Below are 72,089 nucleotides of genomic sequence, written 5' to 3'. Positions count from 1 at the left end.
CTGCATAGTTCTTCTGTTTTGCATAAAATTTGCGATTGGAAATAAAAATGAAGTTGACATTTGGGTATCGATTTTGTTTCAGCTCCATCAGCTCTTTAACGTACATGTCAGGTTCAGCAAATATTGCAACAGCTCTTGTGGTTGATTCACTCATTGAATTTAGAATAATTTCCATACTTCCATCTGTGACAAACTCGTATGAGGCCAGAACACAGATGCCATTGTCTTTCAGATATTGCCTGTAGTGATCTTTAGCTTCCCTCATGGCTGTATCAGGAGAGTTGACTGTAATGACGTATTTAAATCCCAGAGTCTCTGTCAGATCTGCCATTGCTCTAGCAAGGTAACCTTCAGATGGGATAGTTCGGAAGAAACTATGGAATCTTGTTTTGTCGTTCAATAATGGTGAGGTAGCTCCTGGACTCACAACTGTAACACCAATGGATCCTAATAATTCAGCCATATTGATGGTGGATTGACTGTCGTAACCGAGCCAAGCTAGTGTCTTCCTCTGGTCGATATATCCACCATTGTTGTTCTTGAATCTAATAGCCGTAGATTGGAAAGCATTAGCTAACGTAGTTGCTCTGAGGGAATTGGAGCAACCATCGAAAGCCAAACCTCCCAATTTAAGATTATTATTCAACTTTACACCAGCTTGACCATTGTTTACATAATCCAAAGCAAAAGCAAAAGCTTCTACATACTGGAAGCCATTTTCTGAGCGAAGAGATCCACAGCTGAAAGGTGATACATGTCGTTTTGAATAATGCACGTCAAACATGCCAGGTATGAACAAGTCTCCATCAATGTACATATAGTTTTGATGTTGAAACATGTAGAAGCATTCACGACACATCTGTGGACATGTTGGTTTATACATAGAAGAGGCAGTATTGTTGTAGAAAATTGGAATTTGGGTAACTTTCAGCTGGTTGTTCATAGCTTCATACTCTCCAATCTGGAAGTTAAGAAATGTACCATCAAAAATATTAATACTTAATAAGGAGTTCAATACAAGGGTCAAAAGAGTACGAAATTTCTCCATGGATACATGATATAACTACTCTCTAAAAGATTACAGCCCTTCCAGAATTGCTTGTGGGTCCCCCTTTGAGAATTCTGTGGCCCCAATTTGGTCCCCTCACATACAGATTCAGGGCCCCTCACCTAAAGATACATAGAAAAACAATGCTCCCCTACATGTGTCCTTTCAAATAAAAACAAAGAACATACCTCTCTAAACTGGCCATTGACAAAATTATAGAAGACAGCAGGTTGATCAATGGTTTGACCATTAAATCGGATAATGTAGGGAGAATTCTCAGGAATAAAACTGATTTCTTTAATCTTCTGAACCAAAACATCCCCTTTATCTTTGGCACTGAGGAAATTATTACAAACTCCACTGTATTGAGCACCACAGTACTGAATTAATGCAGCATCCAAACCATAGGCGAAGGCATAAACAGCATTGATACTAGCTTCCAGATAGTACATTAGTTTATAATCTACAGCTCCAATTATACCAATGTTGGCCACGTCTGGACAAGGTGTCGTGTACATTTTGATTTGTGAGTTTGGTAAAAAACATTGATGGACATGTTGGTACCATTCACTAAACCAAGGATTTCTGTCTTTCTCACTGTCTACACGTAGCCGAGATAGATAACTGAAATAAGAAAAGAGTTAATGCTTTTAAAACAATATACCAAGACTGTCCAAGAGGGATGCGATGAGGTGAAAAACACTATCAGATGTGTTAACTACCCAAAGGGTGCAGATTTGACAAACAAAGTAGCAGAAAGGCAGATATCATTCAAAATAAAGCAAAATACCTAAGAGGATGGTAATCTGTATAAACAATTCAAATAAAACTAAACTTTCATATAAGAATTTTCTTTACTTAGAGAGTCAGTGGATAAGATGGCGCAGTTCTAATCAGTAGGGTTAAAAAGTTAAGACTTACTTTTGGTACTCCCCAAGATTGGAACTTCTCATATCTAAACTGATTACTCCATCAGCTGCGTCTTCATTACCTTCTACCACTTGTTGGTATCTTCCAAAAGTATGCAGACCAAATAATGCAAACTCTCCAGAAGCATTCATTTGGCTGACACCCTCCAGAAAACGCTTATTTCCCATAATTCCAACATTCAAAATGACTGGTTTGATGTTTTTTCGTTTTCGTAGCATCTGAACTGTTTCTGATCCATCCATTCCAGCTTTAATGGTAGTGATGACACAGACACCTTCTTCAGCAGCAATTCTTCGGAAATCATAACTTCCTTTCACAAAGTATTCTGAATCTTCGTAAACCAATTGGACATACTCATAACCAAGTCTTTTGAGCATCTTAATAATAGCGCGCTTTTCAAAAGCCGAACCTTGAGTGGAACGCAGATAGTAAGGATAATCTAAAAGATCTTCATCTAAACTAGCGTAGCCAATCAAGGGGCGTTTAAAAATGTTCATCAACTCAGCTATGGGGAATGTCAATTGGCTGGAATGAGCTGCCATGTAACCATCTATTTTTCTAGGATCCAGGATATTACCACTGCTGTCTGTTATAGTCAGAGCACCTTGTTGGACCTGGAAAAATTTGTATCTATGTAGTTTATCTACTAGTGGCATACTGTATTATAATGACTTATTGTAATATTTTGGTCTTAAGATATCAATTAGAGTTATCTCTCTTGAGATATAAGTGGAGAGCCTGACTAAAGATGATGGATACTTCATCAAGTGTGGTTTATTTTTGTATCCAAGCCATCCTGGAAATATTGTCTTAATGATATGAATCTTTAAAACTTATAACTTGCTGAGACTGTATGGTTCCTAATAATAAATTTGGCAGCAACCCACTATGATATGGACCAAGCATATAATTTCGTATAAAATCAAGAGTTTTTCACTAACCTGTGATATGGTGGTGGTTCCTAAGATACTGCTCATACAATCATCGAATGCCAGACCACCTAGTCGTACTCCTCGTAAGATATTAGTGTTCTGGATTACTTTATACAGTGCATAGATCATTCCTTGTAGATATTGAGCCCCGGAGATGATGTTATTCTTGTCAAAGGCTCCACAAGTTAGAGGACTGAGTCCTTTTTGATGTAAGGAGAACAGACCAGTCAGAACTACATCACCATGCTGGTAGAAGTACTTGGTCTCTGGAGGAACTCCAACACAAGGTCCACATGGCTGAACAGTACATCCAGATTCTGGTATACCAGTCAATGGCTTTTCACGTTTTTCATCATACATTTCTACCTGATCTCGATTGATGGATAGTATATTTCCCAGGAATCTTCCAACCTGTAAAACAATAGAATTAATGGATGATAACAGTTAACTTAATCAAGGGTATCCAAAAGTTTACACTATCAAATATCTGAAGGTTGAGTATCCAACATGAAACACCCAATAATAAAGAAAATTTCAATACCCAAAATATTAAACTTAAACAAGGCATGGACAAATTTATTGAAATTTAAAGTGGAAAAATATGAAATACCTACCAATCTAAATTTTTCACCTTTGTCTTGTTCTTGTTGAAGAAGGTTGTTGAAATTCCAGATATCGTAAGCAGGATTAATGATATCACCATTAATGTCGAAATCGACTTGTTTTGCTGTGTTATAAGGTTCCAATATATAGGAGGACAAACTAGATATACGCTCTTCTGTATTGTACTTAAAGTTCACACCCTTCAAGTAATTCAGGTAAAAATCTCTGGGAATAAGATTCTTTAGCGCATCACACATTCCGAATGCATTAGGGCCACAAAAGGTTTCATGAGCTTTGCGAAAGGCATTGGCGTAAGTAAAAACGGCATGAATAGCAGGTTCCACGAAAGGATTCTGTACAAATGTTTGACGTTTCTCAGTTTCTGATTTAATAACACAGACTGGATAGCTCATTGGTTCTGTGAAACCGTTTAAAAGGCATTCATTCTGATCCATAAACCATTTCTGGAACCATGGATTTTCTGCAGATGGAGAATTCTCCTCAATTCTCATCCAATGATCTTCAAATTCCACAATGTTTCTGGAGCTCGGCAAAATACTGATGATTCCACGTTGATATTTTCTGGTTTGGAAACTTTTATCGAGGCTTATACTATCGGTGAAAATCCACTGAAGTTTACCAGCTCCTGGGTGAGTTTCTCCTTGTTGAAGAAGCTGATCTGCCAGGTCCACACCGCCTAAATATAACACACCAGTTGTGTTGGTCAATAAAGCTCTATCTAATGTACCAGCTGCCGTGTCTGTCTCGTCATGACGTATAGCTGATTTCAAACAAATACCAGCATCTGATAATCGAGGTAAAATTTCTGCGAAAGATGATCGACCAAACACTGAATCCTCGTAAACAATGATGATATGGTCCCATTTAATTCTGTTTAATACTTTGATAATGACCTAGAGTCAAGACAATAACATTCAAAATTAATACGTATTCAGATTTCTTGATATATTCTAACAACTTGGCTTTTATCTAACTAAAATCAGTACATCAAATTTCCACCACAAACCAAAAATCATTAGTTTTCATTAATTTGAGCACCTAACTTCTACCTAACTTAAGTAAGTTAAATAGGTAGATGACAAGTTAACTTTCGCTTCCAACAGCTGCAGACATTTCAAACTAGATAGTGGTTGGTAGTCGTAATAGTTGGATTAACCCAAACAATCAGACTGCTGCTCCTTTAAATACTTACATCCATGAGTGGGCCATCTGGAGGTACAGTTCTCATAAAGTTTGGGTAGTTGAGCTTATTACTCAGAATGGGTGCTGTAGCTTGGTATGATATGATGGGAATATTATACTTCTCCAGGTAATCTGACACAGTCATTGTTGTACCACTGGAACTTGTACCAATCACACCTGATTTTAAACAAAGTATATGTATTCTAAATGAAATCAAATAGAGATCACATCAAATTTTACAAACATAATCTAATGGTATACTACTCCTTAGCTTTTCTGGACACAGCATTTCAAAAATCTACATGAATATGTTGCTAATGATGCCAATGTAAATTTTTGAAACGTTATGTACATTAAAACTAAGAAGTAGTATACCATGAAATTTATGTTATGAAATGAAATAGAGATTTACATCCTACTGCACCAAAGTGGGCTAATAGAAACAGCTTTATAGTCCTCCCATTGGAACTTTACCAATTACACCAAAATCTAAACAAAGACAAGTGGTCCTCCATTTTAGTAGTTCAATCATCAGTGATCTATTACAAATAGTAGACTATTGATTTTGACTGGAAAACCTCAAGTAATTTCAAAAGAATTAATTTCAAATTTAGTCATATTGTCAAATCAGGGACAGCTTACTGTATTTCTTATTAGATAATTAAAGATGGGATCCCTTTATGTTTATCCCGACTGTATATACATAAACATTTATGATTGAATAAAACTCTTAATTATATGCAATAAGAAAATAATGATTTGATAAAAGATACATGATAATTTATTAGAAACACCAATTAATAAAATAGTTTGCTTAATTTGACACTAAAAAATAAGGAAACCCATCTTTAAAGATCACTCACCTAGGATCACTTTCTGAGTCTGATTACAAGTTGATTGAGGAGCAGATAACTGTGGAAATAAAGTTGTAGCTCCTTCTATAGCAGCTTCACTATCACCACAAGTATTCTTTACTCTCATACCTAGTCAATGAATGAATACATGAATGAATCAAAAAAGCATGAATGAATGAATTCATTAAAAATTGAAAACTCAAATAAATGTCTAAGCATATCAATATATGCTATCCTACATATAATTTACTATTTTAGGATGCTTAGGAATTCAATTTTTACATATATGTAGATCCCTGGTTCCCAGTCTGGAGTGTTTTCACCCCCTGGGGGTGTGGGATTAGGGTGTCAGGGGTGTGGCCAACTGGTGTAGGTGAAGAATTTATTTTGAGTTGAGAGAGAGCGCACCTCACATCATCACATGCTGAATTTTTGGGGTGTGAAAGTTCCATGTGATTGCTCCGGGGGTGTGAGGGCTGAAATAGGTTGGGAACTACTGATTCAAAAAAAAAATATACCACTGGCCACAAATGAAGAGGAATTTATAGTAATTTGCCGTAAAAAGTGGATTTTATCCTAGTGAAGTTTATATCAAGATTAAATTTGACAGAAATGAACTCACCTAATTTGATACCAGGTACATAGCTAGTATTTAATAATTCTCCATTAATTTTAACATTTTCTTTATTGATGACCTCAATGGCCAGACGTAAAGCTTCATATGCCTGCATGTCTGTAATGATGATTATATTATAATATTTAAAGGGACAGTCTGATTTTTAGGATAAGTTATTATAACTATTGAAAACTATACTAACTTTAGTGAAATTGGTCCCTTATCTTTTCTGAAAGTTTTAGCCGTTAATGTTTGAACAGCAAAACCATTTATTTGGTTGGTGTTGGAAAACTAAATGGATTTAAGCAAAAGCAAACGACAAATTGTAGAGAAACATGACCTGTCATAGAAAGATTTATAGAAATAAAAAGTAAAATTTCCAGTTTGAGGTATATTTGACAGGATTATGATTCTCGTTCTGAAAAATATTTATATATATTCAAGACCCAAATCAACCCAGAAAATGGTGAACCATGGCTTTTAATGGCTTTTAACTCACCATCAGCACACAATACACCACCAATGATAGCATCAGCATCTGGTTCAATTGTAGCATAGCCATTAGGATCGTTACATGTCTGTTGTAAAATATCTTGACAGTGGCTGGTAGACAGGATCACACCTACCACTAATATCACTACCTCTAGTTCTTTAAATAGCCTCATATTTCCAGTCTGAAAGCAGAATATTTTCTCCATTAAAAATTGCCAAGATCACTTTTTAAAATCATACTGAATTTTTGTTGTATGGAGAAAAATCATTTTAAAGGGTGGTCTAGTCTTTGTATGTGTATCAGGGTCACTCAGAGCTTCCATTTGCACCTATCAGAGTTCCATTAAATCCATACTGAAAATCTAACTTGTAGTAACTTTAGTAACTAAAATGAAATCATGTGCCACAAAGTCAAGTATATCCCAAACTTGTGATATACAATGCTAAATTTAGGCCTACTCTTGGGACATCCTCCCCTCCTCCTTTTCCTACTTTCATAATAAATTGAGACTCTGTACCATTTCAATGAAAAGTTACCTTTTTTTTTGGGTAAAACACAGAATAAGGTTCAATGTGAGTTTAAGACCAACCATCCCACCTCCCCCCACCCCTCAATGTTAAACAAAATTTCTATGCCTTGACCAGAACTGTTTTGGGTTGTGCTTTATAACACTGTCACTTAATCTTCTTTTGGACTTTTTTAATATTAAATAAAAATCCATTTATCATGTACATGCAAATCATTCTTAAACCTATTTTTATTTCATACATTAACATTTATTCAAAATTTAACTCTAAATTCCAATAAATTTAGGGAGTTTACATAATCTATTGATAAAAGACTCAAATCACACCTTAACCCCTCCCATACTAATAACATAAAATATTTTCAATTCAAATCAAACATAATTTCTTTCACTTACCTGGAAATAACGGCTTTACACCTTAATGCAAACTTCAAAGGTGCCGACTCTATGTTTGACGTTCCGATATTCCTGTTTTTATTCGAGACCCACAGATCTCATGCCCGGTATAGAGAAGATTTTGTGCCCTTCCCGTCTTGTGTATGTTACAGTCAACTCGAAAGAACCTGCCCATGTCTTGAAGGATAAAAATAGCCCTATTATTGTGTATTGTTGTGATCGCAAAACTGGTTGAACAAGTTTTACCGTTACCCGCCATTGATATCAATAGTCTTGATAATCTAGATAAACGGCAGTCACGAATATACTAGTCTAGTCTTAAAGTGAAGTTTCATGACGCAGTTGAGTGATTTTATTTTCTGCCTCTAATTTCTGCTTTTGCGTGGGCATATAAAGACGTACGGTACGGTATGGAGTATAGTGAGAGAAACTTGGGCGACTTGTCGCAAACCTCTCATTGAGCGTCTGAGAGGGTTTTCCCCGAGAAAATTTTCGAAAAATTGAATAGATTTGGTGCATTCAGACACATATTTGGGGCCAAAGCGTATAAAAAGATATTTTTTTAAAATTGTTAAAAAGAAAGCGGGGGTACAATTGAGGGTGCGAACCATTTTTCTAAAGGGGGAGGGGGGAGGCAAATGTTCTCACTGTGGCGCTGCCACTGAGACAGATTATAATTGTGGAGAAAATTTTCTTTTATATACATCAAAAACGGTCAATACATAATGTAATACTTTTAAGCCGAACTTCAAGCGATGATAAGTTCGTCTACAATAAATTCAAACGAATAAACATTCTATCAATCACAGAGGTGAAATCAACATGCAGGAGTTCAAGTTCAAGTTCAGAGTCTCTTGATTCGTGAGTCGATACAGATTCATTTTCCACTACTGAAGGCCTATCTATCGTTGTCGATATCACCCATTGGTAGCTAACTATTGACATCTTCTAACATTTTTTTCAGAATGACATTTAGTTCTCTGAGTATTTTCCAAGACTCTATTCCATGCCAAACCGACTACGGTTGATTTGTTCTTGGTTTCTTAAAATTCCAACTTTCCTATTTGAATTCGGGCGCTGTGCTGATTCCGTTGGCTTGCGTGGACTTATTGTCATCAAACGTCCAGTAAAATTCCGGCGTCTGTTCGGATTGCCTCGTGTGTGCATTTGCCTGTTGACGTTTCTGCTCCAGAGTCGTGGACGTCGAACAGGCTGTCTATGGTTCACTGGTAGCACAGTCGGAGTCGCAAGATGATCAGTTGATATGACCAATCGGTGATTCTCATCCTGAATACTTTTAGTTATCTCCTTTGTAATATTCGTATTTTCATTGGCTAAATCGTGTCTAGGAAGCCTTTGATTGGTTCCCTGGTGTCCAATCATGAGCGGTCTGTTGTTATTAGACGTTGTCCGCCAATCAGTTCTCGTTATTTGCCCGACATTTCTGGTATTTATCAGTCTATGATTGTTTGAATTTATAAATCCATTGCGAGCGGGTCTGGCCTGATTGAAACCGCTTCTTCCTCGACGTTCCCAGGAATTCCGAACCGGAACTGTTCTTCGGTATATAGCTACAACGAGACAAACAAATAAGACAGATGAATTATCGAAAAAAGTCTCAAGAAAAAGGTGTTATTATAGTTTCCATAGTTTTAAATAGAGTAGCCTATCGCGGTCATTTATTGCTTCTATTTGCGTCATTCAAATTTTTTGGCTGATGTCTGTAATAAAATATGCAAAGCCATTTATGACGTCGCAAAACCTGCTAATAATATTTAAAAAACCACAGGCGTCTGACTGAAAATTTGAATGGTGCAAATGGAGTCTATCAATGTCCCTGATACATATATCAGAAAGCTTCTTTACAATTCCTTTGTATAACTTTCTCGTCACATTCACAGATATTGGTTATCTTCTGCTTTTTTATTTCCATTTATTAAATTCAATGAACTTACGATTTGTAATAATAATGGTATAGTCATCAGTTGATCGAGTTAGACATGTAGATTGTAGAGAGAACTGTAGCAGTACAATCAACAGAAACTTCATGTCTGGAAAAATAAATCATTCATCCCTGAGAAACGAAACTATCGTGGGCTATATACTCGCATGTTGATTAAGGTGAGCATCATATTTTTCATGCCCAACTTACTAGCAGATTGCTTTGTTTATTGCTATCAGAATGGGTCGGCAATGATAGATTTTGCCGAAAATATCATGTCTTTTTTATGTCTTGTTGTTTAATGGTTATAGCATCATACGAAAATATCGTATAGCTAGCAGATTTCTTGCCACAATATCAGTTTTTTTTATATCAGAATGGGTTGGCACAATAACTTTTTTCTAAGGTCAAAAAGTAAGTTTTTTGTGTACTGAACGACAGGATAAGATATTTCGAAGCTACATTCAAAATTTAAGATTCAGAAAGTACAGTAGCTTATTCGTGCTGAAAGTTACAATATATAACCAAAATGTAATTGAAATATGGATGATGATAGCAACAGAGACCTGTACTTGGCACAACAATGTTGATTTTCTGGATCAGAATGGCGGCAGATCAAGACAACGAAATGTTTGATTTATGGCAGTCTTCGCCTTCCATAGATTTTGCTTAAATCAACTTGGCATGGAAAGAGGTTGTAACAATACAAATTGGTTTGCTTTGTGGTTGTATACGAACCTTATACTTCGTACGAGGCGAAAACATATGGTCCGTTGCTACAAAAAGAATTAAAGGTTTGTTAGGCCTTTCTAATATTAAAAGGAACACTGGCCTACATCACAATCTTGAAGAGAACACACATTTTACTGATGACATTTTTCTTGCTGCACCTTGTATAAGGTGTTGCCAGTTATCATTAGTCCAATATGGTACAAAACAGCGCCTTAAAAACGTAAAACATCCACCCATTTCATTTCATATACAGCCCTATAAGAAGAAAGGTGGCCCTTAATTCTTACCTGATGTGAAGACAAGACTTTCTGGATTTCTGAGATTTAAAAAAATCAAAGTTATTAATTTTCAATATCACAATCTTTTCAGATAATCCTTGAATATATTATCACGTGACTAATCAATCAATATATCAGGTAATTAAAATTTGACATTTCCCTCGCCTTGTAACCCAAATTTAACACAAGTTTAATTGATTTAATTAAGTTTAAGGTCACGATCGGACCAAACAAGGTCAAGTTGGGACCAAACCTTAAGGATGCGTTAATGAAAAGGAGTTGGACATCCTACGCTTCTGAATGAGTTCTACGTTCTAGGTCAAGCTCGAACTAAAACTGTAGGATGAAGAAAACAAACGTGGAAACGAAGATCTTCAATTGAAGTAATGAATTTTAAGACACGATGTAAAACATGTAGGGTGTGTGGCAGCAACAGCCTCCCGGCGGGTACATATTGGGACATAGAAGGGGAGGGGGGGGGGGGGGGGGTGAGCGTCTGAGAGGGTACTCCCTCGATAAAATTTTGAAATTGGTATTGTTTTGATTATTCCGACACATGTTTGGAGGCTTAACGTATAAAAATCATATTCTTCATATATTATAAAATGTAGTGGGGATACAATTGGGGCTACAAACCATTTTCCTAGTGGGGTAAATGCCCCCTCTCTCTCCATCCCCACTGGGTGAGTGGCATCAGGTGTTCGGCTCACTCTCAATCCCTGTCTTTCTTTTTTAAATAAAGACCTCCAATTCCCGCTGAACAAGGTATTGAGCCACATGTAATGGTGTTGTATCTATCAGGCTGTTCAGGTGTTAGCTAATCATCCAATTGATTAATTATATTATTGTCATAGAAACATGTTTAAAATGATAATAATAAGCTTCCATTGTTAATTATCATTCTTCACTACATCGTGACATTCCTTGTTACTATAGAAACACATTCAAAATAATAGAAATCTATAATTTCAACGGAATATCGGATGCGTTCGATGAAATGAATATGAGTTTTTACATGTTCCAGGATATTATTTGTGTGTATTTGCATTAAGTTTGTTTGGGAAAGACAGACCAGGTTGTGAATAGGCTATCATTCGTAAGAAAGGACGAGCCGAGAGTATCATCGTCGAAACGTTGTAGTTCAGAAGTGTTTTATTTCTCTAAAAAATTAGTCCACTGTCTTATGTTGTGGAATCTAAGACAATACGTTAAGAATGAGCGACTGGAACGGTAAGATACATCTATTCTATGGGGATTGGGGGATTGTACAGAGGTTTTCTAAACTTTTACTGTCTTTCAGGGACACTGGTAGCATCGATTTTCATCACATAAGGTCAAAGATTTCTATTAGAATAAGAACCACATCATACGAATTGGAAGGGTGCACCTAATAGCATACACACACAACTAGAAAACCCTTACAATCCTTTTCAGGAACACACATTTTTCAGTTTTACTATCGACTGTTTTCCAGACGTCAGAAAAGTCATTGCTGTAGCTGAAATAGCCGAATCTACATATTCTTTTGGCTAGTAAATTTCAAAATCGACTGGGATCATCAATAGGCCTACTTATTATGTTTTAAAAGATATCGTATCTCAATATATCCAGACAAAATGACAATGTCAATTAAGGAGCGCAATGTAAAGGGAATAGCTCCTAACATTTGGACTAACTAACTGTTAAAAAGGCCAATCAAAAAGCAAACTCTTAGGGGAGATAACTCATTACAAGAAAATTTGGATATGCTCACACCTGAACGACTATCCAGCATTCTCGATATAACTAATTTCAATTCTTTTTCTTTCAGAATTATTCCGACTGTACCCAAGATTATCCAAAAAACTGAGCAATGAAGAAATTAAAGGGATCAAAAAATTTATAGAAAATCAGGTCTTCAGCTCAAGCAGCAATATATTCACCAAGTTAGTATATTTAGAAACCACCAAATGTCTCGACGACAAAAAACAAGAAGAAAATATCGAAACGTTGTCTAAGCAGATTCAAGACGAGAAATTTATTGCTAAGGAATATAAACGTGAATTTGGCAAATTGTCTGAAGTGCTACGTGGTCGTGAAACAAGATTTCAAAAACATTTAAATCGAGCCGAAGACGAGATTAACCAACTTAAAGAGGAACTTGACGCCAAGAAAGTGTTGCTTGAAGAGTTAGAATTGAAATACAGCGATCAGATGGAAATTAATGACAGATTTCAGGAAAAGATAATCGAGTTGGAAACAATGTGTCTGAAATTAGTCAAAGAAAAAGACGAATCTTTGGAAATAAGTCGTCTGTCAGGCGAGATGTTAAAAATGAAATACACTATTAATAATAAGGACAAGGAAATCAAGTACCTTCGCAATAATTTTCTGCCGGCTTCAAAAATTGCATCGTGTAACGGAAAAAACTGTTTCTTTGCTAAATATTTCAATGATTGCAAGCAACAGCTTATTTCCAAATGTGAGGAGACGGCCATTTTGAATTTTCAAATTGATGATCTTAAAAGACAACTGAAAGAAAAGACAGCAGTGATAGGATCTTTAAAGGTTGCTAAAAAGACCTAGATGGGGAAGTTTAGAATTCAGATTGGAATAAGTTTTGAATTTTTCTCTGCAAGTTGCTTCTCTAAATGCAGACCTGACCTTCTTCTACGTGAACCCATGTTCAAAACTATTTATTGACCTTTGACATGATAATCTACTTGTATTCTAACCAATCAAAATCCTTGCTACAAATTGACGCATGGAATAGTGGTTTGTGTTAATGGATTGGACAAAATGTCAATTAGCAAATGTCAGTAATAGACTTAGAATTTGCACTCAAAAGCCCTCGCCAAGGCATCAGAAATGTTTCAAAGCCTAGCCATATATCTACTCATTGAGCTATTCCTCATGTGATAAATGAAAATCATAATATGACTTAATCTATCGGTATCTTGATTGGGATGGTCACTGACTGCGTTCTTCAGTTATATCAGTACACTTTATCTGTGATACCGTATAATTGCGAATATAGCGCGCGCCCAATATAATGCGCATGCCGTATTAAGGGAAAATCAACAAGTTGGTCTAACTGGTTAAATTTGAAACTGGAAGATCAGTGACACATAAAGATACAAGATAGATAAATGGAGTTTTCATTTCATTTATTGAAAGACATAGGTAATAACAGTTTCAAAAACATAATATCCATCAGGATTTTGATTGGAGTGGCTTTTGTCTCAGTTCTTGGGCACCATGAGCATATTTACAGTTCACTGCTAACTGTGGACACCCATCAGGGTGATGTTCATTAAACCAACACAGAGTAGTTTTAATAAAATCTTCTGAATTTGTCTTAGATACTTTCTTCTTTTTTGAATTTTTCTTTCCGAACAGATCATCTGATGAGAGATCTCTTAACCTTACTATTCCTCCAGTTACTGAAATATTAAAAAAATATTTAACATCAAAATAACTTGCTACATGAAAAGAATTGGAGTTCAAGTGTATGCGAAAAAGAGAGCTTGCTATGGCATCTGCCAATATTCAATAAAGAGACCAAAATGACATTATTGGCTGCATGAAAGAAATCAGAAAATATTGTTGCGACAATAATGGCAATATCTAAAAATACTTTGAATATAATACTGATATTGTGATATTAAAAGATCGGTATAATGCGGGGTACAGTCTTCCATATTAGCACCTTCAATCATCAGAAATCAATTACAAAAATGGCAGATATTGACAAATTTTTCTTGTCACTGTCTGTAATGCACCCAAAGTTCTCTTTAAGATAAAAATTGCATAATGTGCACACAAATATACTATGTTTTATTCTTGAAGTGGCTCAACTAGATGAGCTGGGGCCAATGTACTTAAGTGTGTTGGGGCTCCCCCTGTGCTCTCCTGCATTTTGAGACCCCTCAGTAAGTCAACTTAATGGAAGATTTTCAGTCAATTTAATGTTATTTCACTCATTTATGCTGGTTGCTTAGTTATAATTGTATACCTTGGTACATTTTCTTTTTTTTCTGATGGTTGGGGCCCCATAGACTTGGTTCAACCAGTCCCTATGGTAGTTGGGCCACTGTTTCTGTGGGTTATTCCCATTGCCATCCTTGACAAACAACAGAAAGACATGAACCAAAACATCTAGATCAGTTTTACCAAGAATGTTCAATCAAATGAATCTTTGTCAAGAGAAATAAACCCACCTTGGAATATATGATTATGATTACGTAATAAAGTCTGTAGACCACCACATTCACATTTTAACTTCTGTAGTGTTTCACTTGTAAATAATTCAGCTACATTACTTAAGGGTAATGTCCCTTGAATAGAAAATAACAGAAAGGTTTAACTTTGAATAACTGACAATAAATTAATGCACTGTTTTTAAATTAAGAACCCAATTCAATTGGAAGGGCTTAAATAGAAATATCTTGACATGTTTAACACAATAATATTCAAAATTCAATCTCTTCTGTCTGAACCTTTTTGTATACCAGTCAATCAAACTATAGTGGAATATTTTACCAATACAATTTCTTCTTTAATTTTGAATATTAGAAAACTATATTAAATAATATCCTTTATTTTGGAAAAACTTTGAACCTTTGAACCTGATATAATGCCACATACCTCCTTTATTCCAACTTGTACCATGTTCAGTCTGGATAACCATACTATCTGTAGACTCTATTAAACATTGAAATACTGTTTTCACTATCATAGTTTTAATATCACTAGGCACACTCTGGCAGTTCCTTGGTATTTCTTTAGCTGAACGAGGCTGGAACGATTGAGCCCAAGGTGTTGCACCATTTTCACATGACTGTTCATCCAGCCTTATTTTCTTACTGTCACTTTCTGTTGGAGACTGGGCATTTGAATCTATTCCAGTACTGCCTTCTATAGAGTTTTTGTCTGTTGCTATGATACATCTATTGTTGATATATTCCATTCTTTTTGTATCTACCACACTTTCCTCGCTCTCTTTGTAATTTCTGGATCTTCCAACAAAACATACCTAAATAATATTAAAGTAGAGAAGTTACGAACTAAGTTCAAACTTGCGCTGCAGGCTATGAATGATAAAGAGTTTATCAAATTAAAGCCACTGTCAAGACAAATTTTCCTAACCTTCATACTGCAGGCAAAACAGGCATAAAATCCATTTCATTTCATTTAATTAACTTGAAAATTGATTAGAATAGCAAGATGTCAAAATTAATTTTATTTCATTGAAAATTGACAAGATGTTTACAGTAAATCCACGAGTCTTACCCGTTTAGTAGAAGGAATTCTGAGAGTATCCTCCTCTACATTAAATCCACAGACCTCACCAACTTGTTGAACAAAGTTTAAATAAGTCTGATATTGACTGGTGCCAGTGTCTCTCTGGTTGAATTTACAATTAAAATCAAAATGGCAGCAAGGTAGAACAAAATATTTACACTTATAAGATGATCTGAAATTAAAATGATTAATATTTTGATAAAATTCATTAAATAACTTAACAAAATAAGGAATAGGATAGGTAGTATAGGTTCTCAAGGTCCCAATCTACCATCTGATCCATGGCCAAACGTCTTAAGTATTGATTGCGACTGGATTATCTATACCCATTTAAAGATGGGTCTAACAGTACAGGGATATCAAGGATAAAGGACACTTATTCAATCAATAAATTTAGGGCTTTCCAAACCTTGACCTAGGCAAATGTTTCTTTGCATTTACATAAAAATAGAAATTTATTTTTTACCTTGCAGCCATGACAGGTATCCATGGTGTTAATTCATCACTATGGTTACCAATCAACCAATCATATTCTGGGAATAAAGTATCACTTGATGGAGTGATGGATTCAATCTAAAAATACAAACCAATCGATAAACACAAATGATTGGAAATGTATGAATTAATCAATGGAAAAGAGTAAGCATCTTGCTGATATAGGTGTATCATCACTTCTGAGTCCTTGTGTAATTGATCAGAGCTCATAATATTCTACCAATATGAGTTTCAGACACAAATTCCATATGAAGCAGCTATTTGTGCAAATTTTGGCCAAATTGTTGACTCAAGGGATATGACTCAAGTAAGCAAACTAACTGAACAGGAATACCACAGTGTGCACCAAATATCTAATATCAACATAAAATCATAACTTACTTTCAGATTTACACCAGAGCCATACCAGTCCCATATTTGTCTTTTTCTTAAATCTAATCCTACTCCTTTATGCTGTATGAAAAATATGAAACCATCATTTTAGAAAACAAGTAAACTATTATAGTTTGTTAAGTATTTGCTTCACAGACTCCTTATTGTTTCTAGAATAAAAATTTGATGTCTAGTCCCCTACAATTCAAGAAAAATTTAAAGTTGAAAATCAGGCCTTCATTGTTATCAACTCATAGTCAGATATCACCAATGTATTTATGACTGAACAGTGCTCATGTTAATAGCGTCCTCAATTATATATCTAAATATCTGTATGGTTTATGAGAAAGATAGGAAAAAGAAGTTTGATATAGCGAACTTACCCCTTCTGCAGTTAGAATATAGACTAACAGACCATTTCCACATCCCAGATCCACAAATGACTGTTTCTTTATTTCACCAGATTCATCACAGTCAGATCTCCATAATAACTAAAATATAACATCATTGGACATGAAATAATATAAGCAGAAACCTTAAATATGATACCACTACTGCATTGGAACCATGTGGGCACGGGGACATAGAATATCTGGTTATGTCTTGCTGGATTCATTAATAGTTCAGCTTTATATAGATACCAAAAGCTTTTGTCATTGTGAAAATCTAAAAATGGGTGGGTCTAAATGAACTCATGAAAACAGATATTTGATGTCTGGGCCAGAACAGGATGATATCACATCCTATATCATGTCAGAGGAACTGGTTAGGGCCATGGCCCCGTTCCACAAAAAAACAAACGCTAACTTAAGTGTTGAGTTGAGAAACACCATACTTGACAAAATTGATCCTAAAATTTTTTGTAGAACGGGACCTTGTATTGTCGGGGTAGGCAACACCCGGTGCAACTTACCAATAAATATGTAGCTATAGCAATATCCTCATACACAAATTTCTGAGGGTCAGTCCTTTCTGGCCACACCTCAACTAATTTCACACCATATTTCTGCTTTAGTTCATTATAGAGCTTGTTATATTCGTCAACTGCTACTAATTTTAATGAGGTCTGACCGATGCGTAAGCTCTTCTCTTCTGCCCATCGACATAGTTTAACCAATAAAACATCAGTTAACCACAATAAAGTCACATGACCATCTTTTACTGATCCTGCCTTCTTATAAACCTCAAGAATAATTCTGAAACAATAACAAGCATTGTATATGCATCTCTTTTCCCTCAGTCATAAATGAACCAAATGTATCCGTATTCATAAATGCCAATTAGGGCAAAAATTCATCATGGATTATGGGAGGCACGAATTTATGTCTACATAAACTGATTTTTATAAGCTAAGACCTACTTCTTCTTAGATCAACTCCATGTTGATTCATGTCATTCCTCCATTTATTGAAATAATTAAATTATCAAAACTGGGGGTAATATTCATTAAGATACTGACAAATTTCAAACTTATAGTTAACGGCTAACGCTATATCTAAGATGTTACTGGTCAATGACCAAAGCAATGACAGAGATATATTTACCTATTTGTTTGAAAAGTAAAAGTAAAGACCATTTCATCTTCAATGCTTTTGTCTATTTCCTCATTTCTGTCATTAACATTAAAACAACATATTGGTTGAAACTTGACTGTCTTCTTTTCAAAATCTATAAAATAAATTTTAGAGAACCCATGAATTAGTCAAAAACAGTGTGAATACCATTCATATTTCGGACATCTTATACATTTTCTCCCCTTATCATAACTTGTCAATAATAAACTCTGTAAAATACAGATTCCGGTTCTATAATTCTAGATAATATGAACCAATAAATTTTGTCAAAAAACACACAGAAGATCAACAGTATACTTTACTGAAAATCCTTCAGTCAAATTAATTTCACTCTTATAGTTATACTATCACTGCATTATTAACCTTTTTTGTTTCTCCTGTGACAAGCTGAGTCAAAATAGGCCCTACTTTGCATTTGGCTTCTTTCTGAACTTTAATGAAAAAGGGCAGATCTAGCTAGCCAGCCAATGATATAGATTTCTTACCAAAACAAACAAGTTCTCTTAAAGTTGGATACTTATCAAGTTGCTTAGGAATAAGGTCTCTGATCAGAACATAAACTTTGTCGTGTTGATTTAAATTAACTGTAGTCTTTAGTGGAGTTGTTTCCCTTTGATCACAATGTTTTTCAACAAGTTCATGACATTTCTCCGCAACGCATTCAGTATTTTGAATGGATTCCTCACAAATTAATACTGAACCAACTAATCTTCTATTTACAACATGTGGTTTATTGATGTAAACTGAAAGTGCATCAAAAAAACCAGAAAATGTCCCACGAGTATCCTTCTCAATTTGGCATATTCGCTGAAAATCATTAGATTTAACATTATTTTTGTTTATTTTCATATCCATAATTGCTGATTCTATCTAATCAATTGGATTTGTACCATAACTTCCCAAATTCTTCAAACGTTTGACTGAAATATTTTAAAATATTGCACAAATCTGTGTTTGTTTACATTTTAATGGGGGCTGACATCTTGGCAAATGGATTGTGGGATTAAAGGTTTTGCCTAAAAGATAAATTTCGACTACTAACAAAAATATTATTTTCACTGAAATAACAGCGATCTGTTACAAATATGTAGTTCAATTACATAAAATATAATTAGATAGGCCTAATACTTTCTATAAGACCAAACATCTTATTTGCAATCGATTACTGCTGCAAATGCTGGTAATCCAAATCAACATTTTATGCTATACCAATTGACTGCACCTGCAGAACAAGTTTCGTCCGTAAGGGACGTATAAGTGGGTATAAAAGGGTCTTAATGCAATTGACACTTGCAGCAAGTGTATTGAAGACGTTGCAGATAACCTTGCGTCTAGGAATAGACATAAATCTACACTTTTACTATATTTCTAATGCGAATGAATGGATACGATCATGGCCAGTTTTTCTCTGTGAATGACTGATTCACTGATTGCTGAATACAGACTGAGTGAGGTGAAATACAAGGAAGGGCTTACAGTGCTCCCCCTTTACAAGTTCCTCCCATAAGAAATGAAATGAAATTAATGGAGTTTTACGTCCTACTTTTCTGCACCATGTGGGCTAATGAAGACGGGCAATGCCATGCAGTGTTCAATGAGGGAAATTTTGCCAGGACAGCGGCATTAGCCTGCTCTTTTTCGATTTCCAACTGTCGAGGGATCTTTAACGTGCAGAGCACAGCTCCTCTTACCTGCATGACTGACGGGGAAATCGAGGTATTATCTCGACCTATACTGTGATTGAACCCTATCTCAAAATATAGCATTCAATTAAAGAATATAGAAAATAAGCATACCCTTAACTCTTATCATGTATTTGATCTTTTAAATATACATGTATATATGGCCCAAACATAGGTCGAGATAATACCTTCAGATTTTCAACACTTTTCCCCCATCCCCCACAATTTGCAAAATGTCAGTCTTACCAATGTCAATATGAATAATATCACTTATTTTTTAGGAAATTATCTGTTGGATATGATATGATATTACAATGTGTTTCCCAGCGTGCTGTTGTTTGGTAGAGCTGTTACCCTACTTACTCCTGGCCACCTCCCCTTTCTATGGTTCATTTTGTGGGCTTGATATCATACTAAGATTATCAATATTACTATTGCTACACTCTGTTATTATCAACTTTATACCAAAACAATGGGTCAGTATTGTTCATTTGTTTATTTATTGGTTGTTCATGTACTTTAATAAATAACTACATGCATGTGAAAATAGATTTCAAATATTTTAATCATTATGTGGAAAAGTAAGGCATAGAAAATTAGGCTAAATAGGTTGGAATTGGTTATAAGTGTTTCACTCTTTATCGAAACATGTACTCTTAGTTAGCAGGAATTGTACAAAAAATGAATTATTTTATTAAATTCTGTTATAATGCAAGATCTCTTACATGGCTTATTTTGTTTTCAGATTTTCTTATCCCTTAATTAAGATAGTACCCTTTTTTATATTTCAAAAACCTGCATCTTTTTATATCCATTCAGAATTAAATTTCATCTACTGACCTTTCTCATTTTAAATTTCAGAGATCTATACTACCTTACACTCAGATATTACTACTAGTGATATTGGTCTATTTGCCAGTTAATATCACTCCAGTATTTATACTCTGGTTCTATAGAATACTATTACTACTTACTGAGCCAGTATTAAAACTATTAGAGGTTGTTTTAGTCCAGAATTATGTGATGAGATGTAGTCAGAGAATTATTGATGAGTGGGATAGCGATGATCCTAAAACTAGGGTAAGTATAACAGGTTACTGTACTTAGTAAAAGCTGGATTTTTATCTAGGTTAAGTTTTCAAGAATAAGGTTCCTGGAGGTGATCGATTTAACTTGTGAGAAGTGCAATGATTTTTCAGTTGTATTCTTCCAAACTCGTCTTAAATAATCCAGATTTTTTAATTCAAGTCATCTGATTGGATAATATTATTAAATTTAAAATCGGTTTTAGTGATTCACCAATCAGATTACTGGAACACAAAAATCATCTGCAGTAAAGTTTTCATGAATAAAACCCTTGTGTTTGTCAGTGAAGGTCATGGTATTTGATTTTGCTGAATTTGAAAATGGGAGCAGGCAACAACTTATATCGAAATGATAATCTAATTAAAAGAATAGCCATTGTCTGGGAAACTTTTATTAGTGTGCTATATTTCAGGGTATATTGATACTGTTTTCTTCATTATGTTATGGTATTTCCTCTACCTTAGCTTGGTCTATTTATAGCGAGGGTTCTACTATACAAATATGGTAAGTGCTCACAACATGAACCTCAAAATGTCCACTGTGAAAGTTCTTGCTCTGCAACATATAATATTTAAAGGGATCGTAAAGAGGATTTCTAAATTTTTTATGTGTATCGGGGACACTGATAGCATCAATTTGTACCACTCGATTTTCGGTCAGACATCTGTGGTTCTTTAAAGGCAGCCATAGTTTTATTGGTCCTATGTCCAGATTGTCATGTAGTCTGACCTTGTTCATGATTCTGGTAGTTCAGACATCATAGGCAGGACTACAAGCATTTGTTAACAATGCTTATAAAAATACAAAATAAATCTTAAAATATGGATTGATAATGATTATAAAATGCATCATTGGTGAACATTTAGTCACAATATAGCATGGAAACATCCTGAAGTTATCTGGTGTTGAATAAATGGTCTTGGTTATATTGTATTTGTAGGTGTTTATTAATTGTTGTGATTGTTTTTGTTATGGTTCATAATATGATGGTTATAGCACCAGAAGGTAACAAAATATTCAATATTTATTGTAGTTTGATCATAATAAGGACAAGCTTGTCCCTAGGGCCATATTACCTTTAAGCTCAAATTCAAAAACTTCATGAATTAGAACTGCAATATGATAAGTACAGTGACAAGTTTTGCTCTCTTATCGGTAACAAATGTGTGATTGGGATTGTCATCTCAGTATTTCATTCAGAGAGTCTACATAGAAAATGATGTTAATTAGGTAATTGCAATATCAAGGCAAAAAAATTTATTTATAAAATCTTTAAGTTGAAGTTGAAACGTGCCATTAAACTTTGTAAATAAATCTGCAGCTCTATATTTACAGGTATATTAAGTGATGCAGCTTTCTGTAGTTTGTGTAGTGTAGCAGTTTTATATGCCATGCAGCAAGAATCTACATTCATTAAACAACCAACTCAACCTCCACGATCATGGACCAGGTACACGTAAAATGTATTGAAACTAAGAGTCACTATGACGTCGGTATGATAAGTGCTTTTAGATTTACAGCACTACTCCACTATGCTCCGCACTACTGTAAATTTATTGAGCACTATTACTACTACCCAGGGGGCGAGAACCTCTTTGATAGTGAATTGCAAGAACCAGAAACTAAAAATAGGAAAGTGCAAATTGATGCTTTCCGTATCCCGATACACATGAATTGAAACCTTTTTCACATGCTGATGTGTTTTGAAAGTTGACCAAGTGCTCATTTTTCAATTCCATCTTAATGAAGCTTTTAATTGTTGAACATTTTGATGAACATAACTGAAATTTACAGCAAACATATAATTTTACTTTTTTTCAGACATGAAACTTCGTCATTTGTTGGGTTATTTTTCAGTATTATGAGAATAAAATCAGGTAGGTGTAAATTACAAACTGCGATTTGTTTTTTTTTACATACAATGACAAAATATTTTCAGTCAAGATATTATTCTATACATCAATTGTAGATGTCCTAAATACATCAATTTAGAGCAATTTGAAAATACAATGTATTGAAAAAATCAAGACAGAAACTGAAACATGCTACTTAAAGATTCACACTATGGGATCTTTTTACAACTGATCTGTTTGAGTCTGTGTCCCTATTGAGGTCTGACAAATAGTACTTGTTTTCATATCTACGGTTCAAGTTTGGATTATTTGTTAAAAGAAGAATGCTTAGGGTCATCTATGATGGAACTGCATTCCAAATTGTTATGTACTCTACTATATTATTCTTCAATTGATGTAAGCTATTATACTATCTACAAAACCAATCAAAGCTACAAACATAAAATTTGGTATTTACAAAAATTACAATGTGTACTTTAAAACAATTAATAATTTTAGGGACTAGATTTTCATGAGGCCACAAATCCATAAATTTATGTCCCTATGAAGTAAAAACTTGCAAAACTAATTCTGTTATATTTTATAATTTTTTCAGAGTATGCTGTTCAAGCTATAAAATTTTTACAATTATTTTTCCTTACTCCGTATTTTTACGTGACTCTGGCTATTCGTTTATACAGTATTTTATTTATTGTGGATAAAGTCAATAGAAACATTCTACATGATGATGATAGCATTGAAGAAGCAGTAAGTTTGAATTTTTTTTTTAATGCACAGGGCTCGCTCAATTGATGAGATCATGGACATTCAATAAAACAAGTTAGTACATGGTTCTGAGCATGTTACATGTGTTCGAAAAAATAGTAGGTGTAAAATTTTGAATGTGATATACTTGCTTCCATGCTGTTTAATTGATGCCAGAATTAAAACAGATGGAACCACGCAGGATAGTCTTACAGGGATCAACCCTTGTTTCTTAAACTTAAACTTAAATAATTAATCAAAAATTTATGAAAAAAAGATGGTCTTCATGGGAGAAGAAAATATGGAGGACAAATATATATGATTTATATTCACATGCCATATTCTTCTTTTGCCTATGTCTAAAATACAGTATGTTATATATACACAACAGAATAGATATAAATATAATAAGTAAAAAGATGATATACACTATAATGGATAAATATGTGGGGTGGAAACGAGAATAATAAATTCACATGCCTTATGCCTTACACTAAAAATCAGAATTTATATATACTTAATAGAATAGATATAATATAATAATACATATATAATAGGTATAATAAGTAAAAAGATAATAAACACTAATACATAAATACGTGGGGGGAAACGAGAATAATATTATATTCACATTCCTTATGCCTTACACTAAAAATCAGAATTTATATATACATAACAGAATAGACATAAATATAATATATGAAAATTTAAAAAAAAAAGATTGATACCTATAAATAGATACTTCAAATTTGATTAATCAGGATAGGCCTTCTATGACTGAAGACACTACACCTTAATTTAGTTTAGCCAAAAATGCGACCAACTTTTGTAGTTAAGGCTGCTAAGAAAGTTACTGTTGTTTGGGTTTACAGCTTTTTGGACAACTACTCGTTTAATTTGCTTCAATCTGAGGCTCAGTAGGTGAATTCCTGGAAGCCAAATAAATATCACAGAATGCTTTGAGTATATCGGTCTTCTGTTTGTCAAATCGAGATTCATTAGATACACAGAATGATTTCAAATGTTTAAAAGGATTAGCTAGTTTAGAATTATTGATACATAATGGAAATATTTTCCTACCATCTGTAAGAAAGTCATCTAGGGTCATTTCCATTGCGAAATGTAAGTAGTCGCATTTATTGTTATCATTAATTATACAGACGGCCATTCTACTGCTTCCTATTATGATTCCCTGACCATCCAATTTGGGCCACCCTAAAATAACATCATCCATATTATGAGTTATTTTCAACCCAATGTCAACCAACCAGCCACCTAAACATTTCCCTAATTCTTTTGATGATGGATCCTCCTTGTTGTACAAGATCATTACATTATAACAGAAGTTGATCTCCTTATCAAAATCTATGACTGATGCAGCTAAAGTATGATCATTGTTTACAATAGCAAAATCCATCATCTTCTTGAGAACTTCATATTTGAATTCATGACAAACAAAACCTTCTTCAGAAGATATGAATATTGATAATAAGTCAAGAACACCATTAAACTGTTTCATTTCTAGATGATTGTTAATGATACCTTTTACGACTTCAATGTCGTGTCCATTTGAGTGTTGCTGAAGGTTACTTTTCAACTCTTCATAAAGTTCCAAAGAAGGACCATATTCCATTATCAGATAGTAAATATGAGCCAAATCTTTCCTTTGTTGGGTGTTGCGTTTCGAAGTATCTCCTAGAATCATTTCCCGCATTGAGCACAGCGAGTAACAATTCTTCTTAGTGTCATCAAAATATTCATGTAATTTCATCCTTTTACAATCAGCCCAGCATCGAATTGCTCTTTTAAACATTTCGCAGGCATTCTTACAATGATTTTCTTGATCTTTTTCACCTACATTTTCACTCATCTTCATCCAACAAATTCCAGCCTGCTCGTAAGCTTTGTATCGTACATTCATTGACTTATCATGCCTTATAATGAAGATGAATTTACTCAACGCTTTTTCAAAATTTGGAGGAGTCATCTGTAGTAATAGTAGTCCCCAGTCATAATAAGCAGAAAAATTGGTATTCTTACTGTAGTAAACTGATCTCTCCAGGAGCTCCAAACAAGGTTCAAGTTTTCTGGATTTGTGATAGCCCAGAGATCTAAATTTTGGCGACTTCATAACAGTTTTCATTGAAGTTGGCTTTATTGGTGTCATCTTTTTCTCAACTTGCAAAGGTACAAATTCTGGAGCATGTGGTGAAAATTTGAAGGGAAATTTTTGTTGTTGATCCAAAGTTTTGCTTGGTTGAATTGACGGACCCAGTGCATTATTTGGTTGTGCTCCTTTTTCTTTTGGTTCGCAAGTCTTCAAAATACATTCAGAGTCATTAGTTGTTGATAAATGTTTTGTTTGTGTGTTGTCAGAATAGAACTTTTCTGTGGTTTTTAAGTCATCTAAAGACATCTTTTTGAAGTCTGGGACTACTTTATCTTCTAAAATAGGACTACCACAACTCTGTGCAAAATCAAAAGGTGCACAACGCTCCTGAATAGCACAATCTTCTTCCAGATCTGGATTAGTAGAACAACCTCTCTCATCAGTTTGTTGATCAAGCTGGACTGTTGGAGAGCTTTCCCATGATTTGAATAATTGTTGTACAACTGGGATCCTGTGATCTTGTCGGTGTGATGTAGGAGTAGACCTAGTGTTTGTTGTTGTCCAAGCTGGCTTATTTCTACCATTCGACCACTTACGAGAACCTTCCCCACATCTTTTCTGTACATCCTGGTAACTTTTTTGAGGACAAGTATGTGTTTGAAACCTGCCAGCATGGTAATTAGGGTTATAATGATAATGTCTGTTATGGTCACCCTTATGATACTTTTCATGTGTGATGTTACTTATCTTGATCAATGCTAATTGATGAGAGTTAAAAGAGTTAGGTCGTAGATCATTAGCCTTTTTAAGATATTCTTCAGATATTTTATATTTGCGAATGTGTTTCATTACTTTCCCTGCCTTCATCAAAACCGAAGCACATTCTGGGGCCAGCTCAACACCTTTGACAATGTAGTTATATATGTCACTACTAGAAGGAAGTTCAATATCAGAGTGAATATTTTTTGAAGCTAATAAGTCTGCTAGCTCTATATAAGACCGAGCTTTATAAATGGGTTCAATATCATCGCTGTGTATATTGTTCTCAAGCAATTCCTTGGCACTTTTGAAAGATTGGTTTACGTCAATATCAGGATGAAGAGACTTGACAGATAGATGAAGGCATCTTCTGTAGAATAAAGCAAGACCAAAAGCCCATATGGGATATTCTGGTTTATCAGAATATTTGGAAACAAGTTTTTTTAATTCATCAATTCCCTTTTTGTAATGTTTTGGATCCAATCTTGACCATGCATAACACAATTCACCTTTGGCAATGTCTATTTTGTAAGGGTCTTTTGCCAATTCATTTAATTTCTCCAGAGTTTCCTTAGACTTTATTATATTTCCCTGAATGTAATACATGTTTGCCATCATCGCACTAGCATTGATGTTCGTCAAACCTGATTCTGTTAAGACTTTCTGAAAATAGGACTCTGCAGATTCCATATCTCCAAGATAATACTGAACACAGCCAAATAAGTTTAAGTTTCGAAATCTATCCATTGCACTCATTTCTTCAAAGTCCTCCTTTTCATCATTAAGTTTTTTTTCCAATTTTTTCCAATGATTTGAATTCGTAGTTTCTGCTCTCATTTGAAAATAATTTGGAAAGTTTTCAAGTTTTTTCATAAATGTCTTATATTCTTCGTCGTTTTCCATTTTGCTAACTTCAGGTTACCTAAAATAGAGAAAAAAAGAATGAAAAATAGATTGTTGATTGTGCAACTATGGACAGAGTTCAATCAAAACAGGATGGCAATCTTAAATTTTTCTTCAACTAAGCTTTCGGCTGTAATAAGTTTTGGTGGTATAATTAGTCCTAGGTGAAACGTCTCACCATTCAGATATTAGTGGTGTAATTAGTCCCAGGTCAAATGTCTCCCCATTTAGATATTAGTGGTGTGATTAGTCCCAGGTCAAATGTCTCACCATTCAGATATTAGTGGTGTGATTAGTCCCAGGTCAAATGTGTCCCCATTCAGATATTAGTGGTGTAATTAGTCAAAGGCTCAAATGTCTCCCCATTTAGATATTAATGGTGTAATTACTCCCAGGTCAAATGTATCCCCATTTAGATATTAGTGGTGTGATTAGTCCCAGGTCAAATGTCTCCCCATTTAGATATTAGTGGTGTAATTAGTCCCAGGTCAAATGTCTCCCCATTTAGATATTAATGGTGTAATTACTCCCAGGTCAAATGTCTCCCCATTTAGATATTAGTGGTGTGATTAGTCCCAGGTCAAATGTCTCCCCATTTAGATATTAGTGGTGTAATTAGTCCCAGGTCAAATGTCTCACCATTCAGATATTAGTGGTGTAATTAGTCCCAGGTCAAATGTCTCCCCATTTAGATATTAGTGGTGTTATTAGTCCCAGGTCAAATGTCTCCCCATTTAGATATTAGTGGTGTAATTAGTCCCAGGTCAAATGTCTCCCCATTCAGATATTAGTGGTGTAATTAGTCCCAGGTCAAATGTCTCACCATTCAGATATTAGTGGTGTAATTAGTCCCAGGTCAAATGTCTCATCATTAAGATATTAGCGGTGTGATATGTCTTACGTGGAAATTGGACTGCTAGTTCACATTTTGTGATATGTAGCTCTCGTTATTTTGAAGCTAGCACTCTTAGCTCAACCATCTTTAATTTGAAGTCACCAATGTTACTACGAATCATAAATTATCTGCTTCGATTAAATGAATAACATGTATAAAGAAATTCAGAGGTAATTCCGAGTCTCATAACTCGTCAGTACATCATCTGATTTAATAAAGCTAGATAAACTATTCCTTACCAGTATTTATAATACTATTTCCGCTTTAAATATGAGATTCGACATAAACTTCTCTATATCATTATCTCTGTTATCTATTATCATTATCTGTTAATTCGATGCTGATGAGGGTTTCCTTTCCAGCCATCTAGGCCGCACTCTAGTCTAAATAGATCTCGGATCCCGGATATATTTTCTTGCAAAAAGAACAGAAAATGGCAGACTGACTAGTAATGAAACTGAAAGTAGCAATTAGTTAATAGGTTGAAATAGGCCTATCGTCTGCTGGCTTTATAACGCCATCTTGAGGTAGTTGTACATTGTATACATATCAGACCATCGCCACCCAGTATGTTAATATATATTCGATCGCGATGACACACACATACAAGTACAATAATACAAAATCTATGCTAAGCATAGAGTTAGTATGCATAATATGTTTATGTAATGTATTTATACCTCTATTATGCAAGGCTATATAAATAGTCCTTGGGGAAATAGGACAAAAATTCAATGGTAACGAAACAAAACCTTATGCTAAAGGGTACCCCGACAAATCTGGTTTCTGCACGTTTAGGGTCAGATATAAAATGTCCCTTTTTATGGGTGTTGTTTCGATATGGATCGTTAGTTTGTTGAGAATTTTCTCAATGAAAATAGCCAAATTTGGCAAAACCTCACTGGCTACAACATAGGCGTACGTATTAAAGACCTGCTGGCTGGGCAGGTTGGTGCAGCTACGCCTATGGGCTATAATTTAGAGGACATACGAGCGTAGTTTATCGGCCAATAGCGGCGATTGATAGAGCTCAGTGGCTTCAACTACCATAGAGACTGGTTGAACCATTTAAGGGGGGCCCCACTACCAAAAAAATGCAGGAGAGCACCAATCCATTTAAGTCTACGGGCCCTCATCTAGTTATGACACTATAAGAGTTATTTACCTGTGTATTTCATTTTTTCTTACAGGAATTGGATATAACAACTGAAGAAGATATCATGCAAACTTTATCACCATGGAGATCGCCATTATTTATTAGACTGTCACTGATATTCATGTTTACTCAAATAACTTATATTTTCCTCTCTGAAATTAGCGGACAAACTTTGTTAAAGCAATGGTTGCCAAGCGTGCACCACAAATGGCCGACTGAATTACTATTTGGAAGGGTTGTTCAGATGGTCGCTGTGAATTGTTTTTATATGTGGAGATTATTTCGTGCTGATGAATGGACATGGTCGGAATGGTTATAGTTGATGTGAGTTAAAGATACTTCGGCCAGAAACAAACAACACTTCCGGTCAAGCTCCAGCAAAGTGTGCCTCACCAACTTCCGTTTTAGGATGCCTTACCATATGTGAACGATGGTGAATCTAAGTCTTCTGAAAGGGGTTCAGCTTTTCTGTGATCTCACAGACTTTAAGTAGCCTCTCTCATCCAGCCCCACTGCGAGGAGTGAAAATAAGAATGAGTGTCAAGAGACTAACTGTCAGAAAAATTGTGAATTGATTTGATAACAGTTGTCCATCTAATAAAGAGACAGTCACCATTCCAGTTTAACTTTTTCGGAACTTTATTTCTACTAATATGCGCGTCTTGGGAAGCCGAAGCCAACCCTCACTCTCGTCCACAACATTGAACCTGCCCCGCCATCGTAGAAGCGCCACCGATGCAGAGTGCAGCTGCCAATATCAACAATATATCGTTTCGCATTGTGATTTAATGCAGATAGAAGTAACCCACCGCAGCAAAAATCACACAAAACAAACATTTAATCTGCATCTTGATTAGATTGCATGTTCTCACATTGTACTGGAAATTGGAAAACAATCCCCAAGACTCCAAGCACATCCGTCCTGGTGACTTCCCCTGAAGACACCAAGAACACACCCCCAATTATTGAATTTCTGTTTTCGAGACAAACCTATAAAAATCATATTTCTAAATATGTCGGAAATGAAGTGAGGTTACGATTGGAGGTATAAACCACTTTTAGCCTCTCTATCCCCACTGCCATACACCAATCTATTCTTTGAATCTCTGTTGTTTTGTTTTGTAGAAATTTATATTTTATTAAAGAATTTGTTTTCTTGATATTTATTTCCTTATAAATTGTCAATGATCAGGATATACCTCTGCCTAACCATATCAAGCCCCTGTTAGTTCCAGAAAGCACATTGAGGAAAACAATCAGTATTGTGTTCCAAGATATTTCGATTTCACAAAACATTTTACGATAAAATTGTGAAAGTCTGTCGTCTTTAGTGTGGAATATTATTTTGAAAAATATAATATTTATGACAAAATTTATCTTAAGTTTTCTTTGCATTTATCCTAAGAATCTTTGCATAGTTTTACATGGACTGACAACTCAAATCATTTCCAGAGTTTATATAGGTTGACAACTCAAATCATTTCCAGATCGGTAATGTAGACCTTACTTTTCTTTTGAAATTTGTCATGGAATATTTTGGCACCTTTAAAACATTTACAATATGTTAAATCAGAATGAACACGTACGCCTTTACATAGCTTTCCATATGAAGGCGACTCAGAAGTAGACCAGTCCTTAAACGGATTGTAAAGAGGTTTTCAAAATTTTTTTATGTGTTTCGGGGACACCATTCCAATTTTCAATCAGACATCCGTGGTTCCTGCAATTCCACTAAAACTAAGCGTTCGATGACTTTACCCTTTACGAAAAGCCTTGTTGTACAGCAAATTTTGCGATTAGTGGCGCCATCAAATACTTAGTTTCTCCATAGTTTCAGTGGAATTGCAGGAACTTCTGATTGAAAATTGGAATGGTGCAAATCGATGCTATCAGTGTCATCAATACACATAAAAATTTAGAAAACCTCTTTACAATCTCTTGAAGATCCCTTTCTTTTGAAAAAATGGCATCTCGAAAATATGCCACATTTCAAAATTTGAACCCAATAAGATGACATAAAGGAGCGAAAAACATGGCGATTTAAGTAACTGGAAACGAAATTGTGCATATAACATTTTAATTATATGATTAATATACAATACATTGCTACAGTTGACTATAAATATACTAATGTTTACAGTTTTTGATCAGAACAAACTAATAAAACACACAAAAAATTTACTTAAATTGGTACGTCTGACATGGACGCATTAGTATCATAAGGAGTCCTATTACTTTGAAACACGAAACATATACGTACACTAAACAATTAATACGCTTGCATGCTTACGAACAGAATCCACATGCCGACATTGGAATGAACGGGGCTTTGTATTCTTTGGGGAGATATTTATTTATCTTTATTTTATCAAAAGAAATTCAATGGAGTATTTTAAAGACTTACTAGTACATAACACGACAATAGATACAGGATTACAAAATACATGGAATTGATATTCATATCTAATGTTTCTAATGGTCATATTTGAAAGGTTTTGCTCTCTCTTTCGCTGTGTTGTTCAACACTGTCTGTATGAGCATGCCAAAACAATAAGTTAATAAATATAAGAATATTATTTCCATACATCTTTGATGCTAAACATAATGGGACTTTTAAAAGTTAATGATTTATTATCCTGCTTATTTCTTCTTCTGCATAGTTTGTCTTAATCTACCAACAAATGCTGAACCTGGTGCTCCCTGTTTTCCAGCCATCATTCGACGTCTAGCCATCATTTGTCTTCTTTGCATTTGCATTTGCATTGCTGCTCTTGGGTCTGTCATTGGTGATCCCTGGTTCATCATAGCTGTTCTCGGGCCCATGTGGCCCATCATAGCTGCTCTAGGATCCATTGGGCCCATCATAGCTGCTCTTGGGTTCATTTGGCCCATCATAGCTGCTCTTGGATCCATTGGGCCCATCATAGCCGCTCTTGGATCCATTTGGCCCATCATAGGTGGTTGACTTATCATAGCAGCTCTTGGATCCATTTGGCCCATCATAGCTGCTCTAGGATCCATTAGGCCCATCATAGCGGCTCTAGGATCCATTTTGCCCATCATAGCGGCTCTAGGATCCATTTGGCCCATCATAGCTGATTGACTCATCATAGCAGCTCTTGGGTCCATCATTATTCCTTGAGGACCACCCATCATTGGCTGAGGAACTACTCCAAGTTGTTGTTGAGGCATACCAGCCATGGATTTTCGAGCTTTTTCAACTTCTTTATTTAAAGCTTTCAATGTTTGGAGCTCTTCTCCCAGTCGTTTTCTGAACATGGTATTCACAACACGGCTGAAAAGTATCAAAGTGTAAAATAAGAAATTTTGCAGTTGTTCCTTTCCTTGTGACCAGTGAATCAGCTGCCATAGGGACTGGTTGAACCGAGTCCATGCGTTCCCACCACAAAAACAAAATACAAAATCAAAGAAACATATACCGAAGTAAGTATCCTAAAGGATAACAAACAATGATATAAATTGGTTCACAACTTATGCCAGAACCCGACCAAGGTCTCAGAATATAGGAGAGCAGCATATGTTGCAAAAAAAAATGTCCACGGTCCCCACACATAATGTTGAGCCACTGCTTTTGACTTTTTCTGTAATACTATGTACATTATTTTGTTTTTGGACTGTGCACGGATAAGAGATTTTTACTGGTATCTGTTGTCCTGTATTGAAATTAAACTTCTATTCCTAAAACTTCTGTCTTAGTGAGGGTCTTGTATCCGAAACGCGTATTGTCAGCATACGAAGCTCTTTTATAAGTCAATTATATAATACAATAAGCTGCCGATCTGACTTCTCCAATAAGCTACCTTAACGTGCTTGGAACATTAACATTTATTTTTAATCATAATATTTTTATTCAAAATAATATTCAAAGCACAGGAGAGGAGATGGACCCTTTTAAAAACAGATCGGCTGATGCATCTGATAATATATGTAGTTGATTAAGTTTGAAACCACTGTCAAAAATAAAAGAGTGGCATCAGGTTTTCCATAAGAGTGTGCATGGCGAACCTACCTTGTTAAAACGTCAGTATAAAATTGTTTTAATACAGAATGTTGGGCTTGAGCTAACTGTTTCTCGTATTCTATCATGTTTTGAACCATTTCAGCTTCATGTCCTACTGCTGATTGTACTGAAAATAGAAAACAGCACAAATAAATCAATACACAATCTAACTGACACATCTGCCTGCATACCACAAAAAGTGAGAACATGCTTCCAATAATAAAAGTTCACGATACGCTGCTTATTTCTTTCTACGAAATTTTTAATACTTACAAGGTGTCATTGGAGGCATACCATCCTTCATCAAGAATTGCTTCTTCTCCTCGTCAGTCATATTAGCAGTTCCATTGGTTCCAGTTTTAATAGCAATCAGTTTCTCCATGAATTTCTTCTGTGCATTCTGAATCTTACCCATATCACCTTGCTGTTGTTGTGCCATCAATTTCGATTGATCAACCCATGCTCCACTTGGTCCTTGGAAATCAGCTGGCATTGCACCCATTGGTCCTGGCATACCTACCATTGGTCCTGGCATACCGCCCATTGGTCCTGGCATACCACCCATTGGTCCTGGCATACCACCCATTGGTCCCGACATTGGTACTGGCATACCGCCCATTGGTCCTGGCATACCGCCCATTGGTCCTGGCATACCTCCCATTGGTCCTTGCATACCCCCCATTGGTCCTGGCATACCACCCATAGGTCCTGGCATACCACCCATAGGTCCCGACATTGGTCCTGGCATACCGCCTATTGGTCCTGACATTGGTCCTGGCATACCGCCCGTTGGTCCTGGCATACCGCCCATTGGTCCTGGCATACCGCCCATTGGTCCTGACATTGGTCCTGGCATACCGCCCATTGGTCCTGGCATACCACCCATGGGTCCTGGCATTCGACCGAAAGGAGAAACGTTCGATGGAGACTTTTCTACAGCATGTAGTGGTTCACCATTGAAGTCCTGTGGTAAATGGAAAGGAACGTCAGTAGCTGAAGATGCAGAAGGGTCGCTCGTTGGCTTAATCTCAGTTTCTGGGGGAGAAACAACGGCTTCTGATGTTGGAAGAAAATCTAAAATGAAATTTACAATATGATAAAAGTAGTTACTCAAATAATCTGTGTCGTTTTAAAGGAATTGGTTAAGAATCATCATCACCATCGTCATTTAATCAGCCCCTCCCCTCAATAAAGAAATCTAATTTCAGACGTTTTGAAGAGGCGATTCCCTACCCTCCCGCCAAAGCTGTTTAACCATTCTTCTCCCTCAATCAAGGGTTGCATATGTTTTGGAGAGAAGATACCTCATCCTCCTGTCTATGCCGTTACCCTGATCCTTTTCTGGAACTCAGCTTGTACTTACCATTTTGAGTTGCGCTTTCAGATCCATCTTTGACTAAGTTTCCTGAAAGAATCAAACATTTTCGATATATACTACCATTGGTAGAAGCAGTAAACAGGTACCGCACGAACTAGGTGCCCCTTTAGGATCCAAAATATACGTCCTAATGCAATCTCCGACATGTAACTCTCTGAGTAGCAACTACTTCTATGAATTGTTATGTTTACTAATGTCATTTTAATTAGTTGATTTGACGTAATCCATTTCCTTACCTCTGGTTATTTGTCTTTTTTGTCTGTTTAATTCATTCTTTACAATGTCTGAAATAAAAAAAAATCAAGCATATGAATACACAGCCCTGTGATTTACTCAAATTATCAAAAGAAAAGACTCTCTGATGTAGATAACAAAGTAAAATTTTTAACCAGTGGCGTTTCAATGAATGACTGGGTGAGGGGGCGAGTCGAGTTAACATCCCCGTAGAAATCTGAACAAGTAGATCTATGGAAAACATGTAGTACAATCGGATGAGAAAGGAGTGTAGGTTTGGGTGAAAATTTATTTTCAATCAAGTTCTCACTCGGGAACAAGATACATCCTCATCCGTTCCCCACCCAACCACTTGATTGAAACAAAAGATGAGACATTTTAAAAATTTTTTAGGAATCTTGAACATTTCTGTAAATCAATGTCACCAATTAAAATGTTTTAAACATTTTCAGACATTTAATTTTTTTAGAAATCCCAAACAATTTTTTGTTGACCAATTAGATTTGTGTGTAGAATGTTTTAAGTTGTTTACTATAGATGATCATCAATAAACAACAAATCAATATTCATAATAAACAATACACGGTCAACACGGGGTCAATCAAAGGCCAATTTGCCTAAATTGTTTCAAAACAGCCTTGTGCTCTTCAGCAATAAAACCATTTCCACTGCCCCGTGGCACCTTATTGCTAATCTGATAAAATATTCTTCTCTTTAAAAAATTTGACAAACCTTGACCCAAGAAGATGATATTTGCTAAAATACAATTTATATTTGTCTCAATTATAGTATGATCAATATCATAACTGCAGACAAAATTGTCGTCTGGGTGGAGGAGATAATTATTCACATGTATATATCTATAGCCTGTACTATTATAGTGTATTCGCTAGCAGGGTATAGCAAACGCACCCTTCTGAAACACCTGATATCACTGGGGTTGTCTACTCAAGGACCCTTTCAGAGAGACATTATAGCTTGTAGTTAATGTACATGTTCTTTTAGCAACGTTTTATGATGTTTATCACATCTATCTGTTGCTAAAGAACACACTTTTACCGATTCAGAACTTGTGTAACTTCCGGAAACATTCATTTACTCAATACATGTACATGTATTCATTTTTATAGACTGCACATCGCAATGCAAATGAGTGAAAAGAAGTATGTTAAGGTCACTAATTCGCCTATTTAATATTCCTTTTAGAGTGTGCACATGGCAATGATGTTATTTTTTTATGTTATACAACATTTCAGTAAAGAAGTATGTAGAGGTCAATAATTGGTGATATGGCCCCCGAGGGGTCACGATCTTACATCATCAATTAATTATAATTAACAGAGATTAATTACTGTACACTCCTCTTACTGAACTATATACATGTAATTTCACACTTTTTAGTACAATTATAATCATTTCTTTTAGAAGAAACACCAAATCGTGTTCGTGTTCAGAAAACTTTTTGTGTGGCAAACCGTATGACAATTATATTTCATCATTGGAAAAGCTGAGCAGAAATTAAATTACGTTTTTTGGACTAGGATCTTGGATCTTAGATTTTAAACCCAATTAGTCGCAGAATGGCGATAGTCTTGTCCACAAAATTACTAGTAACAAACCTCACGGACAGTCTTTTCCACTAGCAGAGTTATGTATACTCTCTGTTGGAAAAGACTGCCAAGTTCACAATACCAAAACGCATGGTGACACACGGCGGCTCTGTGGACTATCTCTCTCAATCTCTCCAGTTGACAAACCTAAGCGTGGAATGGCATCAGATGTATCAGAAGCCAGAAGTGTGAGCTTGCCCTGTCGTACTAGCGACACACACACACATAAACTCACAAACATCATTACTACATTGGATTTCAAATGCAATGCAGTTTTTGGACATGGTTTCAAGAATTTACTTTTAATACTATACAGTCGTCAAAATCTCAAAAGGAACATGACAAATCAGTGAAATATCACATTGGGATTAAATGATATTGAATACGCATACAATAATTTCTAGGTTCCTATACAGATAGCGTTATGGTGAAAGTATTTCAATTGCTAATACAGAAAGCACCTAATTTTGAAAGTAATATTCAATTACCTTTTAATGTCTGCCTCTTTTTTAAATTGGGCCGGGCCAATGTAGCCACGACACACAGCGAAATTAACAGAAATACCAGTCCTCTCATCTGTAGAATAGAATAGAATAGAATAGAATAGAATAGAATAGAATAGAATTAATCTAAAAGCGATTATATTTAGAAAAGATCGAGATTTAAAAAGTAAGAAATCGATCTGGACTATTTAACATTTACATCCTTCGAGGAATTCGTTGACTGGAAACTATCTTGGATGATGCATGAGCACTGAATAGCTAAAAAAAATGCAGTCAGAACAACCAGAATGTCGATGCATTCTGTTTCAAAAAACTACTGTCGTCAGTCGTGACATCAAACAAAATCGAACTTCTGATAGAAATTGTAGCCTACTATAGATAAATTGCTTGATGAGATGCAGTATGAGATAAAAATGCATGAATATATGAAGATGTTGATCTTACCTTGTTTTTGGAGTCAATGCTTTTTTTCTTTGTACCAGTTAATTTATACTCGCATTCGAATCTAAAACCCATCAATCAACTGACGTCATCTTATAGCCTACCTGGTCGCCAATCATGATTTAAATTTAGGAAAATTAATAAATTTACACAAGTAAAATCACCATTTGACTTTCTATTAAATGATGCCTTTGGGGTAGATATTATTTTTGACAGGTTTTCACACGAGGCATTAAAGGGTAGAAGCCATCTAATTATTAACCTAACGAGCTGACCTTTCTCAATTATATGTAGAATTATTGTTTTATATTTAAAAAAAAAATAGAACAAAGTAGACTGAATATGAATAGACTCCCGTTGAAATTCTGCAGTTCTACCAACCAATGTAGATTTCCTTAAAGGTTTCTTAATGTTATATCTATGTGGGATTTTCCTAAACTTCTCCAAATGTAGATTTTCCTAAAGCTTTTCTAAAGTTCTACCAATGTAAATTTTCCAAAATGTCTACCATTGTAGATTTTCGTTCCCTGTTCTACCAGGGTTCTGTTGTCAATTTTCTCGCAAAGTCAACAATAGAAACGCTGTTCCATCATAAATACCTTTATCTGGTCGGTATTGTTTAATCATGTCTAATGATTACGTAGAAATAGAACATAAGTAGACAAAGGGTAGACTGAAAAACGTCATAGAATTTATTTCATATATCTATAGTGAAAAATAGAAAAGTTTTGTCACAGTGTATGATGTTGATCTATCACTTTAACCAATTTGAATCTGATAAGAATGGGTTAATGCTAATTTTCGCCCATTTTGGTCTAATGAAGGTCACTACTTTGTTTACGGTTTTGCTATATTATTGTTTTAAGAATGTAAACAAAACAATCTTGAGAAAATACTTCGGCCGGTACAAAGGTCATGCGGGACCCGAATGATCATGATAATTTTAGCTGTTTTTCAAATAGCCTCAAAGATACCTACATAATTGTGCTTAATTCACTTGTCCTTATCTTCGTATGGAACCCAAACCTTAGTTTTGTCTGCGCAAATCTCAATGGGCTTGCTTATCACATTAATTGCCCAGCGAATTCGCGGATATTTTTTTTATGATAGAACGTTCTCTAATAAACGGGAGTTTATGTCCTATTTTTCTGTACCAGTAGAAAGTCTCCGGCTGTCAAGAATCTTTAGTCTGTAACACCTGGAGTCGGATCTCCAGGCAATTGTCTCACCTGAACGACTAGACGCGTGTTCCATGTCAGCCTCACCATTTCCCTGGGATAGCACAGTTTATAAATATAAAAACTAAATCCAACAATTTTATTACACAAAGATAGAAATATTTACAATAAATAAATAAAATAAATTATATCTACAATAGTTTACAAAACATAAATCTAGAATCTTTATTAGAAAATAAATAAGTGAAGAAGATTTGGCTTTACAAATAAGTTATCTCAGGCTTCTACTTCTGTATACCTCATACAATTACAGTTTATAACGTCATTAATATCATATGAAATATGTCCATGGAAAAGAGAAAACGAGGCATAAATCTATAAAGTTGTTTAACTTTTACAATAAATATGATGGAAAAAATGTCCCCAAGTTGCAGATTATGCTGTTTATGTAGATTTCCCTTAGATTCGAATCTATATTTCGCCAATTTTCTGCGACTGATGTTTGTTTTGCCATAAATGCATTGCTAATCTAGATTTCCTCTGTATTTGTGTTGCTGAAGGAGAGATCTTTAAAATGCCGACATTGTAGATTTTCTTGGATGTTTTCTTCTAAACTCTGATAGCTGAAACGGAGAACAGAACATTTATATTATTAAAAAAAACACTTTTTAATTCAGAATTTTCTTAAACTTAAATATTGTGGGCGACATAAAGACTGTTGTATGTCGTTATTCAAGAATCGAGTTTTCTATTGGGGTAAGTGAGGTTTAATATCATGTTCTCTACTAAAAGTGTATGAAATTATCCTAACAAAATGATTTAACATATGTGTTGCAGCGCAACGATTCTCTCTTTTGTAGTTGAAGATATAGAACATAAAACTTGGCACACTCACCTTGACAAACTAGGTTTAATAGTGATTGTCCATTGCCAAGATCTTTGGACAGAATCTTCATTCTAGATGGTAGTCTAGCAGCATCTTTATCACCTGCTGGACTACCAGATACCACTATTACTCTCACATCATTGATACGATGTTCAGCTCGCATTATCTCCCTTGCCGTTTCTCTAAAATCTGAAATTGGTCCATTGGTGTAAAGAACGATAACTCGTTTAGCATTCTTCCTACCGTATTTACTAGTTAAGTATTCGTCTCTTGCTCTGAACAGTAATTTGGAAACCCGTGTCTCTGATTCTTTAGATGTAAGAGCCATGGCGAAGCCGGTGCCATCGTAATATTGAAGTGGGTTAACGTCGCCGACCTCGGGACAGTCACTTGATACCAAACCAACATGGACCTTATCTCTCCCGACATCCAAACCTTTGGCAATATTTCCAATGACTCTCAAAGATTTTGCAACGCCTGGAGATGAAGCTTGACTGAAATCAGTAACGAACATGACATCTGCTGGTGACCTACTTCCACAAGATGCTGAAATAATAAAATGAAAGTAAAATTAAAATCATAAATAGTGTTTTATCCATGTGAGAAATTATAGGGAAAGAAAAAACGGAAGAAAAAAAGGAAAAAATAATCAAGGATACGAGGAAAATTTCCTCTTAACATTGATCTTTCCCAGATTATCTGCGCCCATTTACAGCTGGGTCTACTGGAACAATGAAGGAAGCTCACTAAATTTTCACCAAGATTAGAACCTGTGACCTGTGATTCCAACACTCTAACCGACTGTGTTACAGCCCATCCTCAGAAGATTGTCAAAAATGCGGAGTAAAAATATACTTACTGTGAATATCACCCTGTCCTCCACCTCCACCACCACCAGCTACAAAATACAAAAATATTTCGTTATATTCGTAGAAGTATAATATGGAATTCTAAAAATATTAACTAATTTGGAGACTATCTGGCAACATGGTTGTCAGACAATTCTAATGTTAAATTACAGGCTTATTTTAACAGTGTCGAATAATAGAGAATAATTCAATATAATTGGTCAAGACGATTAGAAAATTGCTTCGGCATGTGACTTGCAAAATTCCTATTTTCTATTTCCACTTACTAATTACAGGTACGTACAAGAATTTTGTGCCCTGAGTCGACTTAGTAGGCCTTAGAAACGCGACAATCAGTAAGAATGCTAATTTAAGCTATGACCCAAAGTTACAAGATATCCTTATATATAATTACCCATTTATATTACACATCTGAACGAATCGTAACACAACATCTCCGTAGCCATCAAACTCTAAGCCACTTTCTGTCAACGAAATTGCTTGATAATGATACTTACTTTTACATTTTTTGATGGATAATAAATTCTTAATTGTTCCCAAGGCATTATAACCATTAACAGTCTGAACAAAACTCTCACTAGGAGAGGAGGCGAGGTTAATAAGTTCTTCGGCATCTTGGTCGAATTCTTTACCGACACCTATAAAGATAGAAATTCGACGATTATTAATCGAGTGATCTCCCTTAAGTCGTTTAGATGTTAGTGCGATGGAAACAAGACTCAACGAAATGCCTCATCATTTGTTTTTTAACATTACTAGGGAATCAGAATTATAATCATTATAATAAACTATAGTGCAGAACATTAATCTAGCTGGAAAATAAAACTGATTTTCGCGAGGCCTGTGTAACAGTGCATTCGCCGCTAGACAACACTTACCAATAGCAAACATATAAACTCCACGTTTCTTGATTTCTTCAGCTACCATTGCAGTATTTTTAGGCATTCGTGACACACCATCGGTGATGACTACAATGATTTTAGCTACACCTGGACGGGCACCTGCTTGTGGCGACAGTAGTTTATCTCGGACGGTTTCTAGAGCCAGATTGGTGTATGTGTTGCCACCGGAATATACGACCCTGCCAACTGCTTTCAAGACATCCTTCTTCTTTTTATAAGTATTAAGATAGAACTCGACGGTGGGGAGATCGCTGAATGTTACCACACCGATTTGTGTCTTTTTGGGTCCAATATCAAACATTTTGATGACATCTTGGACGAATTTCAACTGCTTCTTAAAGTCTCGGTTATCAATACTACTGGATTCATCCAGCACAAAAATAACATCTGAATCTTTACCAGTAATACATTCTACATGAAAGAAATATTGTACAAAATCAGAAGCATTATTATTTCATTTCAACATTCAAACGCGGATAATTCTGGCCACACATGATTTGAAGGCTCAAATTCTGACGGTGAGCTGTGAACACTATTACTGATTGGCTTAGCTAAAATATTCCCGTTTCTGGGAGTAAAGTATGATTGGTCAAAAAGAATGCCGCACCATCCCTTTAAGAAGAATATTCAATGCCTGCAAGCCAAATATTGGGTAGATTTTACCCTGAAAGATGGGTGACTATTGTTTGGCATCTCTGGCGTCGATTCCATCATTTCAATGACCAGACAATAGGATGAACATAATGACTTACCCTTATCGGGTCGATCTCCCTGCATTTTTTCTGAAATAGAAATGGAAGTGAGTCTACAACATATGGAGTTGATATAACTCTTTTGTTTACAATTTGGAGATAATTTCCGTTTGTTGGCCCACGCCAAACCATCAAGAAAATTTTATGTGTCATAAGGCCATTCCCTTTCTTTTGCATCATTGTATTATAGATAACTAAAGGTGCCTCCACATCATACCGATTACCAGGTGCGTATGGTTGTGAATAATGAAAAAGGTCATGAGTTCCGAGCGCAACTCACAAATCAGTTGAATGAGAGTTGCGTTCGAAACTAATGACCGCTATTCTAATTCGCAATCCTATGAATCTGGTAATCGCTATCGTGTGAGGTCCCTCTACGTGTATGATGCCAAGTGTCATAAACTAGTCATATCCATGTATAGTTACCGAGGAACTGGAAGAACCAACCTTACCTTCTGTTGTTGTGGCTGGCTCCGGGGTAGTAGTCGGTGCGGGGGTGGTAGTTGTAGTAGTTGTGGGTAGAGGGGTCGTTGTTAAAGCTACAGTAGGTGATACAAAATGAAGAAGTAGAGAGAACCTTTACCACAAAAAGCATATAAACTAACAAAAGATCCTTTACAAAAGAATTGTGGGTAACATGGATGGGGGATGGGGTATTTTTAACTCAAGACCCTGACACCAAATACTTATATGAACATATAATTGAGAAAAGTCCATCGCCAAAAGATCTGAGCTCCACAACCAGAAGTGAATTGCAGTGAACCACAAACAAATTAAACTATCCATCGTAAATCAAGCTAAAAGGTGAAGCATAAAAGATAGAAAGACAAAAATAGTGTTTTGAATGGTTTACTTGGCTTTACCTCAGCTGCAGCTCCTCATTGTCTCAATTATTTCTTCACGTGCTGTTTATGTCTGAAACCGTTAGTCGTCAACCTACCTTCACAAGCTTGAAGAGCAAGCTTCTCTCGAATTCCAGTCAATTTAGTATAATCAGTGACTTTGGTGACATATTCAGATGATGGTTTGGACGCGATGTTGTTCAGCTCATTCTCATCAGCTGCTCCAACACCAATGGCAAATATAAGGATTCCGTCGTTTCTAGCTTTAGCTGCTTCGCTGGCTGTCAGCCCACCATACGTAGATCTACCGTCAGTGATGACTATCATAATATGTGGAACATTGGCTCTAGCCCCGTTCCTAGCCGCGAAGATTTCATTCCTGGCGAATTTGATACCTTCTCCAGTATCTGTTCGTCCTCCCATTGCGAATGTTATGTTCTTAATGGCCTGAATGACTGAGGGCTTCTCGCTATAAGTGTTAAATAAAAATTCTTCTTGGTAGCCTTCTGAGAATGTTACAGCTGCAATTTGGGTTTGATCTGGTCCAATATTGAACGAATCAGCCATGTCCTTGATGAAATTTAACTGATCTTTAAAGTGCGGGGGGTAGATACTTCTGGAAGCATCAATGACAAAAGCTACATCTGCAGATCGACCACATACTTGAGCTCCTGAAAAGCAAAATTTAATGTGTGCAGGGATATATAGACGTTTGGTGTGGCTGTTGGTATCTCTAGCGACTTACAATATGATCATCAGTGTACGCCCTTCATTTAGCCGCTTAGATACCAATATCGTAAATAACGTAGATATCGTAGATTAGAATTGATACATCGTATATCAAGTATTTCTATCAAGTTTTTTTTAAGGTACATGGGTATACAGACGTATGGTGCAGCAGTAGGCATCTTAAGCCACCAACAATATGACCATCGTCTTTTAGGGTCGTCATGCAATCGTAGGATTTAAACACAGTATGTCCGAGTTTGTGTATCTTAAACACAAGAAACATCTGTATTAATATCATATTTTACAAGTTTGCTTAAGTAGAGTACATTTGAGTTGAAAATTGATCATAGGCCTATAATGACACTCTGTTAATAATTCTAGATTGTTAATATGCCAATAAATTTGATATATATATATGTGACTTACCTGACACGTGAAAGGTCTGAAAGAAAAAAACAAATAGTATCATATCTACTTACTTCCTGTATTTTCTCTATTTTTACGCATGGTGCCTACCACAAATCTGTTGCAATATTCGTTGAAAGACATATATTATGTTGATAGAAATTGCATGCGAGGATGCCGACCACAAAACTCTGATTCATTATTCGTTCAAATACAAGATTGGGTGCTTGCGATTAGAAACAACACAACTTAAATTATTATGATAACTACGATTAGCTAATAAACTTTTGACCAATATCAATATCTTTCAATACGACATTCTTCAATCAAATAGTTTAATTGCGACACGTAAAAGATTGTGAAGTCGGAGAGGGGCACAAATATTCTGAACGCTGAAAATTTCTGCAACTGTTATCGAAATGATAAAATTAGTTTCCGCAGAATGCTGAAAGAACTTTCACGGTAGAAATTAAGCTTGAGCATAAAATAAACTCTTACCTGAAACGTTGCTAAGGAAACCAAAAGAAACAAAATTTGATAAAACATGATGATATGAGATAATAGAGATCCAACCACCAAAATATGAAGTTATAAAAACTCTTTCCAGTATAGATTTGGTCAAGGCTAGAATTCTCAAGTGAACTAAGAATTCCCGTTTGAAATAATTTTAGAACTAGAGGTATTTATAGCCCAGTTGTAATTAAATAATATGGTTTTAACAATCCTCTATTATAATTATATTCAATAAAGAAATTAATTTATTAAAGAGATTATTTATTCAGCAGTTGGTTGATAAATTCTATCTTGATGACTGTAACTAGTGACTCATTATTCTATGTCAGTGTTCTCCAATGTCATAGTGTTTAAATTGTGGGGCAAAGGCCAGTAGTTACAGGGGAAAAGAGGGGGGGAGTAATGCCGAAAAAATGAATGAATTGCGCCCCTGAAAAAAATTTTGCTAACCAACGCATCTCATTACTTCACCTTAACACTATACACCATTGCCCCTCCGAATATATTATTACCTGGCCCTCCGAACAATCTGGCAACGGGCCTGGTGGGGCTGAAGCCGTACCTATCCTAATTTTCAAAGGTTATATTTATAAATATATAAAGAGGGAAATAACCTAGTGGACGCAAAGATAGTTAAACTTGAGAGTTTCCTGAAACTGGAAAACCGAAATAATATTTTACATTTTCTTAAAAATTCACCCAGATCTCTTAAATAGTCATACTGTGATATGGTTAGAAAATATGACCCATGAATTATGAGACAGTGGATAAGAGAGTTTATGAGAGGCAGGGGCGCTTCATTGGGTGGGGATGAGTAGGGGCCATAGAATTGTAAAAGGGGGAAGGCAAAGGGGTTTGTGAGAAGGGTTCTTTCCCTGAAATGATAATGAATTCTTAGAGGGGATGGGGCCCAATAAAATTTGAAATATTAATATCTGTTTTTCTAGACTGCTACGATTGTCAACGGAAATATCAAACTGATTAGTACACCATATGTGCAATAGGTAATATTTGCATAGGATTTGTCCTATTTGAAATAACAGGACATACTTTCAATATAACAATATTCTTTATTTACTTTTCTTTACTTTCTTACAGATTTGTAATAATTTGGCTGAGCCTGGATAGACTTGATTTGTTTTATGTTTCGAAAGTCTGTTATTTCTCCTCTCTGGTGGGCTCTGTACGTTGTACAGTGATCGGTTATCTGCTCTTACTGGTTGGGGAACTTTCGGTACCATCTTGGTTCGTTCATCTCCATAAGAATAGCAACATATATTCTTGTCTAAGTAATCTTTTGAATTTACCACCGGGGCTAATTTGGAATTCTGCCCAGCAGATTGAGTAATGGGCCGAGCTTGAATTAATGCTGTTTGCCCAATGTAAATGTGAAAGGGGGTGCAACCACTTAAAGATTTACTAATCGGATCACTTAATATGTTGGATGAGCATTGGATCGACAGAGCCGTTTGTTCATTGCTATCTTCATTGCTGTAACAAGACGGTCGATGTGGCCCACCTGAACTATTCTCACTGCTAAATGATCCACAAGAATGTGTGTCTTGTGAGCTGTGTGAATAACTTAATCGCGGTTCTACATCTGACATGAAAATGTGAAATGGCTCGTAACCACTTGAAGATGTACCAACGCGATCACGGTGGATATTGGCAGGGCTTGGACGGGTTACAGCCGGTTGTTCATCGCTGTTATAACTGTGGTTAAAAGATGGTCGATGTGGCTCATCTGAACTAACTTCACTGCTAAATGATCCAGAAGACTGTGCGTCTTCAAGCGAAAAGCTTGACTGTGGTTCTACATCGGACATGAACTCACTTTCAGACTGTTCTTCAGTATCCGCCTCCTCCATTCCACCCGACCAAACAGTTGCAGCCATTTGAAGATTCTCATCAAAAGCAATCATGTAGTTCCTTGAAACGGGGCAACCATGAAATAATTCAGTGGAAGACGTCTTGTTTGCTTGAAGATATTCAAACTCTGTAAAATTGGTCGTTTCAATTGCCCCGCTGATTTCGCTGGACGCTCTATATCTTGAGACGTTTGTGAGCTCTGTGTATTGCTTCGGACTCCCAGATTTATCATATAAGGATGATATTTCTAAGTTGGAATCTTCGCTTCTTGTTGTTTGTTGCTTTGCAAGTTGATGCTCTTCTGAGTGCATGTCAGATGATTCGCCTCTTTCGGACACGCGAAATGGTCCAAGGCAACTACGGCGATTTTCAAATTCATCTGCAATACTTACAAAACTTTCAGTAGATTTTTCTGGAGAGTATTGACGTTCTTTCAACTGGAAACGACCATGGTATTGGGAGACTGTTTCTCGTCCCCCCTCGGAAGTTTGAACATTGGTGATCCATGGTACCAAAGTAGTACTCCATTGGTTTATGTTTTTGGATTTTCTTAAATTTTCATTTTCTTCTGCTGTAAGCCATGGTACAGGGGTTGCACAGCTACGTCTTTGGGAATTAGCCACGATTGTTTTGTGAGTGAAGCTTGGGTAAGTTCTTTGAAGTTTACTCTGTGCTGCTGTTCTGGATAATGCTGGTTGACAGGATTGTGAAACTTCTGGACAAGCTCTGCTGGGTGATCTCTGTCGCTGTGTAAATGGGGAATCAGAAGCTTCTGGGACATGCGTTAATAGTGGATCCTGGCCAGCAGATTCGGTGTTTGGATCTTCACTATTTGTATTTGATGGCGATTTCAACACTTCTTGCATCCTTAAACGATCCGGTGTTAATATTCGAGGTTCAGAAGAGCGTTGACTGAAACTGATTTCCGATTTTCCTGTACTCCCATTGAAGGAAGCGGACGATGGAGAGCTCGCTTGCTCTGAAGACTCATAGAGTGCTTTGAATCGGGGAATCGTTACGTTAGCTAACTGTATAGTAGTATGAATTTCAGGCTCGTGATTCTGGTCCGATGTAGAAACGTTGTCGATTTGCGATCCAACCAACTCCAAGATATCTTCTGGTGATAAAGGTGCGACAAATGATGACGTCACAATACATGGTGTCATCCGAATGTCAACTGGATCAGTTTCTACTTGATTATTTGCTTGTAAGACATTTTGAGCATCATGACCACGTTGGTTTGACCCATTATTCTGCTCATTGGCTTCATCGTTTTCAATGCCATCTTGATTGGCATCGGATGCCTTGAGAATCTGCTTGGTCTCCCATGTATCTGTATCTTCATTGGATGAAGACAAGTTTTCTGAATCAGCACGATCGGTAATGAAATTTACCAAATCCAGATTATTAATCGGCATAATGGCATCGTTGGTGTAAATACATGGCCACATTTTAACATCAAAATCTTTTATATTTTTAAAACCAGTGGCATCAGTGACTGGGCTATTACCGTTGGTAAAGAATTGATTAGTATCTGTGATACTTGGTGGACTGGTTTCCTGTTGCCATTGGTGGATCTGATTTTGTAGAAATTGCTGGCCTTCTTGGGACCATTCTGAAATATAGTGACCTTGACCTTCATCGTCAAATCCTTTGGTTGCTATGTACCTCTCTTCTGAACCAGTGTTAAAATGGTTCTGTAGTATATCCATACTGCTTGTAATCAGCTGACCTGTTTCATTAGGCATAGCATCTTTGTTGTGCCGTTGATATCCATCTACTTGGGCCATATTTGGCTCCTCGTCTGAGTTGACCCTTTCAACTGTTAGCGAAGGAAAGTGTCCGTTATTGGCGTTACATCCATTGTTAGTTGTTGAATGTGCCATCAAGTTATTATCCGTAGAATGATGGAGTTTGTATTCTGACGTATCCTTCATCATGTCCTTTTGACTTTTATTCTGGAACTAGAATGACAATGCTGTATTATGACGTCATAGTATAACATGACAATCACAAAGAGCAGAAATAGTAGGCATTGTAGTTAGGGAATACAAATCACGTATTTCTATTATGTTCGTATATTAGTAGAAAAATAAGATGACTCTCTTCACCAATTTTCTCTAGAAATATTAGGCCTATACAAGGAAAATCAGCGATATTCGCCCTTATACGATTGTATTCAAAATAGTAGAACGTAGTCACCTTTTCAGATCATGTGGTGAACCATTTTACTTCTTTGATTGACAACTCATTGTTTCTTTGAAAGAAAGATAGAAAAGATAGAAATAACAGCTGGGCCTGATTAGCATTGGCTAATCCTCTTAGCATTGATCTTTCCAGGATTATCCATACCCATTTAAAGCTGGGTCGACTGGAATATTGAATATCCATGGTAATGGATTTATATAAGCTTTTAAAGCTTGTTTCCAAAACCATATGTTTATATATATGTATGTAATATTTGTAATTCTTGAATAAATATTGCTTAAAAAAAAAAAATATTGAGGAAATATGACTTGTTCAAGGTCGCCAGATTTTCAAACGATGACCGGAATTAGAACCCTCGATCACCATTTTTTTGACATTTGCTCTACAGTCTATCCTTTAAAGAGCTAACACAGCAAATATCATATCATATCTATGGCGTTAGTCATGATAAGAAAATGAATGTTTTTCCCAAGAAAAATGCTTACACTTTTTAAGAATTTTAATGTAAAAAAATGTGGATAATGTACAAATAATAGATATAGATGACTTCCTAATTGAATAATGTTCAATAATAATTATATGGTAATTAACTGCATTGATATTGATGAAGATAAAGATGAAGTTTAATTAGTGATAAAGATAATTAGTCCGATTAATTAAGGTAATTATAATATTGTTAAGGAGAAGTACGTCATTAGATTACTCATCCGGGTAATAGTCTTATGTACATTATTGTATTAATAAAACCTACTTATATGAACTATTAGTAGAACGCATGATAGGGGTGCGCTGTGCTATTTCGGGCGATGAAAACAAATTCTGAATGAACCCAAATAGTTAAAATAGAAAGATCCCAACTTGAGAGTGCGTTGACGCCTTTCTATGCTGAGCCAAATTCTGCACCTAAGTAGTTTTAGCTAGATAGTATGATTTCAAATTGAGTGTACGTTGACGTCTTCATATGTAGGTCTGATTTCTGCACCCTAATTGTTTCATCCATTCCCTGAATTCCATCTTTAGGTACATTGGTGTGGGCTTAAATATATGAAAGTTTAAGAACTCTCAACGAACCCATCCTAGAAAGCACTGACCGACCCTTCGTCAAGGTGTGACAGAAATCAGAAATGTTTTTGTGTGAAGGGACTTGAACTTACGACGCCTTTCATGAAATGGATCAGTACAGAACAATGGCTCTGCCTATTCCAGGGAGGCCCCCCCTTGACCCGCGACTTGTAACCTTGTAAAATCTAAAAGGGTAACCCCCCCCCCCCTACCCCCCCCTCCTTCACTGAAATCCTGTCAACGCCACTGGCTGCAAGTAAAGGGAGTGTACTATGTCTGCATAACAATTTGGCATTTGAATAACGGTTTTAATAAGTATATGGGGGTTTACTCGATAAGACTATTACAAACAACAATAGAAAACTTCAAAGTGCATTCACGACAAATTATACGTGGTATCATATTGTTAATTACAATAATTTATTCATATACATATATTATAATTAGTTCTTACTGTTACAGTCATAAGTTACTATATAATATACTGTGATAGGTCGCTTGCAATGAAGGGCTTGCTTGCGTCTACGGACCCCGATTGAAATAATAACTGTGGTGAATATAGCAATGAGGGATATACCTTTACTTTTGAGCCCCTGTTGGTGGGGGTCCTGTCAGTGGGGGTCCTGTTGGTGGGAGTCGCATACAATAAAGGGCTTTACTACATTTTACTAGTGTCGGCACGATTTATCTGTGAATTTATGCGTCTAGCTGTTGGATCAATAGGTGAGTGGCCGAGTAGGGGCCACACAATTGTCAAAGGGGCCTGACAGGCAATTCTCTCACTATGCACAATGATAAGAAATTTAAAAGTTGGGCCAAAGCCTTTGGGGGTGGGGGTGTCCCCCTGTAGAAACGTCCCAGCATAGGTCACGATATGACATGCAGTGATACGTGTAAAGTATCGTGTGGCTGTGTTTTGACACTTTAAGATATTTAGGTATATCTATTTGTATTTATTAAATACTATCATTATCAACTTAATCCAAAATCGAAGTTTGCATTTAGAACTGCCCACAAGATAGCATTAAGCTGTTGATCATTTATCGACAATTAAGACTATAAATGATGTTATTTATTTTAAATATACATACATAAAACATCATTGAGACAAGGTAAAGTATTACTTTTTATCTATTAAACCGTATCGCGATTTTTTTTCGCATTTAATCTAATAACAAAAAGATTAAATTTGGTAGCTGATATTTTCATCTACATTGTACAGTACAATGGAGAGTCTTTTCTAAACTATGTATGTGTATGGGGGACGCGTTTCATTTTATGTCATGAATAAATGACGTATTGTTGCAAAGGCCTCTAATAGTATATTCCTAAAGGCCTTTACGAAGAACCACAGACGTATGACTGAAAAATTGGAATGGTAGGGTGGAATGAGTGGGTACACCCCGCAGGAGCAAGATGCCTTCACGGGGTAACTCTAAAGTTAATCATCAGATGGTGTTTTTATCCATCCTCGTTAGTCACAGTCATAATCCCCACCAACATCCAACTATGTTTGTAGCTAATTTTAACGACAGTCTGTTTCAATCACACATGTATTTATCGAAACTTTTGAAATTTTGTATCAAAACACACAGAAAAGAAAAAAAAGGAAGTTAAGAGGCAGGCAAGGCAGTTCACGCAGAGGATGATGATTTCTCCTGTTTCTTTTCGTCGTCTTTAAAATCTACATACGTTTTATTGACTACTTGTTGTAAGGTCGGATCTTCTCTTCTCCAACATCGTAACCGACTGAATTTCTCCACCAATTCTCCTTTAATCTCGGGGGTATTCAACCATAAACACGGCAATATGGCCGACTTGAACATAGCCAATTGCATAGCAATCAACAACATAGTAAATAGTAACTGGATGTCCGCATCTTTGAGTAAAATTTCACACGTTTCAATCAAATATAACGGTAATATCAACAGGATTGTCACTGTGTTGATAAATATGATGAATTTGGGATGCAGAATTGATACCTCTCCGTTGAGTAGCCTCGGTTGCATTTCTGGTGTGACGTAAACTTCATGATACCATCGACGGATGATGAGGCCTGAGAGAAGAGAGATCAAAATGGCGGGAACATAATAACATAGTGATAATAGCACTCTGGTAGCCCAACGCTCCAGGTCCATTGGACAAAAATTTTCTGTCCATAAATGTTTAATATCGTCATAGATTCCTGCTGGCATTATAGGGGAGAGAATCAAAATGGCGAGTATCCAGGGCAAACAAGATAGGACGACGTTCAAAATTCGCTGAATCGTAGGATTGATATCGTGACGTATGTTACATTGCTGGATAACGTATTGGGCAGTTATGATTAATAATCCATATAAGGTAATAGTAACGTGACCATACGTCACAAGCACCTGTATGACGATATGAACGTGACATATTACCGTTACGTGTCTCTGGATAAGAAAATCTGTTTCTAGCGGCAATCCTAAAGTTCCTATTAGAGTATCACAGAGGGCAATGCTGACCACTACCATAGACCGTAAACTCCATCGGAATTTCGATGACGTCAGAATGATGGTTACCAGTAATATATTGAACACTAGAATCAACGGCGTAATGATCAAGGACAGACCAATTGATGCTTTGTTCAATGTACCAACTAAATTGATCAAATCCACGTATGATCTAGAAATGTTTGTTATATTTGACTCCATTCTTTCTGGAATATATGAAATTGTAAGACATCAAATTGGAAACCCTACCTCAGGATTAAGATTGCTTCACTAGAACGCCCTATGCGAAACCAAATACATCACAAATATATCACATTTAATGTAACAAAAGCATGAAAGCTATTATAAAGACATACAATAACTCGAAATGAACTTACAAGGTTTTCAGATTGCAAAGTAAAGGCGTATCTTTTTCACCACAAAACCTGGAATATCAACTGGTCTTTCTTCCCTGACAGCTCAAACTAACTATCAGAGAAAAACAACAAGAGAGATTATATGTATCATGTTTTTGAAATGACTGTCCGACATGAGAACACCAGATATATAAGATGATTTAATTAAAAACTTTAAATCTTTCTGATAAAAGTTGGTGTCAACTTTCGTCCAATGGTTTGGTCCTTGCCTGTACCAATTTATTTGTTTTGTATTGTTTGGTGAATCTGATTAGAATACAGCTCTTGAAGTATTTGACCAGCGTTTACAAATATTTTATCTGCATAGAGAGACAGTCCAGTCACATATCAGGGGTGACCCACCACAAATTGCTAAAGATAAGACGTCTCTTCAGAGCTTTTAAAAAGAAGTACTAGATTTACATTTTCATTTAAATGTAGAGAAACTGCACGTGGGCATTCAACTTTAAATGTAATACAGATAACTCTGAGAGCTTTAACAGTTGACTATACAGTTTAATACTTTTACGAACTTAATACCACAGTTTGTTCCTTTCAAGGCTTCCGGTAGCCCGTTTAGTCCCAAGAGACGCTAATAGAAATCGACATCCTGCCCTTAAGGTTTTTGGAGAATAAATTATAAATTTAACATGTAATTTAAAGACGTATATTTTATATAACATAAAGATAGAAAGTAGTATTAGCAACAGAAACATTTCTTAGGTCCGTTGGGGAAATCTAAATGTTGCTTTGTATAATGTCAAGAATGAACACGCGAATGATACGTGAGTGGTATATAGCTAGATACAGAGGAAATGGGATCATCTTCCTTAAATAACCCATCTTCACAATGAACCTCGTCTTATGCCTTGATTGTAATAGCCACCTATCTAATATCACGTCATGAAGCGATTGATTGGATTGTACTGCAGCGATTACAGACTCTGTCTCTTTGATTGGCTGTATGAGCTAGAGTACAATCCAACCAAATAGCTTCATTTACAAACTTCAAGATACAAGAAAGGTAGCAACGCACTCAAGGTATAAGATAAAATTCGTAATAACGTAACATTGTGGAGATGTCTAAAACCTTATCTATATGATATATTACTTCCACGTTGTCTGTAATAAAGTTTTAAGTTTTTCTTCGACAACGGATCTATGAGATATCGGAGATAAAGATATGATCAAACCAATTGTACACTAGAATCACGATGACACCATCCAGGTAAGTCCTAAATGTAACACATAGACACGGAAACACATGGAATAGCACAAAAGTACAACAATATCAGCATGCATTTTAAAATGCACATGTGTCTAAAATGTTTTATAGCAGAAATTTGCAGTCAGACGACTGTTGTTCTTGCAATTCCATTAAAACTTGGCTTTTTGTAACAATTTTACGTCATAAAATGATTCGTCTGAGTGAAATTGCAAGAACCACAGATGCTGACAGAAATTGGAATATCGCAAATATTATATACTATTAGTGTCCCCGATACACATACTCCTTTAACAGTGGCAAGATTGGTTGAGTTCTTCATCTTCAATATTCAAGGTCCGGATAAATATTATCATAATGGTTTATATCATAGCTCATTCTATTTTACAGAATGTTGTTAGTATTGGTGTGTTCCATTGTGGGGTTGCTTCCCTTAGCAACCAGTATCAGCGCCCCGTCTATCAAGGTTCTATCACCCAATGGCGTTAGATTCGAAATTAAAGGTAAACATACCACTTTTCATCACATGTATCAAAGATCGTGAGAGTAAGGCGTAATGTCAAATTTTGATAATGTTGAAAAAGTCTTTCTTGTTAATTTCAGTGGACTTTGGATTGCATGGATACTGTAGGATAAACCATGACCAAAAGCTAAGGTCGTTTCTTAGTATAGTCGTTGGTTTCCTTTTTTGGAAATCTGTTCTGCTAACGCTCAGCCTACCTTACCTTATCGACCATCTTTCAGCTTTCATAGACTCGAAAAATATTCCAATACATCAAAATTAATAAAAGTAATCGAATCAATTGAAAAATGTCCTTTGTAGATGTTGGTTATGAGCTAGTAGCTCTGCATTTCAGTATTAACAAGAAGGTATCTGGGGTCCAGGCTGGCGATTATAATGTCGACATCAAAAATAAGCAAGGTAAACCACTACAGGGAAGAAAAAATGTTTTTCTAGCATCAATTACTTCGAATTCTCGTAGCACACTAAACGTAGGAATGAATGACTGCACGCAATTTCGAATTGACTGCAGTTAAAAGCACTATTGCTCAAAGTGCCAATCATTTGGAAACTTAAAATGAGAAGCTAATATTATTGTTTTGTCCTGAACAATTTGGTAAGCAGCTAGCTGAGCACCGAATAGAGACGTGCTTTAAAATTGGTATCACGTAAGTTTGTTATTCAGTGATTTTATTGGATTGGACGCTAGCAGGTACAGCCAATCAAAACCCTCGCAGCAAGGTAATAAAGATTGTAAGGAAATTGTGAGGATGAGAAGAGACGTAAAAATAACTAGCTTAGAATGGGTCTCTGTTAAACAATCAGATATTTTGACTGATATTGTAGGTGGAAATTTTGTATATGAGAATAGACTTGTGACTATAAACCATGGTGATTATATATCTTATTGGGTATATGGTGTTGTTAATGGTCTGGCTGAGCAGTTATTGGACCAGGAATGGAGATTGACAGGTAGGCGTGGCTTTATATGCTGTAGAACAATTTTTGACCAGTGTCGTCCTACTTTTTTTTACACCTGATTGGACTAATGAAGACGTGTTTTGCTCAAAGAAGATATCGTCAAGGGCCAATCTTCCCAATGAAGTTCCTCACATTTCCTCTTTCGACATTCTTTACACTAACATGGGTATTGCTAATTTTAAGTGTCATCATAGCACAGACTGAGTTTCAGAAGATGTTTGAGATTCTTCATAATAATTTCAGATCCCACACCAGACAATGATCACCATACGTCACATCCGGATAATCATGCTACGCAGGCGCCCACTAATAATCACCCACACTCCTCCGGTGGTAACAGTGAGTAACTCTGATAGCTTCTTCGTATGAGGGTGTTGACTATTTGAGCGTATTAAAGCAATAGAATAAGCGTATCAAAGCCTGTATAAAAGCATTAGCATAAAAGCGTCAAAGCCAGGAATGAGCAAAATCGTGTCGAATCCATAGTTTGAACGTTTGGTGGTTTTTTGTCCAGAACTTATCAAGACTGGAGAAAAGACTATATCATTAAATCCAGTGTTTTTTATCTGATTGTAGCTCGACAACAAACGCCAACCCAGCAATCTTGTACCAGCTATCCATGTTTGATCTTTGAAGATAATTTTGATTTTATCAATCACCATGTTTGGGAACATGAACTCACTCTCGGAGGAGGCGGGGTATGTATTTTGTTAAAAAACTTTTTATTCACTTAAGCGTTCTGACCATGGCCACAGAGAAGGTCGATGAATAAGCTGATTTGGAATAACATGTCTAACATGATTACTCCAGGAGATGGAACAATGAGGGCAGTGGCTCAACCACACACCGTAATCAGGCCTTATTTAATCATCATTTATTTTTCAGAATTGGGAATTTCAGCAGTACACAAACAATAGAAGTAACAGTTATTGTAAAAATGGCGTCCTTCATATTAAACCTGTAAGTGTGGTTTTAATTCTCAATCAAAAACATTTTCTTGTCGTTAGTTCTCAGTTTAAGAATTAATAGTCTATGAGATACAAATCTGGGTCCCTTAGTTTCTTATTATGATTAGACACATGACAATACCAGTACCTGGATTATGTTAACCTAGTATTACACTTGGGGCTTCTGGAATACCTAGGGTCATGTTGATCAAGAGCAAATAAATTGGAATTCGCCACCAAAAAGGCAAAAGACATAAGAATCTGATCGAGTTTCATTTCCTAAAACAGGAATGTTTCTAAAGAACTGGTTTTCTATTATTAATTGCAGACTCTAACCACGGATGCTATGGGTGATGATAACTTTCTAGAATCTGGTAGTATAGATATCTGGGGTAGGTCTATAATACATCTATTGTTTTGACTTTTCCATACTCGACAATGCTGAACACTATTAATACAAGAACAGTTCCTGCCAAGTGGGCTCATAAATTCAAAGCCGTTTCATATTAGGCTATACCATAACCCTTATCACTATCATCATCAAGTTTGAATTCAGTCGTACTTTCATTGTATGAGCTGCTGTATCAACGTTACACAGAACTATTCGGAAAATAGATTCTAAAAGTTAAAGAAGAAATGATTATATCTAAATATTTTCCAGGTGCTGGACCTCATGATACCTGCACCGGAAATGCGTTCTATGGTTGTAAACGAGATGGCGCTCCAGGCAGAGTACTAAATCCTATCCAATCAGCAAGGCTGAGAAGTTCACGTGGTTTTAATTTCAAATATGGCAAAGTTGAAGTGGAGGCTAAATTACCAACTGGAGATTGGATCTGGCCAGGTAGGCAGTTTTAATTAGGTTCACACATTACAAAATGTCTATTTCGAAACCTGTTTATGCTTTTGTCTGCTGAACGGATGGCTTTTTAAGATATATGACCACTATTTAATATTTTGAAAACACTGTTTGAATTTGAAGAGGTTAGTCCGATATAATAAAGCATCAAATCGGTCTTGGTATGTATATAATCATAGAGTATACAGTTCTATGATATAATGAAGGGAGGTATATACTATTTTGCATTTCCTCTTTTTGATTTGTAAGAAGACTTGCAGACATTGTTACACTTACATGTGCTGCTTTTTTTCTTTGTAAATAATGTACATTGTTACTGTAACTGTTTCAGCGATATGGATGATGCCGACATGGGATACGTATGGTTCATGGCCAGCTTCTGGTGAGATCGACATCATGGAAAGTCGAGGTTTGTATTCGTTTCATTTATTTTATTAACGTTATGAACGTCATTACTGAGGATCTGATAGTAGCCTTCCTTTTCAGGCTTATCAGCTCTTTATCTGGAACCAAGAAACCATACAGTTCTTGTTTATCAACAACGCTTAGACGATGGTTCTTTAAGATGCCCTCACACATAGCGGATACCAGTTGCATATGGTTGCGAAAAATGAAAGTGGTCAAGCGTACCGAACGCAACTCGTCAACTCAGTTGCATGAGAGATGCGTTCGAAACTTATGACAGCTATTCTCATTTGCAACCATACGCAACTAAGCTTTTATATAAATACATGGTTGCCTTAAAAGTAAACACCCAATCTGAAACACGACAAAGAAAGGCCCAAAACATAATTCCCTGGTTGGTTTCAAAGAAACGCCCAGGTCGGCATATTGATGAGATCTCTGTTGCTGATGGCATATTTGATCATCTCTCTGTTATATATTATGCTGGGAAGTATGCGACGTTTTGAATTAAGAAGATATCAAAACAATACGGCTCTTTGTACATATTCAGAATTTATATGTATGTAATGAGTATCAAACCTCATATTTCAAGGAAACCTGAATTATAAAGATAAACAGGGCAACCCAGTTGGTGTAGACCATGTTGGTAGTACACTTCATTTCGGTCCTAACTGGCAACATGATCCCTTCTACAGAGCCACAGCATCCAAGTAAGTAAATTGTGGGACTTACCTTATTTGAAAGCAACCTTGTTTTGGTTGCAAGTCCGAAGTCAATGTAAAGATGTCAAAGATAGGATTTATTTGCTATTTAAAATGTACAAAATGCCCTTATAGATCAACAGACTGCAAAGACAAAAAGCTCATGTCCAATCTAGAGTCAATTTTACAACCATGTCAACTGTTTTATTTCAGAAATCTACACTCGGGATCCTTTGGTGAAAAGTTCCATAAATTTGTTGTGGAATGGGATGAGAATTCCATAAAGTAGGTGGAATGACTCCTTTAATTTCAAAGACAAGCTTTTACGATCTCCGCCTGTAAGCTTATATTATATATGGCTTATTTGTTTACAGCCTCTCTATCATGAACATTTCTTTTGTGTATCTCCGAGTGAAAAGAAAAGTGATGTCAAGGTATCAGACGGAGTTCGAAAAATCAAATACAACTGATTACGGTTTATCTGATGTGGTAAATAAATTGCGGTGTAATTCACTATCTGATGCCAATGATCGCTGGCATTGAAGAGAGATTGTATTGTGTATACCAAATATGGCAGTGTGTATCCTGTTGAAACACTGGAAAACACTCCATATTGAGGAATGTCATATGATAACCTTCCAAAAACTCTTCCTCTGCGTTAACTTGGCACATCTTTCATATATCAAATAATCAGGGATGTTTTTTGGTATTCAGCGGGGAAGTTAACATTGCATTGCGGATTTTTACCATTTCAGATTTTCTGTGGACGGTGATATGATATTGAATGTTAAACCTGATTCTGGAGGATTCTGGAAATTTGGAGGCTTTGATAAAACTAGCATGGAAAATCCCTGGAGGTTTGCGAGTAAAATGGCACCATTTGATCAAGAGGTATGTAAAAGTATTAAACATAAACAGCAAAAAATGGCAAAGTTAACTTTCAGAACCGGAGGTGGTTCATTGGTGAATTTGTGGAACCATTACGGTGACATACATTTCATATTTTTATACCAAATAAGGTATTTTCTGTCTTCTCAAAACTATAGAAATTGAATTTCGGTTTTGTCAGTGGAGCATAAAATATTATTTTGATTAGAAGTTATAAAACTTACTTGTACGTATCTCTTGTTGTAGTCCCGTAGCTACAGGGGGGCAAGAGTTGAGGGAGGGTGGTCCATGATAAAATGGATTCCCTCATCACCCTGCAAAAATTCTGACAACGGACCAATTACACTACTGCAACTAAACACCATACACCATTGCTCCTCCAGATATATTACTTGCCCCTCCGAACAATCAAGCCTGTCTACTGGCCTGCGTCTTGTTCGTGCATTTAATAGTGTGATACATAATATTATCCTTTATTTACAGTATTATATCATACTCAACGTGGCCGTCGGTGGGCTTCATTATTTCGCTGACTCCAATCATGGACCACGCCCTAAACCATGGAAAGACAACTCCCCACAAGCTTCTACAGATTTCTGGCGAGCCAAGAATCAGTGGTACCCAACCTGGAACCCACATGTTCGAGATGGTGAAGACGCAGCTTTACAAATCAACTACATCAAAGTGTGGAAAATGAAACCATGATCGCCATGGGATTGACCATATGGCGCATAGCTTTTGTCTAGTATTTGATAATGATATACATCTATATTTTTTATTTCTTATTGAGAGGATCACTTGCCCCTTTATAAGTATAGCTCATATTTGCATCGATACATTTTCCTCCTTTTACGACTGAAATTCTTGTGATGTCTATAAAACGCATCCAGATGATGTTTGGATTCCAAAGGCCAATTGCCCTCTATTGGTCATACACTCGCATCATAAATATCAGAGCATTAAGGACTGATGACGATTTTCCACGAAACAAATCGTATTTACAAGCCTTGGTAATGGACAATGTAAAGCAGTAGTGCGATACAGGAATGAAAGAAGAAAAACGCATGGTGAAAAGAATATTTTTGTGATCTGCAGAAGATCATCGATAGTGGAGTTATCTGCCTTTGGCAAAAAAATATAATTTTACATATCACGAGATTTTCTAGACCCTTCCCCGTCTCGTTTTAGCCTTTTGAGATTGCTTGCGCCATTACATTTTTTTCTCGCATAACGTCAGAAACGTACCCTACTACGACCAATTGCGATTACCTAAGGTTTCGTATCGCAGTGCAACCAGAAAAGACCTTCCGTTTATCACAAGGCCTCATGAGGCTTAGTGTAAGGGTTCAGTTTTCGACAAATCAAAGGGGAGTAACTAGTCACAAAATATATAACTCAGACAACAATAAATTATGATTTAATGAAAGAATCTTCAGAAAGAACATCCTTCAGTAAAATATAGTCTTTTATCACGGTGGGTAAACACAGCTTCTCAAGTTTATCAAAAATGTTTAAGCCAAGATGTTTGCGGATCTCAAAGCGGCAGGCATCTTTAAGGGTTTTAAATGCAACGGAATGATGTTTGGTAGTATCGACACGAGGCTCTCTGTAACACCATGTGTTTCCATCATAGTAATACATGGACCCGCGGCGCACGACGCTAAACGCCTGTCCTGTACATAAATTACTTAAACAAGGAATTAGCCTAAAATCACTGGAATTTATCGCACAGTTCTCAGAAACCAAGGCCTCGACTAATTGATAATGCTGACGCACTTCCGCTACATGACAAATTGTATCCCCATGAGAGTTCTGCGCATTGACGTCACATCCGGCTTTAACTAGAAGTTTTAAACAAGGGAGAGCTTTATGTGTTCGTGAGAGCGGATAACTAAGATGATGTAAGGCAGTATTTCCCAAGTGATCACGTGTTGTTACGTCACATCCATGTTTCATCAAAATTTCTAAGCATGCGCAGTTTTCTCTCTTGGCAGCAATCATCACTGCCGTCATTCCGTATTTATTAGTAACTCGAACGTTAATTTTTTGCTCCGAGCAAAGATATTTGACGACATCGAGGTTTCCTATATCAATAGCGTACAATAATGGCGCTTCAAATTCCAGCATTTTACGACAATCGTCTGTAGGCATACCGTGACGTAAACAAATTTGAATGATATCAATACAGCCAATATCAATGGCTTGGTACAATAATCGACAACGATATTCTTCGTTTCCTTTTATCTCACGACATAAATTTTCAAAAACTGTCACATTCTGGAGAGAAACGGCAAATTGACAGCAGGCGAATATCTCTTTCTGCATGGCAACCTCATCTTCCACTTCCGGTAGTTGCGAGGTGACGACATTCTGACTGAAATGAGATAATATATAATGAAATGAATGACCGTTTCTGAAATTCATCAACATTGAATTACACTTAAAACTTAGAAGTATCTCCGGGTCGTATTTAATCAAACAAATCTGTAATCTGAAAGAAAATATCGCCATATAAAGGGACACCCGATATGTCACCCTTTTCCATCCAAGATTAGGTCTACACAGTGTTGTAGCCTAAATAAATACACATGTACAGAATCGGGTAAAGTTTTACGTCAAGAGTTTTAAAAAAATGACCTGAGTTGAACCATTTTTATTCATATAATTCATTATATCTGACTTTCTCTTTTTTTATATATGACAAAAATGACTTATTCCGAATTTTGACCTTAAACAAATCAAACTAAATAACAAATAAGCCTTGGTTATAACGACAAGGTTTCCTTTCATTCGTATATGGGTAAATTGATCTGTTAGTGCTCTGTTTTAGTCCAAAGGAAACCAAATAAAGAACTATCGTCATCTCGCTTTAGGGACTTCTTTAAATAAGAATTCTTATAAATGTTATTTCTATGTGACCTTTAACTGTCTTTTCCAGTTGCCTGGAGGATTGTGACAATGTTTCTGCAACCTTTTCTTCCAAACTGAGAGTAGATTCGCCTATTGGGAAATTCAAAAGGCGACGTTCTGCGTATTTTCCTTCATGACCGCCGGCTATTCTTGTAGCTATGGAATTTTTGGAAAAGGAAAGGTAGAGGGGAATGATATCTTTATTCAACTATTTGCAATATCGCAAAAAGTGAACGTTTGTTTGAAAGTCAACAAAACTTTCACTCCCATTACCTTCACTATCGTTACCATCATCAATCAGTAATCACCATCATGATGGCGTCAATATCATCGTAAGCATAATATTTATACTGTTGCTGTTATTACCGTCGTGATAACCACCATCGTTATTACTATTCGACATGGCTGTCTTGCCGCCAGCGATTTAGGGTGAACGTTCTCGGCTTCAGATGACCAAGCATTCGTCATACTTAGAATTTTCGTGAGAAATAGAATGACTTCGATTAGGGAACTACCATGGGATACTCAAAAGACAGAGGTCTCCAATATTAATGCCATTTAACTTAATTTAAGTCAAATAGTTTTTGCAATAGTGACGTCATAATCTGGTCGTTGGGGAATCCGAGGACTCCTTAACAAAGTGGCACTTTGTTTAGCTGGTTGGTAGACACGTCTGCTCCAGCTAAAGCTGATTTCATGGACCATGCTATATACTGTGCTGCGCAATGTTATATAAGCTTAACCTACGTGATATTCAGATCAATGAGTTATTGAATTTTCCGGAAGTTATGTGACGTTAGTGAAGTCAAGATATTTAATATGAAGATGAATTACTGTGATGTATCGGTCATCGCACCACCATAAAAATGACAAATTGGAAAAATATTCAATGATATTGACAGCTTCATCATAAATAATAACAAAAAACAAGTCAAAAACAATAATATAAAAGAACGACATGTATCAATGGTATTTCCTGTAACTTATATAACATTGGTTTATTGACAGTGACGGACAAAATGTCATTAAAAAAATCACATCAACCTCTATTTCGATATTTCAGTGACTGATAAAACCAGGAAATGAATAAATAAACATCTTATACTGGTACATTGTTCTTGCGGTTGTTGATATGGCGATGGAGGCAATGATGACAAATGTAATGATTCTGGCACAATCATGACAATGAAGATGACAAAAACATTATAACATCTACGCCATCAAGATGGTGATATGTCAGTAGTTGTGCTGATTGACGATATTGAAGGTAATAGTAGTCCTACCCGATCAAACGAGTATTTGGTGAATATATTATTGTTTTGAAATAAATCAGTTATAAAAACTAACATTAATCTGTCACAATATTTTAATTACCTGTTAAAAAAAGCAATGAATATTTATTTTTCTACATGTATAGGGTTCAACTGGTTTATTTACTTAGTACATTGAAAAAAAAAACAGTCGAACGTGTGTAAAACAACAGACGCTCTATATCAAACACAACCAATTAAAATGCATATAGCTTATTACACAAGTGATTTGTGTAATGGACAAACGACAGGACAGAAAGCGACACGCTTGCTGAAAACAGGTATCTAAAAACTGCCCAATGCCTCCATGAATTTGGAGAAAAATGGTTTTTCGGCGGGAATTTTAACGAATAAGAAGCCCACAAGCGCTATATTCTGAGCCAAGGATCTTACCGCGAGAATTTTTACGAATAAGAAGCTCTCAAGCAATCTTTTCAGCGATCTGAGACAAAACATTTCCTGATGAAATGATGTGCTATGAATATCTCAAAACATGCCCTGTATGCAGCATACTGTTAAATAAAGCTAAAAATAACGTTTTAATGTTAGACATAGTTCTAGTATTGTATAAAAATTTGAGATAAATTCGAACCCGCGACATATTATCTTCATTTAAACTCATTGTTAAACTACTTTCAGTTTTCAACATTAAAGCTATAGTAACCTGAGTAATTTAAAGGGACACTTTCGTAAAGCATTTCGTAGACATTATTAGTGCAGAATTTGCGATTGGTGTATAAGGTTAAGAATTTTCTATAATTACAGGAACCAAAAGCATGAGAAAAAAAAATGAAATGATGCAAATAGAAGTAATAACTGGCCCCGATACACATAGAAAATCAATTGAAATATTCAAGGTTTTTTTTCTCTTTCGACACGTTTTGAAGTTATACCAAACGATTTCGTAAATTTGAGGGGAAACATTCACTTTAAGCACCTTATTCTTCCCGTATTGTATAAAGCTACCAGATGCCGGCCTATAATTCATAATTCTATTATTACAAATATCGATTTAATTTTAATTGCTCTGTTCATACTGCTAATATCGTTTAGAATTTGGAAATGTAGACAGATTTTTTTTGTCCCTATATGTCAAACGATGCACGAAGAATTTATAGCTTACTATTATTGAGAGGCTAAATATCATACAATATGCAGAATTTTCTTTTTAAGGCACTAGATATCTTACCTCTCTCCAGTGCAATTCCTGTCAAGGCTGAACATATTAGGATTTTTAGTATTTTCAAAGATGACAACATGCATTAATCTTTATAACTAATATAGAATGCTGTTTATAACAAATGTTATAATATCGCATAATACATAATATGTACTCCTTCTATGTGAAACACCCATAAGGTGCAGAAGAGTAGGACGTAAAACTCCATTCATTTCATTTCATTTTCTTTGTGAAACACAAGACTACGACCTCTCCCACGCCCTCTCTTGCAAATCAACAGGTTTGAGAATAGCACTGAAAATCTTAGACTAAAGAATTTATTACTGATATAAATAGTTATTTATAATTACATGCAATATATATTTTCTAGTATAGCAAGTTCTAATAATATTCTTTCTGAGAATTAGACATCGCATTTCAACTGAAATTCAACAGGTTTGAATATCAAAGTATCACAGTTGTGGTCTAACAAATGAAAACATGCATTAATTATCATCATAGGTATTAAACATTATATAACATTTATACGTAGCAAGGCTTATCGTTCTATGTTTCATGTTGTCTGTTTATAGACAAACACCAAATATTATTTATCTTTGGAGGTGAGCCCGAATTGTGGCCCAGTATTATCTGCTTACAGATTTTAACTATAAATCTCTTTTAGATTAAGCTCTTTAGGATTAACTAAGCAAAGTTAGTCTGACCTTTTCTGAGATACAAGACATCGGTGCGTTAATCTGGTGCACTAGACAGCTATTATTGTTTGTTAACAGAGTATACTTCTGCATTGTAACCAAAATTTTAATTAAACAGATAAGTTCTTCAATTGAAACGCTTACAAACCCCCTAGTGTCTAGACGATGAAATTCAAAGAAATGAATTAAATTTTACCCGAAATGAATATTTGGCATTGGTGCATCTATATTGAAAGATATCTTACATACATAATCATCAACATAATCTTATTCTGACTGTTACATGCTGAGTTGACGATAATAATTCAAAATATGTAGGAAATAACTTACTCAAGGAATTTTTGAACAAATTGTTCAACTTCTGTAGTTAATTTTGGTAATTTTTTAATAAACAACATGTTTATCCACAGGAAAAAATCACTTTATAAACCTTTTGTTTTAATATACACTGTTACTGTTTATACTATATACAAACTAGAGCGAGCACCTGCACAATCCAACCGTTATGTGAACATTGAACACAGTGATATACATGTAATACATTGATGAACAAGTAATACTCGCTAACGGTTGATGATCACATGACTGTCACATGACTAATATTCACCTGTACTGAACAATGATCAAACGCACAGTAATTGGTCGTGTTCATTAACGGATGCGCCTCGAGGAGAATATTGAATTAATCACAGAAAGCGAGATGTTCTGGTGACTTTAAAGACAATAGTGAAGCATTCAGTTGTTTGAATTATCATGCAACGGCAGAATTGGATAGGCCTATGCAAAATCAATTTCTGAAAAAAAAATTCATTACGAAATTAATTAGAATTAGTTTAACTCTATGCTGGGTATGATACATATTCAACTGTCGCCATTTCTGCTCACCTCCTATGAATAAACTGGGTTTTTTTTTATTTGAGCAGTGTAATATTAGGCTCAAAATTCAAAACACTGATTAATAAAATACCATATGTCCTTGTCCCTTTCAGATCTAATCTAGCCATAGATATTAGGGTGGCTTGAAGACTACAGAGTTATAATATGGCATAGCAAGAGAACTATGACAGTCGACATGCCCTCTACTAAGGTCAAACTATGCCGATGGATATTTAGGATAACATCGCTAAACATTATGATAAAACGACAGACTTCTAATAAACATCTTTTACCCCAATTTATTCGATTGGAAAATTTTGCCACCGGGTTGATAATGAACCAATATCGAATTGTTACTACGATCTTCAACATGCGCAATGGGGGAGGGGGTGTTAAAACCGAAAGCAATGGTCATGGAACGGGGGGGTGGTTCATGTTAACTTGTCTATTACTATGCATATTTCCATATTTCAAGTATTATTATTGGAGCTCACTATGCAAAAGAATATGGGTGGTCCGACTCTTAAGTTTAGTGCAGTGGCTCAACCAGATGAGTTAGGGCCCTCCCTCTAGTTTTTCTTTTTTAACATATACTCTTCTTATTCTTTTATCATGGCGGGGCCCTCCTTAAGGTTGGGCGCCCTTAGACTCAACCAGGACTTTCTCTACAGCATCCTTCCCCAGCTTCCCCCTTCTGCTGTACATCTAATATCAGTCACGATCAAAGACAATATAATTATATTATTACAGTCTAAACTCTGTTGTCACTTAACACAACTTTTAAGGGGCAGATAAAACCTCCATAAATTTACGTGAAAACTGAGATTGCAATTTTCCCCATTCCTCAACAAGGTGTGACGTTGTAGAAGACAATATAGCGTAATTATAATGTAATATTATGTTCATATGATGTAATAAGCTAATGTACCAACTTGAACAGCGCTTATACAATGGTATCTATAACAAGATTTCTTAAAGTAGATGTAAACTATGTTATCCATGCAGTTACTGATTTGAGGCTTAGGATTAGTAAACATGTTGACAAGATTTAGGTTTCAACAGATATTCCCCATACTTGAACAGTATCGCAATAAAAATAAAGAATTTTTTCGATGCTATGCTTTATATGTACAATGCATATTTCAAGCAAAGACATTTGTGAGCACTCTATAGATTATCAAAATATGCTGGTTACTTGTTCTCACTATTTTAACGTTTATTGTCGATAGGCTAATAATAAAAATGTACATGACATAGTTGGACATTGTCCACGGTTAACATGGTAACTTAATTTGGTTTGAATAGAATAACGTGCACTTTATCATTTTGTGAATAAAAACTGCAATACTAATACACGTAAATTGACAATGAGCACGTTCAGATGTCTTAGTATTTCCTCGTGTTAAATGTTAAAATGTTTTATTATCTTTGCACTAAATAGCATGTCTATACAATTTAAAAGGACAGATTCGACAGCCGTTTGACCGTTCTTTAGTTTCAGAAACAGGATTTAAATAGTGTTCACAGATCACAGTCAAAATTTTAGCCATCAAATCTATCTGTGTATAGAATTTTTGTACATTTTAAAATACTTCTGAACAATATTTACATATATTCCAGACACAAATCAATTCCCAAAAATGGTAAATCTGTCCCTTTCGACTTATTCAAAGAGAATTTCAGCCTTTGCATGTGTATCAGGACCGTATTACTTTCTATTACACCTATCACGCAAACCATTTGTTGCAATAGCTATTTGATTTGAATGGCATATAGGCCTATGTAACGTCACAATCTAGTAAAAGTTCTCAATTGACTTAAATGGTATTTGCCAATGAGGTGTGCAATGGTCACGTCATAACCTGTTCAAATTTTCTGAAATTGTCGGAACAACAAGTGACCTCGAGCTGACAATCGAATACCAGTATAATATCATTGAATCAAGACCACAGTAAATCTCTATCCGAGAGAAAATGTGTGTATAAATAAGTTTTAATAAATTCAAAACATACTACATTAACCTTAGTGCACACCACGGGAGTCTATCTCAACAAATATATTTTTCATTATAGCATAATAAATTTAGTCGAGGTAGCAAAATGATTATCAATGTTCGTAAAAGTTTAGCGGGTGTTGTCAGATAATCTTTTCTCCTCTTGAACACATATCTATGGGTTTTTGTTTAAAACATGATATCATCTATGGTTTTCAAAAATCATCATCGATAGCAAAGGTAATTCTTGTTCGATGGACATAAATTTGATTTGTCAAAACCGTTACTTTAATTCAAAATTATTCCCAAGAGCTCCATTTCTTAAGATATTCTTATCGACTATAAAATATAACATGTAAATCGGCTCCGAAGCCACCTAAAAATGTTAAATGTAGGCTCCGTACAAATTCGTTAAGAAACGAAAAAAAATGAATAGACCTTCTTTGTTGTAATAAGAAACCTTGCTTACAAAATATGATCTGCAAGAAACATAAGCATGGACTGAGGTAATAAAGGGACAGATGCGCCAATTTTGGGGGGTTGATTTGAGTCTTGAAAAGATGTAAATAGTCTTCAGAAGTACCGAATGTACAAGAATCGCATAATTCCTTAAAAAAATAACCACAATTTTTATATATGTCTTTTCTATACATTACAAAGTATCTTAAAATGTCGAGTCGTCACTTTAACATTCAAACACGGATAATCCTGGACACGCGTGGATTTGAAGGCTCAAATTTCGGTCAGCTGTGAACACTATAACTGATTTGTTTAGCTAAAAAAAAATCCCGTTTCTGAGAATAAAGCATGATTTATCAAACGGATGGCGGATCTGTCCCTTTAAGCACAATTTGTTTTGCTTTTTCATTACGTCTACTTTATTTCTGTGTACAAAACCCGAAGTTCATTTAAAAAAAAAACGGACAAAATCATGCTCTGCAGGAGTCAAATCTATGAAAATAAACAACTGCTTGTTATATTTATGGTAGACGTGGAATAGTTTGATAATACCCATTAGTCAATTAGGTATATTGCTTATGATATAATAACTATATAATTTAATGTAATAAATGAATCAGGAGGGCCGATACATCTGATATATTAAGGTATATCGTCTATAATTACTAATTGATTGTAACAACTTGATACAAAGTCTGGTATTACACAAACGACACCATAAACTCGCCGTTTGAGATTAATATAACGTATTTATGACGTTTACATGTCTGCCAAAAGTAAAAAAAAAAAGTAATTTGATAATAAGAGTTTTTTTTTTTGACAAATTGAAATTGATAGGCTAGAAATATGCAATTTTATTGCGACCAAAATAGATTTTTAATAAACACCCGTATCAAAATCACCCTTTGTATTCTGTATCATTCACCAAAATAGCAATGTTGTTGATAACCTTACATTGTATATCGTGTCAATTTGGTTTCAAAATAGATTTTAAAAATCAACAATCAGCATCAAATAACGAGTTCAGATCATACAGTTATATAATACAACACTACGGTTCATATAGAAATAGCTGGTCTTTTGTAATTTTAACTTTTTAAATTTAAAGGGAAGAGTCATCTATAGAATGATTCGCCGATGCTACATAAAAAATAATATTATACCGTTACACTATAATATCAGTCTTCTGGACATGTTATTCCTCTGCAGTGAGAAAACTAATCTGACAAAACAACCTGCTGTCAATTTAGTCGTATTCGACTGTAGATAACGTTCAGCGACGTTATTCTCAATTAAAGAGATCAGGGCGCCATTTTTTACCAATTGTACCTTAGTCTCAGAAACGCGAATTTTTCGGTTAAGCCAAATAGGAATAGTGTTCACAACTCACTGTCGAAATTTGAGCCTTCAAATCAATCAGTGTCCATAATTATTCGCGTTTGAAAGTTAAAAAACAAGTCGTCTTTTCTTGAGACACTGCCATATAGAGAAAACATCTGATAAATATGAAAAAAAATTCGGAAAGGAATTATGGGATTTTTGTACATTTATAGTACTTCAGAAAACTATTTATATATATTCAGGTTCAAATCAACCCACCAAAATAGTGCACATGCCACTTTAAAGTAGTTATAAGGGAAGGTTTGACGACATGCCTATGTATCTATGAGTCTATTAAATTAATATCTGGTTGTTTGAAGTTAATACACTTACTTTAAAAATTATGTCGGCACTTACTTTGTCACTGGTTAAATAAACAAAACTGTTTGTTTTTTGGGTTTTTTTAAATGATTTTTTTATAATATTAACTGATATAACATTACAATAAATTATATTTTGGTCACAATAACATTTGAAAAATATAATAAATGTTAGTCGTCCCACGTAAAACAGCAAGCGTTTAACGTTCATACAATAGTTATGTCCCTTTATGAATTGTTATCCCCCTTTTAGTTTGATAGCACAAATCTCAGTTCAGTGTTCGATAGTAAACTTGGACCACCAAATCTTGTGCTGTATAATGCAAACTATTTTAAATTTTCTTCTAATCTGAAACAGTGATGAACGAGTGATTACGTTTGCCTATCTTAATCTATCTGTATTGCCCAGCTATTTTCATAGACATTAAGCTAAAGTAAACATACCAATCCGGAAAAGGGGTATGGAGACTTTGGTCTACGTTATAAATGATTTATACACACGATAAGATATGTATGCACGTGATGAAGAACATGTCGGTTTACACATTTGCAGAATAATGAAGGTGCGGCCAAAACTCCTAAAAATACAGAATATATAGGTCATAATTTATCGTAACCTTTGCATTTGCTTGTGTAAGTTCAATGAAGTTCCTACCCGACGAAAACATGTCGATTCACCATTTGTGCTAGATTTGTGGATGTGCTAACATTAACCCCCAAAACCACAGAATATACGTCATAATTGAGCGTAACCTTTGCATGTATACAATGGCTATCGGGCCTAACCTCAATACGGTGGTCGAAAGTAAACATTAAACATGGGCCTAATCCAAAACTAACTATGATTGTCTTGCCTTGTTTACTTCTTTCCATCTATTGTATCAAAAAGAAACAGCAGAACCTAGGCTTAGATCTCCATTTTTTTATAAGCACAAAAAGGATGAAAGCTAAAATGTTATCTACTTTTCATTTCAAATATGTCTACTCTTTTGAAGTCTAAATAATAAGATATATATGAATTGTGCAGTAGAAAGAACACATGCTCTCATATTAGTACGTTTTTTTGTACAATGCTTTAATGCATAGTGTATTTAATTCTATGCCTATTTACTTTCATATTCTTACCGGGTTTTAGTCAACCCCTATGACCCTGTGCCTGCTGTTGAAAAGTTATTAGTTTCGCTAACAGAACCCCTAGGATTTCTCATGATCTACCTTTTTATTAGATCTTACATTTACATAAATATTATATATTTCAACTGTAGGCTCTCTATCATTACTGTGATATCGTGCTGATTTTAAATTTACAGAAACTTCTTTTATGACAATTGATTTTTACCACAAGCTAATAATATATAGAAATTTTATATTTTGACAATTTTAATATACTTTAACACAAGAGATGTGTAAAACTAGATTTCAATTTCAATTCAATTTTGAGAAAAGGAATGCTGTAACAAAACCAAAGCGATGTATTCAGAAGAATATGAGCAAATACAGTTATAACATAGATACGTCAATGTAACAATATTCTAATAATTGCTCCTTTCATACATTACTGCTAATGAAACCCAACAAAATTGCTTATATACTTGCAAACTTCCTACATAACAGCTAATGAAACCTTACAATGTTCATCAATTAACTCAGTAGACAAAATAAGAAACAAAAATACCCTCCTAACTACACTAAAAGTAGGCCTACTTGTACTTCATGACG

At 35.6% G+C, this 72,089-nt stretch overlaps 6 protein-coding genes across 6 annotated transcripts in view; 1 reads left to right on the top strand and 5 right to left on the bottom strand.

Moving 5' to 3' along the window:
* The window catches only part of LOTGIDRAFT_115163 (hypothetical protein), a gene marked incomplete at both ends in the record, with an annotated part of 7,227 nt that extends 4,707 nt beyond the window's left edge, over positions 1 to 2,520 (bottom strand). Inside the window, one exon of the mRNA XM_009053626.1 lies at positions 2,439 to 2,520. Coding sequence (XP_009051874.1) covers positions 2,439 to 2,520 — 82 coding nt within the window. The remainder of the gene's footprint in view (positions 1 to 2,438) is intronic.
* An 11,225-nt stretch (positions 2,521 to 13,745) lies between these two features.
* Positions 13,746 to 17,838, bottom strand: LOTGIDRAFT_115011 (hypothetical protein; the record flags this gene model as incomplete). Its single annotated transcript, XM_009053625.1, has 8 exons — positions 13,746 to 13,975; positions 14,753 to 14,869; positions 15,180 to 15,567; positions 15,825 to 16,008; positions 16,303 to 16,409; positions 16,713 to 16,784; positions 17,087 to 17,194; positions 17,617 to 17,838. Coding segments are annotated over 8 exons (1,428 nt in total), but the record flags the coding sequence as incomplete, so codon positions are not given.
* A 23,782-nt stretch (positions 17,839 to 41,620) lies between these two features.
* Positions 41,621 to 41,902, bottom strand: LOTGIDRAFT_69761 (hypothetical protein; the record flags this gene model as incomplete). Its single annotated transcript, XM_009053587.1, has 1 exon — positions 41,621 to 41,902. A coding segment is annotated over one exon (282 nt), but the record flags the coding sequence as incomplete, so codon positions are not given.
* A 1,263-nt stretch (positions 41,903 to 43,165) lies between these two features.
* On the bottom strand, positions 43,166 to 43,483 carry LOTGIDRAFT_79448 (hypothetical protein; the record flags this gene model as incomplete). Its single annotated transcript, XM_009053592.1, has 1 exon — positions 43,166 to 43,483. A coding segment is annotated over one exon (318 nt), but the record flags the coding sequence as incomplete, so codon positions are not given.
* An 11,291-nt stretch (positions 43,484 to 54,774) lies between these two features.
* On the top strand, positions 54,775 to 59,952 carry LOTGIDRAFT_114783 (hypothetical protein; the record flags this gene model as incomplete). Its single annotated transcript, XM_009053624.1, has 11 exons — positions 54,775 to 54,886; positions 55,313 to 55,438; positions 55,691 to 55,786; positions 56,024 to 56,145; positions 56,333 to 56,407; positions 56,723 to 56,786; positions 57,056 to 57,238; positions 57,585 to 57,662; positions 58,251 to 58,368; positions 59,115 to 59,250; positions 59,731 to 59,952. The coding sequence occupies 11 exons, from the start codon at positions 54,775 to 54,777 to the stop codon at positions 59,950 to 59,952; spliced, it is 1,332 nt and encodes a 443-aa protein (XP_009051872.1).
* Positions 59,953 to 60,657: 705 nt separating this feature from the next.
* Positions 60,658 to 61,898, bottom strand: LOTGIDRAFT_159286 (hypothetical protein; the record flags this gene model as incomplete). Its single annotated transcript, XM_009053623.1, has 2 exons — positions 60,658 to 61,621; positions 61,885 to 61,898. 2 exons carry the CDS (start codon positions 61,896 to 61,898, stop codon positions 60,658 to 60,660), a joined length of 978 nt encoding a protein of 325 aa, XP_009051871.1.
* Positions 61,899 to 72,089: the final 10,191 nt, after the last annotated feature.

This window comes from Lottia gigantea (assembly GCF_000327385.1).
Source record: "Lottia gigantea unplaced genomic scaffold LOTGIsca_20, whole genome shotgun sequence".
Lineage (NCBI taxonomy): Eukaryota > Metazoa > Mollusca > Gastropoda > Lottiidae > Lottia > Lottia gigantea.
Note: the sequence above shows the minus strand (reverse complement) of the source record. Positions and strands in the feature narration are given on the sequence as shown.